Here is a 63,996-nt window from a genome sequence, read left to right as displayed (position 1 = left end):
TTTTATTAAAATTCATGTTAATGATTCTGATAGAATTAGCAAAATGTTAATTTTCCTAGAAGCCATTAACTATTTTATTTGTAACCCTGGATCTCCCAATCCTAGGACTTTGTGGGTATACTACACGGAAATGCCACACATTCACCATACTGCTTCTCATGCATTGAAAACTTGAATTTATGTTGTTGGCTGGTGTTCGCCATCATTTGTCACACAGCTCGGCGTTATCAGGGTTGAGCGACTAACTAGCACCCGTATTTGTAAACTTTAATACTTTGAAAAAGATTGTTTTCATATTATGCATCTAGAAACGTATGCCCCAATACCTTCACCACACGGGACTTTTTACCTTATCAATAAATAATGTTAACGAGGGGAATGATGACGGGAAAAATTATGTCATTGATGTCGTTGCAATCGTCTTCATTGTTCACTTTGATTTCTGTAGTTACAATAACTCAAATATTTCAAATCCGATCATCCCAACATGCTTATCATATTTAGTATAAAATCCTGTCTAAATTGGATTATTCTATGATTTGCTTGTTTATTGTTGAAGATATTTCTGAAAATGAAATTTAAATTTCTTTCCTCGTAATTACAATAATTCAATCAATATAAAATACCAACCAAGTTAAATTTTGGTCGGACTAGCATGTCTGATTTTTAAGATTTCTGCGATAATTTTAAATTGTTTAGACATTGAAATAACTGCAAAGAATGAAGAAATTAATTCACACTGATGAGAACCAGACGCCAGTAGTATACCTTCCACGACATGTTAATTGAATGTGCAGTAACTGGAAATATTTGTTTTCCCTGATGTGGCATAAATCTTTTTCTCGCAAAAGTTGACAAAGTTATTTTTAATCAAATAATTCCCCACCAAAATTGTGCTGAGATATATTGTTGTATTATCTGATGTCCTTATACAATTCAATGCAGAACAATCAGTGGGAACGTAGCTGCTTTTTATATTATTTTGCAAATGTTATCCAATTCTATTATGCTGTAAAGAACCTTGAGAATATTATTATTAAAAATATACACAATGTTACTCTAGCATCTGTTTAATTTATATAATTCTAGTGTGTATCCATCTTGACTTGTTTATTCTTTATTTTGTATCAAGATTCTCAATGGGCAATTATCACTTCACCATCAATTGTACGTCGAAGAGTCCACTTACCACTACTATACCCTATGAACTGTATTTAAGTCGAATTTCTGAAATAAATACAAATTTGTATAATAAATAACATTTGTGTAAAAACTTGTTATCAAGCACAGTGTAAATTGTGTTTTTATATCAACATTTTATTCATTTCACAAATTATATGTAAACTTGCATGTAGTATTTGATCATCATTTCCATTTCAAGTTTCTCATATTATGTGGTGATTTGGTCATGTTATGCTCTGAGTTGTAAAATGAAACACGGTTGGGAATATGTTGCGTGGTATTTTTTTCTCATCCCATCAAGTAATACAATAACTGTTTATTTTACTTAAACAATGTATATTTTCAGAGAGTAATGTATCTTGGTTTTTCTTTCAGTTTCCTTGTTCAAATCTTTCTTTTTTCCCGTACTGCGTCCATGTGGCTCGATAAATGGGTGTTAAATTTGAACTCACAATTTTGAAAGACATTTATTCTTGTTATATTATAAATGTTCAATTTGTTGAACTATCGTTATGACAGGTTGTCTTTCAACAACTAATCTTAAAAACCTTTCCTCAAATGGAAATAAAGCATCTCATTCTATTGAAGAATGAGTTCATAGACATGTAATCTAGGACTTTGATATGAGCAGTTCTTGATGTGAAGCAGGTGAAGATTAATCTAACCCTCTTCAGTTTCCTTCATTATACTTTAATCATAAATGGTCCACAACAGTTTAGACTACAATGGTTAAATTGTTGTTAAGGTGCTGCCCTGCCTGTCTTCTGGAAGGTTGTAGAACAACAATGAATAATAACAAAAATCCGCAATTTATAGTCATTACACCTGATTAAGTCTTTCGTGGTCCTTCCTTTTAGTGAGTACGTCAACCTTGGTGACCGATTTGGTTGTCTGGCGAGTAACCTCGAGAAATGGCTTCTCTTTGAAAAAAAAATCACTCCGTAGAAGGCGGGCATTTTCAATATGACTCTTCTTAATAGCAAACCATCATGAAGGAAAAAGTTGAAGTGGATTGTTTTTCTGAGATGCTGTATACTGTCTTTGAATGCTTATTGCTGTATAACTATAATATATATAATTTGCGCTGCTTTTATATTTGTATGTTGGTGCTTTTCCTGTTACGTACTGGGTGTTCAACATTTCTGTCGACGTATCTGCTTTCAAATATCTAGTAAGAACATCTCGTTTAAAAATCCCAAAACTACCTTGAAATATTTCTTTACAGCCTATGATCATGAAGACAACTTTTGTTGAAATTGCAGCTGTTTGCAGTCTATTTATTACTGGCTTACAATAAACAACTCTCGTCTATGTCAAATCTAAAGCACAGTACACCCTTTGACTTCATTCATCAGATGCACGTACTAACATTGTTCATATCCAGAAGGTGGCGTGTTGGAAAAGTAGTAGATATCACACTTTTCAACAGATCAGCGTTTCAGAATATTCAATTTGTATGCAGATGAGGAGGCGTTTGGTAATCCCAATTTTTGTATTGTCTTCCCAAATAGGAATAGAGGAGAAATGAAACCTAAATGGTCGTAAATCTGGGCATCTGTCAACAGAATCTCGTGACGATTAAACCTGAAACGCTGTAGACCTAGAACCCTTTCTGGTGAGAAACGCTCTTTCTGACACTAGAAAACGTGTCATTACCTTAGAATTGATTTATCTTGTGTAGACGTGGGCTACCTTTCTAAAAGGCCTCAACATTGCAATTGAGATTCTTCTTAGCTTTCACACTCTGTTCAGAAATTAACCAATCGTCAACTCAGAAGTTATTTCTCAAAAGTTCTAAAGTATTCTGTCCAAAATGTTTGCAGTTCTTTCAGATAAAGATTGTAAATACACATGTTCTGCACAAAACTAGGGGAATATTTTTAATTGAGTGATTCGATTAAAGCGCTGTTCCAATCTGTGCCAGGTGGTAATTTAATTATAAACTCTATCAATTAGCACTACAAACGCAAACGACTGTGACATTATTATCTCTTCCGGAATGGTATATTCCATAGTGTTGATGTAACTGTTTTGATCTCTATGAATCATTATGAGAAACCATTACTGCATCACATCTTTCAAATTGTAAAATTTATCTCATGACTGGTGTAATAGTTTCGAATATCCAGTCTTTTCTCAAATTGTTTTAACAGGTCTACATCATGATACATGGCTGCCTATCAATTGCTGGGTAACTGTGCATCCCTAAATAGTAGAGGCATCTCATGATAACTTTCTACTTTTTGCTGAGTGCCACTTGATATGATTTCCATAAACTTCATGTCTTCCTGAAACATAATCTTATAATCTGTATCTTTAAAGTCTTTTAGCAATGTGACTTCCTTATCATAAACATTCAGTTAAGATCAACTAATAATGCTCAAAGTTTCTACTCTATCCATGTTGCAATTCTAAGGTGAAATAGCACATCAAAGCCAAACATCAAAGAAATTTTATTAGATGATTATTATCTTCTTCATGACAAAATCTCTTCTTTCGTCCATGTATTTCTGGGATAGGTTGCGATAATCTTGAATTTGTTATTTCTCGTATTACATGATATGCTTCTGGTTGAGTTATGAACCATCTGTATCTTTGTCGCTGAAGTCCGTCCAAGTTGAAATTTGAAGCCACGGGTCAATCTTTGTTCTGAAGTCTTCTTCAATGACATAGAGAAGTTCAATACTCCTTTCAGGAAAAAAATGCACTTCCTAGGAACCATCTGGGATTCATGGATAATAATCTGCTCACGTCCTCCATTGCCTAGAATCCTGTTTTGAATTTTGTTTTTCAAATGAATAATGATGGTGGTGGTGGTGGTGGTGAATGATGTTATCATTGGGTTCAAAAGTAGCTGAACGGCTCATAGCAATTGACATGACATTTCTGCTTGTCACGTTGGAGTTTGCAATACAAGCTAGTCATTGCCATGTCGACCATAATTTCGTCCCTGATATGAATGTATATTCCATGAATTACTTGTGATTACATTATATTTTTGCAAAAAGTTATTTGTATGTAAAGTTGTTTTTATCAGGGCACTCATAATAACATATCATTGATGACAGGGACAATAACATATCTATTTTAGAGACAGAGTTTTCTCTTTATTCTTGGGTCGTCTTATTGATTTCATCAAAGCAGACATATATAATTTGTTGAGTATAATTAGTGGGAATGTATATGCAATGAGGTTATGAATTCTCGTTTTAATAATCTCAGTTAAACAATCAATTTAGTGAAATCACCATGGAGACTACATATTTGAAAAATAAAAGACTCTTGTATAAGAAATTGTATTAACATATACCTGTCCTCCAAGATTGTGGCAGGGTATGTGTTCTGGAACTAATACAGCAAAAATGTCATTTGGTGTTGGGAAATTGTTTTCCCTCCAAGAATTAATATATGGTGTTCTTGAGATGTCTTCTAAGAATATTGGTGCTACAAAGTGTCAACTTCGTGACTGAGACCCAGATTGCATTTGAACTAACATGAATGTTTTTGGTGTCAGTGCCACAAAGTGTCAACTTCGTGCCTGAGACCTAGATTGCATTTGAACTAACAAGAATGTTCATTATGTCAATGCAACAAAGTGTCAATTTTGTGACCAAGACCCAGATTGCATTTGAACAAGAATGTTCTTGATGTTGGTGCTACAAAGTGTCAACTTTGTGACTGAGACCTAGATTGCATTTGAACTAACAAGAATGTTCATTATGTCAATGCAACAAAGTGTCAATTTTGTGACCAAGACCCAGATTGCATTTGAACAAGAATTTTCTTGATGTTGGTGCTACAAAGTGTCAACTTTGTGACAGAGACCCAGATTGCATTTGAAATGACATGAATGTCAACTTTGTGACAGAGACCCAGATTGCATTTGAACTAACATGAATTATCTTGATGTCAGTGACATAAAGTGCCAATACCTGACAATTTCAATTAGCTAATAAATAATTAACTAATACGTTTATATACAATTCAACATATTTTTTGAAGGCAAGTTTCAAGAACTTTGGATATAATACAAAACAGTACATATTAATTGCAGTAAGAAGGAACTTGACTACTAACTAAATGTCTTGAGCTCTACCAGATTTTTGCTCAACACTTATTCTTGCACTTCTATGCTAAACTGCAGTCGTTGCATGTTCGAGTGTAAACATACCATAGTCGGACATATGACCCACCACCTTGCACTACAATTTCAAGAGTGCATTCACTGCATTACATATCACACATTTTGATTTTTCCTTTGTGTTCATGCAAATGAAACCATTGCGCTGATCAAGTTTTTCATTTATTTTGTCAGTTAGGAATTGTAACTTCTGTCAGGTTGGAGTGTTTATTAGATGCAAATTTCAATGAACGTAGAAATCATATTCCATGTTTGGAATTACAAGTAGGTCCAGTCAAACACTAGCATCTGCAGACATTAACCAAGGTTTCTCAAAAGCCATATCAGCTGGTGCTATGAATAACACTGTTATGGACATTGCCCCGCAAATAAGTATATGGCATATGGTCCACTATATTAACAGTGGTTGGTTTGAACACAAAAAAACACACATACAAATAAAGAACAAAAGCAGAGATATGTAAAAAAGATTTAATACACTTTTTTTTTTTAAATCATCAGATGGTGTTCATGTCAGTTTGGTAACACACAAGCATTTTCACTCTTGTATCAATGCAGTATTTACTTGACAGCTTGTCTGGTCCACAGTTTGCATTTGCTGATTGAAGTGAGAGAATTCTAATTGTCAGATAAAAACAACATGCGACTCATCCATCCAGTGCATAGTTATTTTAATCTTATTTGATTTTCCCTTGTCAACAAGATGCATGTACAATATTGCTTGTTTATCCAAGTAATGAATTCAAATTTTAAAAACACTTTCCATATTTGCATCTTCAACTTTAGCGTTTCTTGCTCAATGGACCAGCTATAAAAGTTGCATATAATCCATCATTTTATTGATTTTGCTAATGTTTTAGAAATTTAGTGACTGAAAGGTTTGTTGCAAAAGGTTGATTGTTCGTGAAAAGCCATTTGCAAACTATTTTTTTTAATTATTTTTTTCTCCAAAATTTCTACCTGTAAAACTATAAAACGACTAGACGTACATTACAGAGCATAAAGAGTTGCCTTTCTTTTTGATTTTAAAAAAATAGTTATTTTGAATTACTTTAAAAATTGAGAAGACTTTCAAGAGTAAACAAAGTTAAATATTCTTCCATCGAGTGATCTTGGCCACTTCATTGTTACATAGGTTTGGTTTCTCACATGAATATTGCTGCCAAAATCTAAAACAAGCAGCCTGTCGGCTGAGATAGCTCCGCTGTTAGCAATGCACATGGCAATTAAAGAACAGAAGATATCATTAGAAAATGAACAAATCTGAGAGAGGTCCACATGTAGTACCTATATGTATAATATATCAAAGCAATTGGATTTGCGGTTTTCAACAAGAAGTCGAAAATATCACTTTTTACCAAAAATTACAAAAATATTCATCAAAATTAGAGAATTAAAGATATCATTATGAAATGAACAAATCTGAGAGAGGTCCACATGTAGTACCTATATATGTAATATCAAAGCAATTGGACTTGCGGTTTTCAACAATAAGTCGAAAATATCACTTTTTACCAAAAATTACAAAAATATTCACCGAAATTAGAGAATTAAAGATATCATTACAAAATGAACAAATCTGAGAGAGGTCCACATGTAGTACCTATATATGTAATATCAAAGCAATTGGACTTGCGGTTTTCAACAAGAAGTCGAAAATATCACTTTTTACCAAAAATTACAAAAATATTCACCAAAATTAGAGAATTAAAGATATCATTACAAAATGAACAAATCTGAGAGAGGTCGACATGTAGTACCTATATACGTAATATCAAAGCAATTGGACTTGCGGTTTTCAACAAGAAGTCGAAAATATCACTTTTTACCAAAAATTACAAAAATATTCACCAAAATTAGAGAATTAAAGATATCATTACAAAATGAACAAATCTGAGAGAGGTCCACATGTAGTACCTATATATGTAATATCAAAGCAATTGGACTTGCGGTTTTCAACAAGAAGTCGAAAATATCACTTTTTACCAAAAATTACAAAAATATTCACCAAAATTAGAGAATTGAAGATATCATTACAAAATGAACAAATCTGAGAGAGGTCCACATGTAGTACCTATATATGTAATATCAAAGCAATTGGACTTGCGGTTTTCAACAAGAAGTCGAAAATATCACTTTTTACCAAAAATGACAAAAATATTCACCAAAATTAGAGAATTAAAGATATCATTACAAAATGAACAAATCTGAGAGAGGTCCACATGTAGTACCTATATATGTAATATCAAAGCAATTGCACTTGCGGTTTTCAACAAGAAGTCGAAAATATCACTTTTTACCAAAAATTACAAAAATATTCATCAAAATTAGAGAATTAAAGATATCATTATGAAATGAACAAATCTGAGAGAGGTCCACATGTAGTACCTATATATGTAATATCAAAGCAATTGGACTTGCGGTTTTCAACAATAAGTCGAAAATATCACTTTTTACCAAAAATTACAAAAATATTCACCGAAATTAGAGAATTAAAGATATCATTACAAAATGAACAAATCTGAGAGAGGTCCACATGTAGTACCTATATATGTAATATCAAAGCAATTGGACTTGCGGTTTTCAACAAGAAGTCGAAAATATCACTTTTTACCAAAAATTACAAAAATATTCACCAAAATTAGAGAATTAAAGATATCATTACAAAATGAACAAATCTGAGAGAGGTCGACATGTAGTACCTATATACGTAATATCAAAGCAATTGGACTTGCGGTTTTCAACAAGAAGTCGAAAATATCACTTTTTACCAAAAATTACAAAAATATTCACCAAAATTAGAGAATTAAAGATATCATTACAAAATGAACAAATCTGAGAGAGGTCCACATGTAGTACCTATATATGTAATATCAAAGCAATTGGACTTGCGGTTTTCAACAAGAAGTCGAAAATATCACTTTTTACCAAAAATTACAAAAATATTCACCAAAATTAGAGAATTGAAGATATCATTACAAAATGAACAAATCTGAGAGAGGTCCACATGTAGTACCTATATATGTAATATCAAAGCAATTGGACTTGCGGTTTTCAACAAGAAGTCGAAAATATCACTTTTTACCAAAAATGACAAAAATATTCACCAAAATTAGAGAATTAAAGATATCATTACAAAATGAACAAATCTGAGAGAGGTCCACATGTAGTACCTATATATGTAATATCAAAGCAATTGGACTTGCGGTTTTCAACAAGAAGTCGAAAATATCACTTTTTACTAAAAATGACAAAAATATTCACCAAAATTAGAGAATTGAAGATATCATCATGAAATGAACAAATCTGAGAGAGGTCTACCCAAGGTACATATACACCAAGTATCAAAGCATTCAGGCTTGTAGTTTTCAAGAAGAAGTCGAAAAAGTAAAACATTGACACGGACGACGACGACGGACGACGACGACGGACAATCACTCATATGATAAGCTCCGCTCGACAAAGTCGACAGCGGAGCTAAAAAGTAAAATACAGCATAGCTGATGGTATAACCAATGTGGTACTGTGAATGCCCTGCAAAATACACAACACAGAATAAGACAGAGGACCAAACAGTCACCAATTCTGATGAAAATGAACACTTTGTGTAACAAATTTAGGATTTTTTTTAAAAAAGAAGGGGATAATCATGTAATTTCTGACACATTTTTGAAAATGCTGTTAAATTGCCATTCACAGCACAACATTTAAATATCATGTAAACAAATTTTTTTACAAGCCGCATTGCTATTGAGCATCTAATGGTTTTCCACTAGATCCTGAAATCATGCAAAGCTTAGTCTAGTTATCTAGTACAAGAATATTTGAATGTATGAATATAAACAAGTCTCAGATACATGTACATTAAGGATGAGAATACAAAACAAGTAGCAATAAAACAAAGCATGAAAAAGCAATCATGTTGGCCATGGTATGATAAGTGTCATTATACAGAAATAGTTAACTTTAATTTGTTGAACCTCTTAAAAATTTTTTTTTTTTTTTGTTATTTACAGATACAATTAAAGTACTTCAGTAAAAACATATCTATACACTTCCAATTAATGCCTGTAACCTTTGGCACTTTCATTATTGGGTCACACCTGAGATAATACCATAGATTGTTGCCAATTCTAGAAACTATTAAAAACACTAAAATATGTTCAATTGCATAAATGATTTAGACCCTTAGGTTTTTTTGAGCTCCAATTCATTTTATCCATTGTGCACTGAATGAAATTTACAAAGACAACATGTATTAAGACATTACAATCCATCAAAATATTGTAAAAAAAAGGTTTTTACTACATTAGACAAATTTGAATTTGATAGTGTGCAACAGAAAGAGTTGTATAAGTGGCAATATGCGAATCACAATCTTGAACGATAAGTCACTGAACCGCTATAAAATGACTTAAAATTGTCAAGTCATCTTACCTTAACGTGGGTATTTGAATTTGATTTCTCGCAGTCCACTGAAAGTAAATCCGCAGTGTCTCAGATTAATGAAAAAGTATGATGTAATTTCCATAATATCGAATATGAAAGCGATTGAGTTGCTTTCCAAACTGCCTTCCTTGAACCACTTTTCTTTGTTGACTTCTTGGTTTAACATGCACCAAGGGAATAATTGGCAATGGCATGGCAAATTTTGGAGGTGTTAGCATGTATTAATTAAACAATGATTCCATTTTTACATCCATGCAGAGCCATATGAGAAATATGTGCATGGCTTTGCTTTGTGTCATTGGTCCATGGTAGATTTGAGCACACTCAAACACATCAGAACAGCACCCTCTATTGTCAATCAAAGAAATTAATTTTGCAGCAATGTAAAAAAAAAACATCTAGAGGTTACTTTCCCTTTTTCTGGATCTTCTTAATGATTCCACGTATTTTTTTAAACACTCCTGTTGACTGAGTTTCATTATCATGTGCGCGATAAGGGGATATCCCAGATGCAAACTTGCTGGCATCAGGGATACCCTTCAGGCTTTTTTGAATCCCATTTTTAGACTCGGAATCTGAATGACTTGGCGTCTTTGAGTGTGAGTTGGTTCCATTGTTTATGTCTTGGTCACTTTCTGTACTGTCTTGTTTATTACTTGTCTGCTCATCCAACATTGATACAGACATATTGATTCCTTTTTCAGATGTACTATCATTGTTTTCACACTCAGCAGTCCTGCCATTTGAAGACATTTCCTCATTGATTGTGGAACTAACGGTTTCATTATCAGAGTTATCAGTATAGCTATCAGTCGTAATAAATTCTTCATCTCCAATGACAACTGTGTCCCCATCTTTAATGATATTGTTCTCATCATCTTCATTCATGGTATCTAGACCACCAGTATCCGTACTGGTGCCTTCTGCCTCTTCTAAAGCGGCCAATAGTAGTCTCTGCTTCTCTTCAAGTTCATCTAGCTCAGGAGTAGTACATCGCGAGTTACTTGCACTGTTCTCGCTATCTGAAGTGTTTGACTGCATATGACGGGGTGTGTTTCCTGGGGTACTTGGAGGGGTGTCAGACGGTAAAGGTGGAGGGGTTGCTGCAGCAAAGTCTGGAGGAAGAGGTGGTTTAAAAACAAGACCATTGTCCATTTCTTCATCACCTACAATGCAAGAGAAATAGAACATTATAGATTTGGAATGTCATGTTACAACTTTTTATTCAATCTAACCCAAATCTTCTTGGTAATCCTGCTTATATTTCAACCAATGTGCGGTGTTATTTTGTTTCAGACCAATTTACAGCTCTTTCCGGAACAGCATCCGCATTGCAACCAAGACAGTTCACACTTTGATGTTGATACAATGTATCTAACCATGTAGATTACTTCTACAACAAAAGAGGTATTACCACTATGGCACCAAGTGAGATTTGTTTTGTCTGAGGAGACTTAACTTACGTAAACATACTGTCAATTAACCTAGATTAAAACACACAATGAATGTTTGCAATAGCCATTTATTTCAAAAGAGGGTTATTTTTAAAAATCGTGATTGTACAATTGAACGCAAAAACAAAACAAAAAACAAAAGAAATGTTACTATCAAGTATATAAAAAAAGGTTAGATTAATTAATGAAAAAGCATGATATGGAAACATGTATTCAGTGTTTACGGACGGATTTGGCAACGACTGTTCGGTAGTTGACGGTGGCATCATGCTTCCCCATGGATATGGATATGCGTATGGGTACTGATAGTACATGGGGTAATACGGGTTGTACACGTTATTTAAAGTCGGTGTAATCCCATACGACTGCGTCATCAAACCATCGTTCAGTGGTGCTATCGGTGGAGGTACGGGTCCTATCGATGGAGGTACGGGTGCGATCGGTGGAGGTACGGGTCCTATTGCTAGAGGTACGGATGCGATCGATGGAGGTATGATGCTTGTAGTACAAGTTGTCGGTACTTCACATTCGGGCATATTTTGTTTCTCGGTGTTCGGTCGGCTAGCTTCTTTGGGGTTTTTTTCGGGAAATTTCACGGGAAATACCGAGTTCATTTCTAGCCATGTGCCGGTTTCGTTTTCTTCCGATTGTTTTCTTTGTTGAAATTGTCAATAATTGTTTGGAATAACGCAGATTCCTCGTTTGTCGGCACTTTCCCTTTGAAGTGTTTATCTAGAATTGCCTTGTCGACATTCAGTACGGCGATTCGTGTGGCCAAACTTCCACTTGCTGTTTGAAAAAGATATTTTTTCTGGTTGCTACGAATCAAGGCAGCAAGTATTTTTTCTCCAAACGTTGATTGCGATGACTTGTATGCCTGTTTTTTACGTCTAACGCCGTTTTCTTCCCTTTGATTTCTGTTAATAATTTTACCATTTAGTTTGGCGACGTCCTTTTTTTCTTCCTCGTGACCACGGGCATTCAAATCACCGCACTGCTCCGCTGTAACGCATTTGTCGTTATGACATCGGTTGGCACGATGACCAGCATATAGGTGGCAATTTCCACATTGGATTCTGCCAGGGATTTTTTCTATTTGCTGGCAGTATTTGTTTGTAAGACTTCTGTGCTGGGACTCCAGATCTTGGAGTTCAGTTTCCATCTCGTCAACTTCTTTTTCACGTTCACGGAGCAGAGTTTTCGATTGGTGAACTGTACGTAAACGTGTCAACAAAATCATCAGTGTCTTCCCGCGTATGACTGCCGTCTTCTAAGTCTGCGAACAATGTGCGGGGCTGGAGAGTGTCACTTTCGTTTCGCCGAGTTGATACTTTCTCTATTGGCTCGTTATCATGTGGACTCTCAATACCCAAGCGTGAGGTCGGTGTCTGTAGCTTTGCTACAGCGTTGACGATCATACGTCGATGAACTGCGCTGATTTTGGTGGAAAACAGGTCCAAGTCTTTCGGCTTCAGGTATTTCAAACAGTTGACATTCGTGAAGTCATGGCGAAGAAAATCATTGAGATATCTAAGTAAGCCCTTATCGATCGATTTGATAAACTCAAATGTGGTTTGCCGTTGTGGAGTACTGGGTGTGTTGCTTGCCATGTTGTCGAAATTGAAATGAATAGATAGTATTAGTGTGGTTAATTAATCTACAGAAAAATCGTTACGTAATAAATGTGTATAATTTTGAATAGGGGTGTACAGAGCAGGAACGCTTATTTTCCGCTTTTGATTTGAACACTGGAAATTAGTGTTTTGGAAAATAAAATTATTATAAGATGAAAAAACTTAAAAATAATGTTTTTGTTTTGTTTTGTTCTGTTTGTAAACGAGATGTGACTATTTTGCTTATGAAATCGAAATTGCGGACCCCCATTGTGAATGGATCACGGAATATCCCATGTATTTTGATAAAGTCTGGTTGTCATCTCATGGGCAGGAAGCAGCACACCTGATTTACATAGAACCGCCACTGCTTTGTATACGCGCTTCATAGATTTGTAGAAATGGCCCTTTTCGTTCTAGAAAACTCAGTCATCAAGGGTCACCATGCATATCACAGTGGAGTGTTCATGGGCAAAAACTACCAGTGTTGGATCGAAGATTTCAATCTGCAAGATGTGAACGCAGTTGGAGTTTATGATGACGGCGTGTTGGCAGGTCATGTACCAAACCCATCCAGTACAGCGTTTTCTAGGATAGTACAGCTCTACCCCGATGTTACTGTATACAGTGAAGTTACTGGGTTGCCTCGTCCAAGCGAACAACCATGGCCATGGATGTGGGCAAGGGGTGGCGGGATTATTAGGGCCAACACATCCTTCAAAAAGAGAAACACCGTGCAATATAAGTGTAAAATAGTATGAGTGTGTTCACATAACCAAGTTTAATAAAAAAAAACATAACATAACGACAATAAATAACACCATCCATCACATCGGTGATGGTACATTTGTGGTACTAGTATTAAAGCAGTTTGACGTTAACCATAGACAGAAGGGTCTATGTGTTAACACAATACAACAGGGTGAATGAACCCTTAAAAAGGAGATTCACTTGTCTCTGATTTTTTTAATTTAAATGCCATCAATTGAGGTCATGAACATTAGAGGTCAACAACATAAACATTACGTTTAAAATCAAAGAAAGCTTAGAAAGAACTCCCATGTGCTGAGAGTATTGGAGACACATTAAATATAATTCGAAATTACTTAGCTGAAAACTAATTATGCAAATCAGAAAATTAATATGACCAGATTTGAGTGTAAAACTAATGAGGTCTGCGCAATGTAACAGAAAATCTACGTCTCCAAGTTTAATTGAAATGTGATTAGAACCAAAAAATTATGAATTATTATGCTTATTAGGGAATTAATATGAACAGATTTTTACCCCAAACTAATTAGGTTTGTACATTGTCCTAGAGCATCTTTGTACTAAGTTTCATTGAAATGGAATAATTAGTACCGTGAAAACTCCAAAATTTCGACCCCTCTAAAAATTCGATTGGCTATTTATTTGCCGGGTTTCGGTGTTTTATTTACCTCCAAATTTTCGACTCCACTAAAAATTGCCGACTCATTCTTATTCGAAAATTGCGACCAGTTTTAGTTTTCCCCCAAACGAAAAAAACACACGATGTGAGCGTTCAAACGGGACCTTCCTCGAAGGCATGAATCCGGGTTTCTGATTGACTGAGAGATTTTTATTTTATTGGTAACGAAAATATATTCTAAATAAACGAAGTTTGAAATAAAAACGAACACAAAAATCTCGGCATGCTGCGTTTCTGAATTGTTGATTATTACTGTACTCAGTAGTGATTATAATAATGTACACAAAATAAATTTGTTGAATGGTTATGAAATACAAATAAAAGTCAACTTAGTTTCATCGTAAGCGAATGATTCCGGTCTCGTATAAACGTTTGATGCTGTAGGATATCCGCCATGTTCTCTTAGGTCAAATAGGTCAAATCGCTAATTAACCAATCAAAAAGCTGGATGATGCCAACGTGTTCAAATTACCATAGCTTATTTAAATATGTTAATGTTATTGAACGCAATGCGGAAGATATTGATGTTGTAGTACGATATTTTGCCTTGGATTTTGATGCGAAAACGGCATGATTTTTTTTAAATAAAAAAATTAGTTGTTTTTAAAAAATAAACTGGTCACCTGAAGAATAATTTAACATTGTTCACAGTGATAACAGCTCATTCTCGAAAGGAAGCTTACCCGCTCACGCTAGTCACGATAAAAATCATACACGTGTACTCTTGAATAGACAAACGTCAATGACTACGGTAAAACTTAGACTCTATTTTAGCCGGCAGGATTAATTGAAATGTCCGAAAAATGACGCCAAAATACACCTTAAAAGTCCCATTTTATTTTCTTAAATCCCATTTTATTTTTTAATCCAAGGGCGAATTTACGGCAGAATTTGGTCCCTCAAATAAGGGACACGTGAGCTTTGATTCTAACCGGATACATTGCACTGGGTCGGGGAGATAGTTTGCTAAACTTCCATGCATCTTTTGTCCAATGGGTACCTGTACTTCGAACATTCGCAAGTTTTTCTAGGTAGTGCGAGACAGCTTTGTCTTTTGACCTATTAGTTTTGTGCTGACCTCTTCTCCGCGTCTTGATGTTTTGTTTTGCTTGTCATAATACTCACTGATTGATGACTTTGTTTAGATTTTGAGTTACAACTCGGCCACGACCTTTGCTTTTACCGTGAAACATGAGGAAGTTTACGTCAATTGACGGACATTGCATTTTTTAAAAACTAATGAAGCACACTGTCTATCATCCCCATTTTTTCATTTGCTGATTTCTATTCTGAAAAATTTGACCGTCCGAAAATGCACCTTAATTTTGACTCTAAAAACACGTCACATATCTAACACCAATTATTTAAAACCGGTCGAAATTTTGGAGTTTTTACGGTACTTTAGATATCAGTGTGAAAGCTTAAAATTGGTTAATTATGCAAATTAGGTAATTATTATGTACAGATTTTAACCCACAATTATTCAGGTCCTACAGCATCCATGTACATTCATTGATATGTGATGTATAGTACCTGAGATATCAGTGTGAAAGTTGGTTAATTATGCAAATTAGGTGATTAATATGCACAAATATTTACCGGAAACTAATTGGGTCTGCATAATTCTAGATTCATTGAAATGTGATGATTAGTACTTTAGATATCAGTAGAAAAGCTGAAAATTAATTATGCAAATTAGGTAATTAATATGCACAATTATTTACCCTAAAACTAATCAGGTCTCTGCATAGTCCTAAAGGATCTATGTACCAAGTTTCATTGAAATGCGATGATTAGTACTTGAGATACCCGTGGAAAAGCTGAAAATTAACTAATTATGCAAATTAGGTGATTAATATGCACAAATATTTATCGAAAACAATCAATCTCTGCATAGTCCTTGAGTATGTAAGTACCAAGTTTCATTGAAATGTAATGCTAACTACTTATATCAAATGCTGAAAATTAATTAATTATGCAAATTAGGTAATTAATATGTACTGATATTACCATAAAAACTATCAGGTCTGTGCAGTGTCGTATGACATCTATGTACCAAGTTTCATTGAAATGTGATGATTAGTACTTGAGATATCAGTGGAAAAACCGAAAATTGACTAATCATTATGCAAATTAGGTAATTAGTATCCACGGATTATTACCAAAAACTAATCAAAACCTAGCATTAGTTCAGAGCATCTATGTACCAAGTTTCATCAAAATCCAATGAGTGGTTGTTTAGATATCAGTGGAACAGTCATGGAACCACTAAAAAATAGCTAATTATTATGCAAATTAGGTAATTAATATGCACGGATTTTTACCAAAAATTAATCAAATCTGCGCATATGTTCAGAGCATCTATGTACCAAGTTTCATCAAAATCCAATGAGTGGTTCTTTAGATATCAGTGGAACAGTCATAGAACAGCTAAAAATTAGCTAATTATCATGCAAATTAGGTAATTAACGAGCATGGATTTTTACCAAAACCTAATCAAATCTGCGCATTGGCCCAGAGCATCTATGCACCAAGTTTCATCAAAAACCGATGTATGGTTCTTGAGATAGCAGTGGAACAGTCGGACACACATACACACACACACACATACACACATACACACATACACACACACATACAGACACACTAACTGCAAAGACTCCCATTTTGTGCTTCGCACATGGGAGTCAAAAATGAACAAATAGTTCATGTATTGAGAATGTACTATTAATTCAAATTTAACTACTCCTTCAAAGTAATGGAATGGCCCACTTTCCAAAGTCGGAAACGCGTCCCGAGACCCCTTTGTGTGTACACGTGATTTACTTTCTTATTCTAGCTCTGACTGCAAATCGAAGTGATCATCAGATATTATGGCACTTAAGCAAAACGCCAAAAATCAAATGTATGAACCAGGGCAGTTTTTGAGTACTGATTTGAGAAGTTTGATCATCGAAGAAGTAAAAAACAGAGGAGGACATGTTGAGTCCGGTGAACTCCCTCGTGGAATATTGGCGCATGTTGGTAGGAAATTCAAAGTAGACGAACGTACAGCGAAGCGACTTTGGACAAGATATTGGCAAACTGGGTCCTTCCAAGCTAAGCGTCGTTCAGGTGGAAAGGACAAAATTCTTGAAAGACAAGAAATCGCGCTACTCGAAGGCCTTAAGCGAGAACGACTGTCTGTTTCACTCAATGAACTCCGGGACGAGCTGCTGCAATTCACACCGGTGACTAGCGTCTCATTGGCAACGGTTTGTAGTACTGTGAAAAACGATTTCAGTGACGGTAGCTGGTCAAGGAAAAAAATGGCAATCACGCGAGGAGAGAGATTTACGGACCGAAACTTGCGATACACCCAGGATCCATACAGAATTAAATTTATGGATGAGTCCGGCGTGAAAGTGAGTTGCGGACATTCGAGAAAAGGAGAACCTTGCGTTGAAGTCAGTCGCTATGCGGCAGGTGGTGTCAACTTCACGGTCAACCTACTAGTTGGAGCTGACGACGTCAAGTACTGTAGCGTTGTCGAGGGTCCGTCGAATACCAACCGTTTCATCAATTTTTTTGTTGAAGCAGTGGAAAATTATACCGATGACGGACAACAGATCTTACAACCTGGGGATTTTGTTGTCCTCGACAACGCCCCAATTCACCATAATGAAGCTGAGGTTATACTTTCTAACTGGTTTGAAACGATGGGCATCGAATATATTTTTTTACCCACTTATTCCCCAGACTTCAATCCCTGTGAAAACTGTTTCGGTAAGATGAAAGAAATACTCAAAAGGGAACATTATCGCCGCCTCTTGCATGATAATATTGCGGTCGCCGTGTATGATGCTGTCGGCGAAATTATGTCAACAGACATTGCTGGTTATTATAACCTGACTGGATATCTCTAAGTCTAACTTCTTTGTCTATGACATAAACCAAACGGCCCTTTTCAGGGCCACTAAATATTCAAAAAAGAGAACTACTGTAATACATTGCTTGTGTTTGTGTCTGTTTGGTGGTTATGTGTGAGTTTATGTAGTACTGGTATATTTGCCCTGCGTACAATGCTGTGTGTAAGGGAACGCGTCCGGTTGATAGATGTCCCTCACCACAGCCCTGCCTACCTTCCACGTTCAACGTAATCCCTTCTTAGACAAGCGTCATTAAGTACACATTGGTGTGTACATGTTTTGTTTATTTTACTATATTTTACTAGTTACTCCTACCAGACTTTATCTCAGTCAAGGTTGCAATGCGGATGCTGTACCTGAAAGAGCTGTAGTACTTTTCATAATCAATACTAGAATATAACGTTATAAGATTTAAATTGAGCATAAGCAATATTACGGTTTCCCCACAAACTACTGTAAAAGTCCTTATATAAACCACGGTTTATTACAATGTGTCAATTTAAAAATTGGGGTCAAAATCTCAAGTTCGGGGTGCAGTTTATATTCGGTGCACATTGCAATCACTAAATGGGCGTGGTCATTTTTCCCACAACACAAGCACAAAACAAACAATTACACCGTATAATATTTTGAATAGGTGTCAGGAAGTATATTCAAGAAATAGTTTCAAATAAAAACAAACATGAATGCATTGCTTAGTAGAAAATGATTACAGTACGGTAGCAAAATCTGGTCATGCTACGTTTCACAAGTGAATACTTACTAGTTTCGAGGTGTTAAATTTGTTAATTATAATAATGTATGAAAAATAAATTGTTATGCAAGGAAAATTCAACTTAGTTTCAATGTAAGCAAATGATTTCAGTCACATGTAAATGCTCGATGCAATACAATATCTGCCATGTTTTTTATCAGTGCACACAAGACCTCGAACTGTGTTTAGTGACCAGATAGGTCAAGTCGCTAATTAACCAATCAAAATGTTGAACGGTGCCAATGTGTTAGAATTACCATAGCGCATTTAAATATGTTAATGACAGTTCAGTGACTTCATGGTGAATGCAACACGGGAGAGATTTACTTATATTGTAATGCGATCTTTTGGCTTTGATTTAGATGGGAAAACAGTATGATTTTTTTTTTTACATCAAGAAATTAGTTTTTTTCAAAAGATAAACTGAGTACTGATGAAGAATTTAACACTTTCACGGTGATAACAGCTCACTGTCGAAAACATACAAAAACCCGGACGTATTCATAATGTTGCCTCAAGAACAAAAGCAGTTTCACACAATAAATAAGTGTGAATATTTTTTAGACACGTTGAAACAAATAAGGTTAGGAACAATGCCGTTTTGGACCAGCTGGTTGAAACAATGAAGTCAGTCACGGCCATGTTGAATTGGGGGTGCGGTTAGTAATAAGTACTTTTCATGTTTGCAATTTTTATCAAAAACTCTTCAATTCTGAAAACGGAATTGGGGGTTTGGTTACTATTATACGTATGCGGTTTATATTAGGACTTTTACAGTATGAACTGTTTTGTAAACCTGCGTGTCCTTCACTATAATCTGCTGCAAAATCATCTGTATTTGTCCTACAGCACATAGAACATGAAACAATGTATGATAAATTGGTTATTTCACGATAACCCCTTCATATCGCACTATTCAAGAAACAGGAATACTCATAAATACAAAAAAATATAAGGATTGTCATATAATGACCTCTATGTATAGGTATGTGTATGAAATAATTTAAAAACACTGACTAGATGTTGCGGTAAGTGAAATGTCCATCTCAGCTACTTGGCGATCTGCTTCAATTCTTTGTTTCTTTCTCGGTTGAGTTCTTTCATCATCAGATCTGTGTCTTTTCCTGGCTTGTTCGCTTGCTGGACTCAAATAAAGCTTGAAGACTTCTTTACTCTGATGTAATTGCATGGCAGGCATGTTGAACTGTCTGTGCTCCTTTCATAATAAAAAGATAATGAGATTGAAATACATTAAAATCAGACAAGTGCAACAGATTTTTGTGTTGTATTTAGAGAGAATTGTGATAATATGAGATAAAAGCACCAAAGCTTAAGTAGACAATATGCTGAGAATTTTGTGGGCATGGCAACAGTGTCTTCTATAGATGGTGATATTTTTATTGTAATGGTGATGTAGAAATGTAGTTTTAATTATGAATACACGATCTCCACTCATTTATAAACACCGAATATGCTAATCAGCAAAATTTTAATTTTGTAAATCTGTAAATGCAAATGAGCAATCTGATTGGGTTACAAGCACTAGATAGATTTTAATTTGTTGTCAACAATTGCATGTGATCCATGACACATGTTTGAAATTTAAACATGATTGCTTAAAGTTAGAGATAAGGCTTTGGTACAGCATTCCTTAAAACAAAATATTCCCATACATAACCAAGATTGAATCCAGAATGGCAGTAATGCTTGATGAAAATTTTAGCAGTAAAATGACTGCCATACTGCCATCTTGAATCCGATCATGAAACGAATGCACATGCATATGTATTCCAAAATATATCATATATGATCGAAGTTTGAATGGGATTGGTTAAGGCATGTTCAAGATGTAGCTCCTGAACAGCACTCATTAAACAAAATCAGTCTGCAGAAAAAAATGACATGCAACAATGGTTCTATAAGGTCTTTGGATGAGTTATAAAGCAAAACACTACCATCTATAAATAGAGAACTTCAGCAGTTTTAAGTATACAAAAATAAGGACACTAGGACATTTATATTTAAAAGCCATATGAAAAACCTGCCTATGACTTTTGCTGTAAACCACTTCAAGTTACAAATCATATAATATTATAGACAATGGCAGACTGTGTACCATTAGGAAATCAGTTTGCACATATTCACTTACATCCACAACGTCTGGATCTGGGTTCACATTAAATCCAGGATACTCTATGATTTTCTCAGGGTTATACAAACTTTTCTTTTCACCATGCAGTTCTCCAGTTTCCAAAGCCTCACCATCCTCTCCAGTAGCTGAAATGAATACAGAGAAGATCACCTGATATGTGGCATAATGATTAGCATGTTCACACATCATCAGGGTAATTGTGGGATCAACTCTGGAAAAAGAAAGCCAAGATGTTTCTATTTCAGTGTTCATAGCATACTTACAATGTACAACCATGAAGGGAAAGGTAAGTCCAGATGTTTCTATTTCAGTGTTCATAGCATATTTATCTTTCCCTTAATGGTTGTACATTTTAAGTCCAGATGTTTCTATTTCAGTGTTCATAACATACTTACCTTTCCCTTAATGGTTGTACATTTTAAGTCCAGATGTTTCTATTTCAGTGTTCATAGCATACTTACCTTTCCCTTCATGGTTGTACATTGTAAGTCCAGATGTTTCTATTTCAGTGTTCTTAGCATACTTACTTTTCCCTTCCTGGTTGTACATTTTAAGTCCAGATGTTTCTATTTCAGTGTTCATAGCATACTTACCTTTCCCTTCATGGTTGTACATTTTAAGTCCAAATGTTTCTATTTCAGTGTTCATAGCATACTTACCTTTCCCTTCATGGTTGTACATTGTAAGTCCAGATGTTTCTATTCAGTGTTCATAGCATACTTACCTTTCCCTTCATGGTTGTACATTTTAAGTCCAGATGTTTCTATTTCAGTGTTCATTGCATACACGTACTTACCTTTCCCTTCATGGTTGTACATTGTAAGTCCAGATGTTTCTATTTCAGTGTTCATAGCATACTTACCTTTCCCTTCATGGTTGTACATTTTAAGTCCAGATGTTTCTATTTCAGAGTTCATAGCATTGTTGCGTTTGAGTTTATTTTTATGTATTTATTATTTGTGTAATTTGTAGTTGGGGTTTTATTGAAACGTCATATTGTCCTCGGTCGCTTTATGTCGTGTTCTTTTGTCAATTCATCCCTATTTTGCATATTTATTTGTACTGAGTTAGGGAGTCTGCTTTGGCTATAAAAGCCTTTTGTTTTACGTTGACGAGTTAAACGGCAATTAGACGGTAGACTGATAGCAAGAAGACTCCAAATAGACGGTGAACTGATAGCACTATAATTTTTACAAGTATCACTGACTGGTTTATCAGTTTATTAGGAAATGGGGATTGTTCTTGAACATTGATAGCTGTCCGGTCTGGCTTGTGTTTTCGTTCCGGTGACGTGTTGGAAGAAGCTGGAAGAAGTCCACGTGTGAGCTGAAACTTGGTACGCTTCGACAAAGATGAATGAAGGAAGATTGACACCACCTGGGAGTCGTGACAAAAGTTCGAAGAGGACGGAGTGACAGGCCAGCACAGAACGAACTCTTTGATTTGATTTGATAAGTATTGTTAATTTTGACTGTTTGTTCTTTTTGCCGTTTTTAAACGGAAGTCTATATTGGATGTATGTTACTACTAGCATTTTTGTTTGAGGTGTGGTGTAGCACACAAAGTTATGTGACATTTCAATAGGCCATTGAAAATATACTACCGTACTATCTTGCACACTGCTTGCGTTTGGGCGTTTTATTTGTTATACGAGTCAAGTACCAGCATCTGAACGTAACAAGCATACTTACCTTTCCCTTCATGGTTGTACATTTTAAGTCCAGATGTTTCTATTTCAGTGTTCATAGCATACATGTACTTACCTTTCCCTTCATGGTTGTACATTGTAAGTCCAGATGTTTCTATTTCAGTGTTCATAGCATACTTACCTTTCCCTTAATGGTTGTACATTTTAAGTCCAGATGTTTCTATTTCAGTGTTCATAGCATACTTACCTTTCCCTTAATGGTTGTACATTTTAAGTCCAGATGTTTCTATTTCAGTGTTCATAGCATACTTACCTTTCCCTTCATGGTTGTACATTGTAAGTCCAGATGTTTCTATTTCAGTGTTCATAGCATACTTACCTTTCCCTTAATGGTTGTACATTTTAAGTCAAGATGTTTCTGTTTCAGTGTTCATGGCATACTTACCTTTCCCTTCATGGTTGTACATTTTAAGTCCAGATGTTTCTATTTCAGTGTTCATAGCATACTTACCTTTCCCTTCATGGTTGTACATTGTAAGTCCAGATGTTTCTATTTCAGTGTTCATAGCATACTTACCTTTCCCTTCATGGTTGTACATTGTAAGTCCAGATGTTTTATATTTCAGTGTTCATAGCACATTTACCTTTCCCTTCATGGTTGTACATTGTAAGTCCAGATGTTTCTATTTCAGCTTCTTTAAGATATCCTGGAGGATAGCCATAGATTCTCATTTGGTATATAAATGGAGGAAGTTGATTTTGAGTGATATTTAAAGCTTCTCTCAATGTATCACTGCAAAACAAGAAACATTTAATTTATTGAAAACAATAGCAGTTGTTGGGACATTCATTTGCTAAAGGCCTTCACACTTTGCGTACAAGCACAGTAACTGATTGTAAGTACCGATTGTTCACGCCTGATGACGATGTCTTTCACTGCTATCTTTATTAAATATAAATGTATGTGACCATTTAAAGAAAAATTAATGGGTAATGTTGTCACATTGATCGGTGAGAAACATTTCTCAACTGACATTTGCATGCTGGTTGGCAAAAATGTAAAAAAATTACATCACAGTATTATAGCCTTCTAATCCTTGGATTATTAAATGTAATATACTAATATTAGAATAGAGAGTGACTCACCTAAAAACACCTGGTTTAAACTTGGACAACCTTTCTTTTGCCTCATCATCCTTGTGATAACGCCCTGACCTTGGTGATGTACCCATGCTGTCCATGAAAACTTGTCGATTTTGGTTGATTTTAACAAGATCACGAGGCTGTGTTGAACAAAAGAAATGAGTGATGTTTAAATAGCCTATGAATCGCTTGCTAGTCTGATGTCCAAAATCACTTATTGTATTGAATAGTATTGTAGTTTATAAATTTAAGCATAAAATAAATATTTCAATAAGAACAAGCCATGCATGGCACAGTCCCCGTTAGTTATCAAATTTAAGATATATAGTTTTGTTTATAGTAATATAGCTGGAATATAACCATGTCAGGAATATGATTTTTTAACATTAAAATGATTGACATTTGTATCTGATCGTCAAACAAGTACTTGTCCATATTGAGAGAGAGATATTGCTCTGGAACAGCATTCAAAATCAGCCATTTTGAATACATATATATATGTAACGTGATGTATAACGAATATATAAAATTTAAATATAATAAGTCAAAGCATTTAAGAGATATGGCTCTAGAAGCCCAATCATTAAAACAAAATGGCTGCCAGTCAGCCATTTTGAATCCAATCTGAAAAATAAAATGACGAGCATCAGGAACCCGTAATGTCTAATGTATGTACCAAGTTTGAACGAAATCCACCCATAAATGCTTGATATTTGATGATTTTTTAGCAGAAAAATGACCACCATTCGGCCATTTTGAATAGGATAGTCAAACCAATATATCTGTTTATCTATGACATGATGTATAATGAATATTTAAAATTTGAACATAATCAGTAAAAGCATGTCATAGATATGGCACGAGAACCACATTCATTAATACAAAATGGCCGCCAGTCGGCCATTTTGAATTCTATCTGAAAAACAAAATTATTTGCATCAAGGTCCCATAATGTCTAATGTATATACCAAGTTTGAACAAAATCCATCTGTAAACAGCGAGAAATGGTTGATTTATAGGATTTTTTAGCACAAAAATGGCCGCCATTCGGCCATCTTGAATAAGATCGTGAAACAAAATGATGTGCATATGTATATTATCATGTATGTGTGAAGTTTGATTGTGATTGGTCCACGCATTTCTAAGATACAGGGTCGGACGCACGCACGGACACACACACACGCACGCACGGAGGTCAAGACATAAGTCCCCGTTTTCGGACTGCGTCCGAACGGAGACTAAAAATAGGTGCACAAAACTGACAGAGGTCCACCCAAGAAACCTACAGGTACACTGTACATACCAAGTATCAAAGCAATTGAACTGGTAGTTTTCAAGAAGTCTAAATAGCATTTTTTACCAAAAATTACAAAAATATTTCCCAAAAATAGAGAGTTAAAGATTTTGTCACCACATTAACAGAACTCAATACATGTTCACTATCAATATTAGCCATGTAGACAAAATAGTGTCATACACATGTAGTAGAAGTCATTCAAGCATTGAATTTGCATAAATGATGGCAAATTGATTTCTCATTCATCAAGGCAGCTACACAACAAAAATGAGGTCAAACAGTTCAGCAGTTTTTGAGAAGAAGTCGCCCACATCCATCAAGACATCCAGAATGCGGACACTGCACCTATGGTTCCTTGAGCTAAAAATGTGTTTCAAAATTCCTGTCCACTATCAGTAATTTATTGCATTTTACTAACACACTATCAAAATACAGCTGACTTGCAGGAATATGTGCTGTTCCAAAACCTGTTATCACCCCACCGCAGATTCCATGTATTACAATTCAAACTAACAAACCAAGTGAACTTGTTTCGGAAATCACCGTGTATTGCAGGTCAAACACATGCCAGTCGCAACATAATTTGAAAACTTTGAACGATTGTTGGCCCTGAGCTTCTCCCGGTCATAAATTAAATCAAAGCACATTTAGCGCTGGGTCATGACAATTATTAGCCATCTGATGGTTTTTAAAAAGAAATAGAAAATGTAAAGTTGAACGGACAGCAATGGCAAAGAATCAGTAATATGAATACCATCATATCATCATAAGTTGATAGCAGAGCTAAGAAAGTGCAAAATAATGATTCCGGAATGAATAAAAAATAGCTTCCAATCAGCCATCTTGAGTCAAGTTGCTAAATAGATTATTTCTAAGCAGTATTACATATACATGCAATTTGACTGATTGATCTAGCTTTGTATGAGATATATTTATAAGCAATAGCACCCTAGCATGCACATGAGTAAATTTAAAGTCTGTTTTCAAACATTGTCTGAGCAGGGACTTAATAAAGCAACTACAAGCAGGTTGATGCTATAAAAGTTTACTAAGAATAAATTACCTGAGTACACTCCCTGAGGGAGTGAGATTCACTGTCACAATTCCAGCATGTGGCTTTCGGCCTGAGTAAAAACAAAATATACACATATACAATTTCAAGCAAACACTTTGTTAGTAGTTGTCAAGTATATCTCTCATTAGTGATATAATTATAGCTATAATTGTACCACAAACGAGAAAAGACTAATCGTAATCTCGTTATTTAAACTACCGTAGTACACACTTGCATTCCACAAAGACTTGCATGTATATTGAAACTTTGCTACAGGTAAACCCCAGGAAGCGAGAGGCACCTAAACTAAATTAACAATTTTGCTACAGGTAAACCCCAGGAAGGAAGAGGCATCTAAACCAAAATATAGACTTTGCTACAGGTGAACCTGAAGGAAGGAAGAGGCACATGAACCAAATTATAAACTTTGCTACAGGTGAACCCCAGTAAGGAAGAGGCACCTAAACCAAATTATAAACTTTGCTACAGGTGAACCCCAGGAAGGGAGAGGCACCTAAACCAAATTATATACTTTGCTACAGGTGAACCCCAGGAAGGAAGATACACCTAAACCAAATTATAAACTTTGCTACAGGTGAACCCCAGGAAGGGAGAGGCACATGAACCAAACTATAAACTTTGTTACAGGTGAACCCCAGGAAGGGAGAGGCACCTAAACAAAATTATAAACTTTGCTACAGGTGAACCCCAGGAAGGGAGAGGCACCTAAACCAAATTATAAACTTTGCTACAGGTGAACCCCAGGAAGGGAGAGGCACCTAAACCAAATTATAAACTTTGCTACAGGTGAACCCCAGGAAGGGAGAGGCACCTAAACCAAATTATATACTTTGCTACAGGTGAACCCCAGGAAGGAAGATACACCTAAACCAAATTATAAACTTTGCTACAGGTGAACCCTGGGGCAGGGCACCTAAAACAAAATGACAAACAAACCTTGCTACAGGTGAACCCCAAGAGAGAGCACCTAAACTATGAGACAAATAAACTTAGACAGAGGGTTTTCAACCCGCCTATTCACCTAGTTCATACCCCCGGGGAGGGTATAGCTAAACCAAAAGACAAACAAACTTTGCTACAGATAAATCTTGGGGGAGAGCATCTAAACCACAAGACAAACATGAACTTTGCTACAGGTAAACCCAAGAGGAGGGCACCTAAACCAAAACGCAAGCACAAACATTGCTTATACTACCAGTATGAGATGAGTCCCTGGATGAGGAAGAGGTACCAAAGGACGAACATAATCTTCATGATGAGTGAATGAATTAATGAAACTCATACATGTCATTTAGTATCTATATATTAAAGGAATTAATGGAACATTGTTGGCTTGTTCTCATTCTGTTCCTTGCAGGGAGACAATACAAAAATTAAAAAATATATTGTAAAATGACAATCCTACCTTGATCTCTTTTTAGGTTTTGAACCATCATCATCAAATGGAAGGGCATCTGTAAACACCTGTGAATAACTGACATGTATTCAGGAAAAAACACTGAGGGATAAGTGATATGAGAGGTACAATTTTTAGTGAAGAAAAACATTTTGTCTGTCAATAGTTGTACTTTCAGATAATGTAACCGATGCCAGTGCAATATCTATGACAATCTGACACATAATAGTGTCTACTCAGAGAACAAACTTATAAAATACAGGCATCCAGATCTAGAGAGAATTTTAGCTACTGTAAAATACTGTATTTTTGCTTAGAATTAATTTTCACTATTTTCGCTGAAGGAATGATTCAGTGTAAATAAAATCCTGCAAATATACCCGTTTTCCTATATTTTACATTCAACTCGTTAAAAATCAGCGAAAATAAGTTCCATACAAAACGAAAATTTATTACAGCTAAAAAAAAAGTATTTTTACAGTATTCACACACCTAAGATGGCGATTCGGATACCAGTGTTTTCCATAACCCTCTTTCTATATTTACTCTATTAAAACTAGAAGAGCACAAACTAGATAATTGAAACATATGGCATAGTAAACAAGCCATGCATGGCACAGTCCCAGTTAGATATTAAATTTAAGAAATATGTATAACGAATATATAAAATTTGAATATAATCAGTCAAAGCATTTAAGAGTAGGCTCTATAAGCCCAATCATTAAAACAAAATGGCCGCCAGTCAGCCATTTTGAATCCAATCTGAAAAAAAAAATGCCATGCATCAGGAACCCGTAATGTCTAATGTATATAGCAAGTTTGAACGAAATCCATCCATAAATGCCAGAAATGCTTGATATTTGATGATTTTTTAGCACAAAAATGACCACCATTCGGCCATTTTGAATAGGATTGTCAAACCAATGTAACTGTTTATCTATGACATGATGTATAATGAATATTTAAAATTTGAACATAATCAGTGAAAGCAAGTCAGAGATATGGCACGAGAACCACATTCATTGAAACAAATGGCCGCCAGTTGGTCATTTTGAATCTTATCTGAAAAACAAAATTATTTGCATCAAGGTCCCACAATGTCTAATGTATATATCGAGTTTGAACAAAATTCATTTGTAAACAGCCGAGAAATGCTTGATTTTTAGGATTTTTCAGCACAAAAATGGCCGCCATTCGGCCATCTTGAATCAGATCATAAAACAAAATGATGTGCATCAAGGTCCTATAATGTCTAATGTATATACTAAGTTTGAACAAAATCCATCTGTAAACACCTGAGAAATGCTTGATTTTGATGATTTTTAGCACAAAAATGGCCACCATTCGGCCATCTTGAAACAGAACGTGAAACAAATTGACGTGCATATGTATAATATCATATATGATGTATGTGTGAAGTTTGATTGTGATTGGTCCAGGCATTTCTAAGATACAGGTCCGGACGCACGCACAGACGCACGCACGGAGGTCAAAACATAAGTCCCCATTTTCGGACTGCGTCCGAACGGGGACTAATAAGTATAGCATTGACACACCTCTATCACTTACATACACTGTCATAAAATATGCAAATTTGTCCTGACTGCAATGCAAAACAGAGACTTGGATCAGAGCTCAAATCAAATAGAGTAGTTAGCAAAGAGGATACGTAGGTATCTCCCAACCTTCAGTAAGCTGTGGATTCCAGTCAATCAGAGGTTTACCAAGCTGATCAATACAGAAATTTTTATAATACTGCACGTTCCCCACCGCTGTAAATGCTGATCGTCTCTTGATGTCAGATGATTTCAACGTTTTGCGGTCTTCCTCGAGCACAATGGCAGAAGTCTGTTAACAAGCAAAAAGAGAAGCATGCTTTTTAGGATGTTAGTTTACATTCCATATATTGTATATGTACAACACAATGACTGACAATAGCAACACAGTTCTCAACGCACACGAGATGGTTTTTAAATTTTGGTCAAAACAAGAATGTACATATACGTCAGCATAGGCAAAGCCAACGTGGACCTGCAGGAGGCCAAGAAAATGCATGAATGGTTTGATTCTAAATTGAAAATCCAATCACTATCGTTAGCTTTTCTACTAATCAATGATCTGACATACCTGTGGATGCGGCTGTGTCTTATCAAAACTGGCTCCTTCTCTCCTTGGTGGATTAAATGTAAGTCCCACTATGAAGTTTTCCAGTTCTTGTTGATATTTTCTGTAGCAGAACAAAGAGACAATTTTTATATTAACTCAGCCACTAATTCAGTTAATTTTGAGATGAAAGATCTGTCAGTTGTTGATCAAAGTTGAGTGCGCACAGTGTTTTGTATATTTTAAGTTTGCATGTACACTGTGTTATGTTACACATAATACATATTTACTACTCAGTCTACTGCATAGTATAAAAACAGAAAATGTTATATTACAGATAAATTCTCACAAGTTAAGCATCTACAATCCCCATCATCATGAAAGTGGTGTCTCCTAACTTCCCAGCGAAATATGTAGCTAAAGCATTAATAATGTATTTAACCCTTTAGGGTAGGGTTAAGTTTGTTTTGACAAAGTTTTGTATAAACAAAATTATAAACTTTGCTACAGGTAAACCCCAGGAAGGGAGAGGCACCTAAACCAAATTATATTTATGTTACATGTATGTGTACATTTTAAAGAAAAGATCACTTTTTTGTAATTTCCGTTGCATTATTTTGACCATAGACAACTCATTTATAAGCACATGTGCTTCTGATAGATCAAATGCAGTAATTATATTTACAGCTCAATAGATCAGTGATAAATCTATTTTAAATCAACTTCAACCCAGTGAATATTACATTTTGCAGCACTCTGTATAGCTTACTTGGTGATGTCATTATTCATAAAAACAACTTGTGCTACTGGTCCATCTAAGCCTTCATCACCGATTACCATTCCACTAAAAAATAAGGGACCAAACAAAGGTGAAACTCAATAGTGTCAGTTATTCAATGATAATTTCTTATGTAAATTCTTATCAGCACAGAAGTGCACTATTTAAGATACATCATGTTGAGAATTGAATTGAAAATCTCATAATATATTTTATTAAATGAATAATACCTGGTTTTGATTAACAATCGTAATTTCTGATGCAACTGCTGATGTGTGGAGTGTTAAGGAGATAAAGATAAATGTGTCGGTCTGGCACCAGGGAAGTTGTGGGTTAAATTCCAGGTGCCAGTTGGGTTGAGGTACGCAGGGCTGTAGTGGTGGACATCTATCAATTGAACGTGTCCCTGTACACACAGCATACGCAGGACTATATGTCAGACTATGCCCTGTAACTATTGTATACTCTTTTTGAGCAGAGGACATACGACAAATTATATTTAAATCTGAGTCTGGAACTACATGTAACACATTTTAAATTGATAGTTTAAGTTTCAGGCGAAATGATCATTATTTAAACGCATGTCATCACCCACAGAGGATAAAAAACAGAAAACATGTTGCTTAATAATTTGAGTAGGACACTATGTAAATTATTCCCCCATTGTATAGATAATGATACATTTCCCAGCTATGTCAAAATACAACCGTAACATTTTGACGATTCTGAGGCAGAAACAAGTCAAATGTGTATTGTTAAACCATTGAGGTAAAATAGAAGCAGGCAGTCGACACTCGTGTATTATTGGACGTGTAACTTGGGGTCAGTCACGTAACAAACTGCCATATTAGTAAAGGATATTTTCTTTACGCAGTCTGTTTATTTCCTCGTTCAACGTGCCCAGTGAATTCTCTGCTGCTTCAGCTACCTCTTCTGACTCATCGCTACTAGAATTACCGTTTTTCTCGAACTGCTGGAACAAAGAATCGTCACCGAAAACATTACCCTCGGTCATATTACCCGCCATCTTGGATTGTGTTCTGTTGTTTACTCTTTTACGACACCGGTTATTATGACCATTTCTATTTAGTATATCAACAGACTGTGGCCTGTTTTCTTTTCAAAACAAATATTTGCTTACTAAATATACGTGAGTAGGTTTTTTGTGATTATGATTGAGTTTTGGTTTTAAATTGCGACATAGTTATGCCGCAAAATATGCACCAGAATGCTGTGTAATTTCCAAGAAAGCACTGCGAAGGAAATGGGTCATCCGGGTTCAGACCTTATTTAGCCAATGAGTATGGCACATAGCTCGGTAGTCAACAAGAGTAACTCGCCTCCTTCGTTTTTACCTCTGTCATTCCTGAATGTAGGTGCTAAGCGAATGAGATATGTATACTTTCTTGCTCCTTCGTCTGCTTACTTGGAATGGCCGGAGACGGTGAGTGCATAATGAACTTGAATAAATCATGGAATCAATCAATATTTCACGAGTGTGAAGACTGTACGGTTCGATTTACATGTACGTACGATCATAGACCTTAGAAAACCAATGGTACGTCTATGATACGATTCACGTCCGATTGATACTCCATTGAAATACCTTCAATCCATACAAATGTTTATATATAGCAATTTGGGCCACTGTAGCAATATTTTTGTGCGGAAAAAATAGGAATCAAAACTTCTAATACTTTAATCATTTTATTCTCTCTATTTTCAAATATAATATGTACAGCATCTTTCTGGAATGATTTTAATGGTTTTAGCAGGGAATTCAATATTTGTCAGGATCATCAGTCTAAATTAATCAACTTTAATCTCATTTAAACTACAGTGTAGTTTACAAATTCTATTTTCAAAGGATGTCTTTGTTTGGGTATGTCTTTCTCTGAACTGTGGTTCTTTTTTTCTAAATTTGGACATAATTTTTTTTTTTTAGTATTTAATGTAGCAAAGTAAGGTTCAAAACTACAGTTGTTTTTGAACTTTGCATACATTCTCAACCACTGCACATCATGTTCTTATATAAAATTCATAGAATTTTTGTTGAAAATCAGTCATTTCTGGCCCCATCATAAGACTTGATTATCACAGTAGCTGTGATTTTGTGATTCTCTATTGACTTTTAGTCGGTTTCTTGATCGCATATGCCAGTCAGACACTGACAAATGAGTAAACTGACACAGTTGACATGGGGCTCGAGAATCACAGGTCAAATAAAATTGGAAATAATTATTTTGACCAAAATCACTGATCATGAATACTGCCTGCTGTGAAATGTCTGGTTTATATATAAAACAGCACAAACATTTTGTAAATCTCAAATGAAATGTGAAAATAACCAATCACAATGCCATAGTTGATGAATACTCCCTGTATAGGTTGTCACACTTGTTTGCGTTTTTGCATTCGGATAAAATGCAAAGATAAAACCGTAACGTTGTTTACTGTTGCTGTTATTAACATTTCCGTGTCCCGGTTAATAAAACAACCTTATGGGCAATATTGCCACTGCAGATTGTGAACTAGTGTTTATTAGTGTTTATTATCTGACATTTGCATGCTGGATGACAAAATGGTAAACAAATGATATACTGTTATACTGCCTATAGAATTAGTTTGACCTTTGACCCATCATGAAAAATTTCCTGCTACCTGGAAATACATTTAACAGTTTAAACATTCTGTTTAAACATTTAGTGGCGATACAATTTGTACTATTCAAAATATATCTGTGAATGAATAATTTCAAGTAGTGAATGAATTTTATGGAATGTGTACTTCCCATAAAGTAGTCATGATTATAGGAAAGACGCAGAGACTCATGGGAAACGGGTATTACCAAAAGGCTTCTCCAAGACAGTAAAAGTTTATTCTTCTGATTTGAATGTAAAAAACATTCCTACTTTTCTGAAATGCATAGTATTAAGTATGAGTTGAACAGAAATATAATTATTATATTAAAATATTAATTAGTATGCATATGTGAAAATAAATATTGATATTACATGTATACTTGATTTGTTTATTTTTCAAGTTACAGCATGCATCTATCTCCTACCTTTTTGTGAAACAATATTTTTGAAAAAGAAATGATAGTTGAACACAGTTGAAAACAAATAACATTGGCGTAAATGGTCCACTATTTTTGACCACCTTTCCAAGTTGCACTTTTTCTGATTACTGAGACAAACTTAACAGGCTTTCAAATATGTTTTTATTGACTCTACAGGATACAGCTGTACCATTATTCTTAGCATCTGATGTGCTGTCTGGTAGTTCTGTTGGCACCGAGAATCAGCCAAGGGTTCATGCCAGGTTTGCCAAGAAAGGACTAGCAACAAAACTGACTTTCCAAGAAGGTAAGAATGGCATACAAAGCTGAAAATTGGACTGTAAGTGGAGAGGATCATTAGAAACTGACAGAAAAAATGTATTTATAACAAAAAAATCTACACAAAACATATTTGCACAGTATTTCTACCCAATGTTTCAAGTGACTAAGGGACGACGTCAAAAGATCGATGTCGGATAAAAAAATTAATTCCTTTAGTTTTTTTCCAAACCCCCCTACCCCCCACTGAAACTTAATTGATAAATATTGGTCATGGCGTCAGACTACATTCACCATTAAATACAAATTGATAATCAGACAGTAGTATTGCATAGCAGTTGGTTGTCGGGTGGGTGTAAAAAGATTTTACAAATGCACCTCATTTGACGCACAGATTTACACTCGAACCAAACCATTTTTCTGTTTTTTTTCCCTTTTCGGTTATTTCTGTCCATGATTGGATAGAAAAAAAAACGAACTACAAATACTCCAAGATTTTTTTGACTTCATTAAAAAATAAAATCGTTTTTGTAGGATGGAAACTTTTTGAGGTCAACCCCCCCCCCCCAACTAAAGGAAATAAGTTTTTTATCCGACATCGATCTTTTGACGTCGTCGCTAACGAATGTGCAGTTTATTGTTTGATACACAAATGTGTGTCCCCCGCTCAGTGCCTAATTACCAATTAAAGTAAAACAATAAAAAATCACAGTAATCTTATCTTCAATACTTGCCTGCACTTTTTTACCTCTATGGTGTGGTATTTGTTTCATTCATAGATGTATTGCTGACATATTTTTATTGTTTATCAGGAATAAAGTTGTATGGCATTCATGGTATAGGCAAAGGTGTGTGGTTCTATAGCGTACAGGGTGTCATGAGGGTGGCTTTTGAAATTCTTGGTAAAGAAGAACAGTTGGCTTGCTTGACTCAGTTACAGGTACGTGCAACCACATTAGAAAGGTGCTTCTAGTAGAGGAAATATTTACCCCAGACCATTCGTCCCGGTGTTACCGCTATCGCCACACGAGACTCCAGCTTGTCTCCTATACAATTTGACTGCGCACATCCAGAAAGTAGATGTAGCTGTGATTGGTGGAATACTAATGAGTTGAGTGTCAATCAAACGTCCACGCTATCTTTAGTAAACAAAGTCACGTGACACGCGCCATTTTAGTTTTGATTAGTTCATCGGATCGGAGTGTCGGTGCTCGCCATCCATAAATCAAATCAAAATGATTTCTAAGGAAATTGTCGCTAAGTACATTTGAACTGCGGTCATCATTGCAAATTGAATGTGAGAAAGTTATGGAACGTCATTTTGAACTTGAACGTGGTCGGGCAGGCGATTTCAAGGCAGCACGCTTAACCCTTTCGTTCACAGGTTGGGAGATATTAGAATGACTGACAATTTCACGCCACTGTTTTACATTATTGGCGGATTTTTCTGCGCTATCAATCTTTCTCTTACAAACTAGACATAGATGAGACGACAGAGTCGCTCCTTTCACAACGTCGCACTGGATCAAATTGGAAAGACGATTTCCATAAGTTATCCCTCCTGCTTTTCCTGGCTTGAATAAATTCACACACGACTTTAACTGTCCACAAACTCGAAGACTACACGAACACAGTCTACAATAGTCGTCCGCAACAATATGTATGTATTTCTTCGGTGTACTGATGCACGAATGCACCGTGACACGGTGTTTCTCGGGTGTCGCCATCGCTGAGAATGCCGCCGGCGCAATTTTTCACCCAACTCGCGATTCTGTTTTGCAACATTTTATCAATATTCCCTTTGACAAAATCGCCGACAAAAGCACCGCTTTGCTGATCTTTTGTTCTATAATTCTTAATGCAAACACCGACCCTAGTAGTAATTAGTAACGTCGCCTAGTACATATGAACGGTCGTCATTGCAAATCGAACATCCTTTTGAAATTTGGACGTCGGGCAGGTGATTTCAAGGCACCGCACTTAAATATTAGCAACATATTTTTCTGAGCGGTTGTTTATTCTCTTTCACGCGAGACATAAATGTGACGACATAATCGATCCCTTATCCACCGCTAAGAATGCCGCAATGTTTCGTTCGTTTTGCAACATGCCACAAATCGTCGAAAAAAACACCACTTCGACGGAAGCTTGCGTAATAAGGGGGTTAAAACAAGAAAACAAATGCCATGTTTAATACATATCGACCTGTTTTACTTGCGAAAGATAACGGAACATGAACTCGTTTCGTGCGACTTCGGAACCCGAAGGAACACACCAACAACGTTGAATTTACCCGCTATCTTCCAAATATGGTATATTAATTTATTCAGTTGTTTATTTAGAGTGACGTCCGCGGTCGAATGCGATTGGCTATCGATGTCAGTGCAAAGGTCATATGAATATTAAAATTAAGTGGGCGGAAGGAAAATTGTATAGGAGACAAGCTGGAGTCTCGTGTGGCGATAGCGATAACACCGGGACGAATGGTCTGGGGTAAGGAAATATTGTAAATTTACTATTTGAGATTCGCTTCTATAAGTGACCTCTTGTCCTACCTCGTTGAGAGCAACACACCACTGTTTGCGCTGTAACAATTAATACAAGTACCATACATGGGGATGGTGCATTCTGGGTGTTGTTGTACGGAATGTGGGTACGTGGTACGAACATAAAATATAGCTGTTATGATTAGCTTTCTCCTAAAAGTGTTATGAGCAAGTGTTTAAATACATATTTTAGTTTTTCTTTCTCACTTTATTGATTCTTCAGAGAACATGCTATATTCTTGTTTTTTGCCACACTATTAAATTCTTTTCCTGGATTTCACAATACTAGCTGTACAAAAGTAAAAGTTTAGTTATGGTATTATGGTATATTTTATATATTCTTTGTATGGAGTCTGGTCAAACCCTGGTGGCAGCCATGTTTGTTTTTATTATTAGAGGACGCGTATGCGCGCAATCCTTCCATATTTGGAATTCACATTTCCTAATATGGTAGGATGAAAATACTCCGTAAAATACTGCAAAATTATGGCACGCTGTTACTTATGGCATTACAGTGACAAATGTATAATAATAATTGTTCTTCCCAAGCCATTCATTCTTGATACAATTTATTGTTTTCTACACTTTTTTTCTCATTTATTACAATTATTAGCTATTATTATGAACTAATATATCAATAATAGTACAGTACAGTCGGGGCATAACTTAACATCCAAGTTTGCTATCAGCTGAAATTGCCTTATCATAAAAACATTTTTTAAAGCAGTGTCAATGTTATCAATAATTTCAACATGTGTTTTGTAGTATTTACCAATGTTAATAAATTTGATACAGATACATGTACTTTAAATTTTTTTTTTTTTCACTTGGAATCTATTTTCACTATTGATTGAGTGAATCAGTAAAAATTCAAGTCTAATCCTAGCAAAGCCTTGTTTTTTGCAAAATACCAGTAGTACAATGTACCAAGAACCCGCAAAGCACTATGGATACTCTCAGTATGTAATTGTGATGATCCAGGATATAATAAATGAAATTTTTTGGTTTATGTGCACTGCTAATGAAACGAATAAGGTATGCCTAATGAATGTGAAGAAGACCTTCATCTTAAAAGCTAACTCTAAAGTACTCTTTTATTTTACAGAAGCTTTGGAAGGCAAGATTCTGTGACACTCCATTACAGGACTTGTATAAAGTCCATCTAGGTTCATCTATTGGTCGGCATCTTTTGCATCGCAGTGGCAAGACCACTGAGGATCAGGTGCTGAACTCAGAATCATGGGAAAGTATGTCCGAAACAAATAACAGCGAATCAAGTAACTCAAATCTCCACAGTATGATCATACCATCAAGCTCTGAAAGTTCTTGCTCACCGTCAATTTTAAATCAAGTTAACAAACAAGTAGCTTCACCTCAGTTTACTAAGCTGGTTGATCCACTTACAGCAAGCAGGAAACAAGTACGGGATGATGTACCAAATACAACAGCTAGCATCGACACATTGAGCAGGAAGCAAGTACGTGATCATGATGTACCAAATACGACAGCTAGCATCTGCACATTGAATGTTCATCATCCAAGAGTTAATCCTGATTGCGTAGCTTCATTTTCCCAGATTCCTGTTTCTAAAACAGTTTTATCTACTGTAACTACAGTAACAGAATTACTTGAAAGTGTTCATAAAATAATTTTACATATACCAAAAGATCAAACTGATTGCTACAGAGTTGGGCAGATAATTATACTTGTGTTGCAGATTTTAAACTTAGAATGTAAAACAATTGGTACTGATAGTTCAAATCACAGCTATTTCCCATGGATATTATTGAAAGAGTATCACCAAGGAGTTCAACTTCTCCAGAAAAACTTAGACCAAACTAACGCTGCAGAATTTATGCAGGAACTGTCTTTGAATATCACGAGTTCTTGGCTTGGAAAAGAATTTCATAAAATGTCAAACTCCATCAGTGATAAAGTAGACAAGTTCAAATCTGAGCACATTACAAGTATTGACAATCTGCCGCCATCAGAGCAAGTCATTGACGCACTCTTCCCGAGATGCATGAAGATTTTGTTTTCATCATGGATTGGAATCAAAGAAAATGAAAGGCAGCAACAGACTGAACACCAGGAGTCGTCAGCATCTGATGATAGTCAAGCTGGAACAGACTCACTTAAGGTGCCTCAACATCAGCCACCAAAACAAAAATTCAGTCGATACCCCTTAGTACAGTTGATTTTAGAATTTGCCAATCAGACTCTAATTTCAGGAGTAGCACATGTGCTATACTCCAGGCTTATTCATCAGTAATATGGCTTTACAGATGGATCCTACCAAAATACTTATATATGTGATAGATATCGTGATGGACAATTATCAATTATCAATAGTTCAATATTTGAAAATGAGGAAAAGACAAATAAGGTTCCTGTACAGTTTTTCATTCAACAATTGCAATCAGTGTGAGAGTGAACATTATGGATAAGCAACATCTTTGTTTCCGTGGAAAAAGGATATACTAGTACAGTCCTTGTTTTATTTTGTCTTTAACATATTGCTTGTACGTCATAACTATATACTGTTAAATTGTCACCTGAAATTTCCACAGAATCTGAAAGTTGTATCTGTGTAAATATTGCCTTCGCTGGTACTACTATCACTTCAAATGATGAGTTGTGAAGTCGTGAGACAGCATGTTTTGTTACATCAGAATTGAAAATGGAAAAATGTATCCCCTCCCCTGTACACCATTTACAAGATAGTGTCTGTATTTCACTTTTAAAATACATCTGTCATTTACTTACTTGGAATAATATTCTCAATTTACCATTTAAAAATAATTGCTTGTTATACAGTGTTTGTAATGAAACAGTTTTAATATTTTTATATTTCAATAAAATCACATTTGTAATAAAAATTTAATTGTATTTCTACTATTGGGAGTCCCATAAAAGATTGTATGGTCCCTATCATATATAGCATTACAGTGGTGACATACACAAGATGTACCATACAGTACTGCAGCGGTTAGCTTGTTTTCCTCACATTCGGGTAGTTTCAAGTTTGATCCCCTATCTAAGTAATCACTAGGCAGTTTGCCACTCCAAAGGCTAATAAAATATTATTATTATTATTATTACCACAAGACTCAATATGTTTGTAAAATAACAGATTCGACCAAATCGATTATTGAATAACTGAAATATGCATACAGAAAAGACATGTCAGAATTATGTGCTATTGAACAGCCTTCTATAAAACAATATGGTGGCAATTAAGTTGAGGGAAAATAATTATATGCTTTCGAGATGTTTTTGTATCGACCAAGATTGAATTAAAATGGTTGTCAATTAAATAAGTTAAATTAAATTCCAGTATATGCCCGTATATTAGAAGTTTAGACAAGTTTGCTATATCCTTGAACTGCATTCTTTTAAACAAGATGACTGTCAGTCAGCCATTTTGATGCTAAAAAAATGTGCATGTATGAGATGATGCATGATGTAGTTTGAACTTGATTGGTCCAGACACGTCAAGATATGGATCTGGAACTGCTGTCTTTAAAACTATATATTTGATATTTTGGGATATTTGGGATACAAAAAATAAATTGACATGCATCAAATTCCAATTCTGAGCAAAGTCTGTACCATGTGTAAACAAAATCTACCCACTCACAACTGAGATCTGGTTCCAGAATAGTGACAATTTTTGATATTGATGCATTTATGACTCCTGTATGCGAAGTCTTTGCAGTTAGTGTGTCTGTTCCACTGATATCTCAAGAACCATACATTGATTTTTGATGAAACTTGGTGCATAGATGCTCTGGACCAATGCGCAGATTTGATTAGTTTTGGGTGAAAATTTGTGCTTATTAATTATCTAATTTGCATAATGATTAATCAATTCTCGGTTTTTTCACTGATATCTCAAGTACTAATCATCACATTTCAATAAAACTTGGTACATAGATGTCATAGGACACTGCACAAACCTGACAGTTTTTAGGGTAATATCAGTACATATTAATTACCTAATTTGCATAATTAATTAATTTTCAGCTTTTGATATTTCAAGTAGTAATCAGTACATATTAATTACCTAGTTTGCATAATTAATTAATTTTCAGCTTTTGATATTTCAAGTAGTAATTATCACATTTCAATGACACTTGGTACATAGTTACTTAAGGACTGTGCAGACCCCTGATTAGTTTTTGGGTAATATTTGTGCATATTAATCATCTTACTAGCATAATTAGTTAATTTTCAGCTTTTTGCCTGATATCTTAAGTACTAATCATCATATTTCAATGAGACTTGTTACATAGATCTTCTAGGACTATGCAGAGACCTGATTAGTTATAATTGGATATTAATTACCTAATTTGCATAATGTTCCACTGATATATAAAGAACCACGAATTGGATTTTAATGAAACTTTTCAAGAGAACTATGCAGAGACCTAATTAGTTTTTGGTAAATATTTATGCTTATTAACACTGATATCTCAATTACTGATCATCACATTTGAATAAAATTTGATACATAAATGCTCTAGGACAATAGACGGGTCTGATTAATTTTGGGTTAAAATTTGTTCATATTAATTCTCTAATTAGCATAATAATTCATAATTTTTTTGTTCTGTGTTCTGTTCATATTAGTTACCTGATTTACATAATTAGTTTTCAGCTTTTCCATCAATATCTCGTGTACATGTAATTTTGAATTAATTTTTAATGTGTCTTCAATACTCAGCACACCGGAGTTCTCTCTAAGCTTTCTTAGATTATCCTTAAAATGGCTTCCAATTGACCATCTTGAATCAGATTATGAAACAAATACATGTGCTCATGTCCAATAAAATGTCTGATGTTTAAACTTGATCAGTGTAGGCATGTGCGAGATACAGGTTTATACATATCTATGGAAGTCAATAATAATAAATTTAATTGACCATGGAGGTCAGAGAACTTGTAGATCCTCAGTTACATTCATGTGTTAGATCTTGGGCAATATTCCTGTTTTCAATCCTAGACCACACTTGTGTTCCTGTTTTAATCTTAGGCCACATTCATGTTTCTGTTTTATGTGCTTCCATATTAAGAAGAGCTACAAATCAAGATGAAGAACAGACAGCGGTGACAAATACTCAACATTATATTTTCATAATGAATGTTCCTGTGGTCCATAGACACATAAAGTTACATTTAAATAAAATTTTGAGATTAAACAAACTGTTGAGCAGTTGGGGTAAAATTTCATAGGAATTATCGGTAAGACACAAACACACCAAGCTTCTTTCGTAAATTGTAATATGTTATTATTTCAACATTTCGCAATATCTAAAAAACAGCTGTAGTATGTGAAATATTGTGACTTAAGTTGGTTCTATTAAATACCCATGCTTGGCTCAATACTGCATCAAAACATTTTACATAAGAGGCTGAGTGAGGTTGATAAGCTTAGTATTTGTTATGGACTTCCACTTCCAAGTTTACATTTACACTTTTATTGGAGAAGTATTTTAAATACATATTGGCAGTTACCGGTAATGATTTTATAAAATTATTACACAAATAATTAGGTATTTCTTTTTTGAGGTAATACAGCAAATCCTTCATAACTGGATGTACATGATATTCGTGTTGCCCACTGAGTGACCTGTGATCTCCTGCTCATGAAACACAGTCATAATGGTTTGATGAAGTGATCTCATAAGATGTATTGATAGATATGAAACAGAGATAGTTACTGTTTACTTTGAGGACACTCTGTACTAAACTGAATGTAATCCATTAAAATACTAGTAACTTTTCGTGATTTACAAAGTGAAGACTATCGAAAGTACATTGTTTGATTATCTCTACATTGGCAATGTCAGTGATGTCCTGAGATATAACCTGAAAACTGACTGAGACAATTCCAATATCCCACCCAATATGTCCCACTTGCTGCAAATAGGATTTCTCATGTGAATAGACCTACGTGATGTAGGAGGACAAACAAAAGTCCCTATTTTGGATTATATAATGTTATTTCAGTAGTTTTACTTCCTCGTTCTCATTCTATACATGCTGTATGTCATATCCTGACTCGCTAACAACCCATGAGTCAATATAAGCATTCAAAGTACATCATCCAGTTACCAGGTCATCTCCAAGTCTACTGTGTGAAAAACATGTTCCACAATGTCTCAATCCCTCTTGTCACCAGAATGTTTTGCATTGATGAATACCTTATTATTATTACATCTTTGCTTTCCATGCCATCTCATGCTGGTTCTTGCATGTGTAGCTCATGCACTTATGCTATGTTGTGTTCTGTGAACTCTGAGATTTCAATTGTGCATCTGCTATTTCTTTCAACGCAGATTGTATTCTCTCCAAGAGAATTTCTCCTTTCCTGACAATGTCTTTCAATTTCCTTGCTGCTTCCTCGTTCTCATTTTCAAGTCTCTGTATACTTGCATTCTGGAAGAAATCAAAACAAAGATGTCATTTATTATTATTTAATTACTGAAGCAACATCTTACAACATTAGTAGGACTCAAATTAAAGTTATTCATAAACAAATGCTTTCAATGCCAAAACCAACTTTCATTACATGTCACAAAATAAACCCACATAAACTTTTTTTATATTTATAAGACCAGCACACAATGGAAAATTATGTCTATTTCGTCCAAATTTAATAAAAAAATTATAGGAAAATATGAATTTATATTTATGTACTATACACATGCACATTTGAAAGATGGTTGCAGTAAATAAAACATAAACCGTATTAATCAACCAAGTCTAGATTAAACTTGACCTGTATTCAAAGTATTTGAGAGATTGAGAACACTCACATTTCAGAAACAGTCATACCTGTAATTCTACTGTAGCATCTTCACTTGGTAATGAATCTATAAGTACATCAATATCTTTGGCAGTTCTTGCAATCAGTTGGGCAAACAGTAATGAGTTATCTTCAGCTTGTTGCTGCTGCTCTGAAGATTTCAAAACCAATTAAACAAGTTCAATAAAGAGTCAAGTCAGTCAAGCACTTACTGAGAATAAAGACACAATTTCACCTTGAGAAGGAACTTTTATAGGAAACACAACCCAAAGATAATTGTGCATTTCTACCAGACTCCCTGGGCACTTCATATTATCTCATATACAAGTCTACACATTTTCTACTTGAACTTATTCCAAAGATGTATATTTTGCCAGATTTTGGAGAACTGCATACACATTGAATTGAAATCAACATTTGCTGTAATGCTGGGGTCATAATGTGCTATTTCAAAAAACAAAAAAACAAAAACTGTTTTAAACAATTTTCATCTTTGCTTATGTTGACCATAAGTCTAGCGATCACAAAGTGGATTTAGTATACTTTATGTTACATACCTTGTTTATCAAAACCTGAAAATTTTCCAGGTACAGATGACTCCTGAAGCACTCCTATACTGTTACAAAAGTGGTCAGCTAACTAAATAAATAACATAAAAATATGTTAAATTTGTTAACTTGAAATTTTGTTCAATTATCTTAGATGACTTATTAGATACAATACAGTTACCACTTCCATGCGTTTCAGTAGTGAGAAAACCATCACTTTTTATTAAGCTGAAACCAGAAAAAGCAATGTTGTTTATGCTATAATTTTTGTTTCTTAGATTTTTCGTGTGTGAAGGGAAAAACATTTTTATGTCTTCTAATCAAAACTGTACTACAATATTCTAGTCTTAGGCACCCCTACCATGAATGGTATGCCCCAGCAAATAGTGAATAGTGTTTACATTTACAGTAAAGTCATATACAACCCCAAAAAACATTAAACAAGGCCTTTCTGAATATTTTTGTACTAAAGAAATGAGAGATAACAAACCAGAACATCAAAATATAGCATCATTTGAATTAGAATAAATGAGTATTTGGGTCCTAGGCAGGATTTTAGTAAGACCGGCTACATGAGGGTTGTGTGAACAACAAATTTGTTGATCATTTTGGTATGCATTTGTTCTTGAAAATAAGTCAATCTCTCCTTGATATACTTTAGCATCACAGGGGCCTTACAATCTATTTGTGTGGTTGGTTGCTGAAGTCAATATGTGGGCGTATATGAAAGGGGGCAAGAGGGGATTGCTGGTACAGGTTACAGGAAATAAAAACGGCATTTTACGTTTTTACAGGAAATAAAATGAAAGTTTCATTTACAGTAAAAAATAGGTTTTTACACTTTATAGATAAAGCAAATTCCTAATTACATTTTATGTTTTTATAATATTTTTTGATAATTTGAGTTTAAGAATCAAAAATGAAAATTACGACATTTAATTTGGAAAATGCGTTATACACTTACAAAAATTAATATCTTTACATTTTACACTTGCCCATGTCTACAAATTTACGTTTTTTATTTATTTCAATTACATTATTACTAAAATAAAAACAATTGATTACAGCTTACGAAAATACCCCTTGTCGACCTTTTATATGGGGTTCAACGACTTGGGTTCAACGACTTGAACTATTTCCCAGTACATGACCTTATAGAAATAGAAATTATAACCTTGAAACAGTTTGGTAATGTAATGTAATGCAAGCGTATATCATTAAATTTAATCATCTACAATATGAAACCCCCAAAATCATTTGTTTCTGGTCGATCAGCCTGAACTGCACTAATCACAAGTGGGAAACAAAGCATAAAGCTATATGGTGTCATCAGATGGCAAGGATGAAGCTGATATGAAGCGACAATTGCGGTGTATTTATGCTAGGGCAAATTTTATTTTACGCAAATTTATAAAAAGTTCAGAGTACGTTAAGTGTTTGTTATTTAGAACGTATTTATACAGTATATATTGTTTGAATGTTTGGGGTGATTACGAACAGTAAATATATAAGAAAGGGAACATTTCAGACTATTAATTTTGTTGCAAAAACGTGTTTTGAATTTGTGAAGTTGGACAATCCACTGTTCGTGAAACTACAGAACCCGGAAGTGTTTACACTGCGACGACGGCACATAATGGTCGTTTGCTAGTTATTCGGAGCACGAAACGGTTATATCATTGTTGACGAGATATATACTGATTTCGGAGAAAATAAAAATACATAATACTTGGTAGTAACAATAAAATCAATAAACCTGGTTAACAGCATCTTGAAGCTGCGTCAATCGGTCAGCCATTTTAAACTGACTTAGAGTTGTTTTCAAATTCCTATTCGAGTAGACTTTCGGATTCTTTTATGTATACGTTTCTGTAGAAAGATGACATGACCTTATAGAAATAGAATGTAATGTAATGCAAGCGTATATCATTATTAGAAAGATGACAGTGAATATAACGGTTTCACTGGTGGAATGAAGATAATGTTTACGTTGTGAATTTGTTACCAATCTGAATCGAATTCTAACTTTATCAGCGTCAATTTTGGAAGCTATGTTTGTTCTCTGTCCTGTTGCACGTTCCTCCATGGGGTCAAATAATTATGATTTAGATTTAGTTATAACAGAAGTTTAAAATCACTCAGATCAAATTATTGATTCCACTATATCAAAAATATTTAATATATTATTGTTACCTAAGTAAATACACGATGGCGTAACTTTGTGTGTATTTATTTTTGGTCGTGCCCCTGGAGGTCAGTGTTAGAAACCCTATAAAAGTCCTCTTCTCCATTTTAGAATCACGATTACTTGCGTGATCACGTTTCGTGTCTAGGAAAGACTTAAAAGTAGGTGGTTTTCTGGAAAGAAATAGTGTTTCAACGATTTATATCATTAAGTAAAGTCATGTTTTAGTGGTTTCGTGAATATTACACTCGGAAACTACATTTAACAGAAATTATCGCACATATTTCATCGTGCAGTCCTTCCCATGTTTTCACATTACCCACGTGTGTTTGGCTGCTGTGTTGGCGTCGAACTTTGCTTGTCTTTTGGTCTGTAGTTTAAGGTTGTATACGTGTAAACAAAATAAGCCGACCAGATTATACAGAGTATTAAAAAAAAAAATAATAACGAAACTTGCTGTTCAATTTGGGAGATGCAAGTTTGCATATCGTTATGCAATATATTGTAGTTGGCATACTGACAGTGCACTCGAGTTTCCACTTTATTGTATATTGCATTTGACCATAACGTTAAAAATTTTATTTTGCGATTGAACATTTTGTTTACAGAATGCGTTACGTGGCCGCATATCTCCTCGCCGTCCTCGGTGGAAACGCAAACCCTACTTCCAAAGATATAAAGAAGATATTGGACAGTGTGGGCATTGAAGCAGATGATGAAAAGTTGGACAAAGTTATTAGTGAATTGAGTGGGAAAGATGTTCAGGAAGTTCTAGCAGCAGGTATGCGTTTACTGTATTGTGTGTTCAGTCCTTGCCAGTAATCCCGCCAGTCCTTATGTATTTTTACATTAACTTGACCAGATGAATTGGGGGCATTTCGCCCGATTACCTGTTCGCCCGATTACCTGTTCGCCCGATCACCATTTCGCCCGATCACCATTTCGCCCGGTCGCCGTTTCGCTCGGTCGCCATTTCGCCCGATTACCAGTTCGCCTGATTCCTCCGAGTCGTATGTTTGGTATTTACGTGTAGTCAAAACAAGATAACGTAGAAGTCGAAATTTGTTTTTATAAGGTGACGAACGTGAAGTTTACAACGGGGTTGTAACGTAATTTTATGCCGTTGCGTTGCGTTTTATGCCATTTGTGTATCGGGAGGAAACAATGAGTTGAGGGACAGTCACATCAGTTGCAGTGTTTGCATCGGCAAGAAAACCCTGACTAAAATGCGATCATATGGTAGATTTTATGCATTTTACCAGATGTACATTTCGAATCGAAACCCCCAGTAGGCCTACTGTGTAACATCGGTAAATCGGGCAAAAAGGAAAACGGGCGAACCGGTAATTGGGCGAACTGGTAATCAGGCGAAGGAGTTCGGGTGAAGTGACTGTACCCCGACCAGATGAGGGTTAATACTTTTTTCGTGAACTGCAAAGTTTGAGTTTGAACAAGGTAAATTTGACAGATTCTTCGTTGCCAAATTTCAATTTTATTTTAACACCATGGAGCCAAAATGTCTATAAAGTAGCCCTGAATCCACATTTGTCAAGACCGAATATACTCAATATGCATGTGTACAACAATTCTCTGTGCTCAAATTAGATAGATGACAGATTATTTGCTGATAAAGTTTCTAGTCATTAATAATTTTTTGCACCTATTTAGTCGCAAACAGTTCACTCTAATTTGGTGCATATCCGCATTTTGCTATAGTACTACCCATGGTGGTGTTGATTGGCAACAATTTACGTACAATTGTATAGGTCCATATCTACTTGCTGAATGGTTCAAAAGAAACTTGTCCATTTCTTGGGGTGCAAGAGTTTGTATGATGATTTAGTCATTCACCATCTTTCGGCTGACTCACTGATGTATTATGCTTTATATCTGACAAACCTTGCCTCACTATTGGTTGAAGTTTCTTTCTGACTGTAAATACAACTTGCACATGTCGTTAATGTCACATATTGTCTTTTACTACAGGAAAGCAAAAGCTGGCTTCTGTTCCGTCTGGTGGTGCCGTTGCTGGAGGTGGTGCTGCTGCTGCTGCAGAAGAAAAAGGTAAATGCACATGTTAGTCAGCTATATAAATGTGTAGATTTTCCAGTTACAAGACTACTATGTTGACTTAGTGTTTGGGGGGGACTTACTTCTAGGCATAGCAAACATACACTTATTTACAAAAAGGGTTTATTTAGTATCCTATATAATATTAGAAGAAACGTACCGATGAAACTTCAAATCATTCAGAATTTACTGAAAGTTGAAATTACTGAAAATCAAATTTTCCAGTCCAAATCAATCTTATAATGGACCATAGTTTATTGAATCCTAACGTTCTTGCAAGTGCAAGTTGAGCTATTTCCATGTGCACATTTCACCAGTCAGTGATAAGAGAGCCTATTAAAATCTGAGTTGCAAGTGACAATAAGCTTTTGCAGCCCTTGGTTCATGTTCAGCATGATCACTCTTTAAATGGTATGCAGTGGCACACACTGTAAACGGCTTTTTTGCCTGAGGCAAAATTTGAGTCTGAGAAATTCTGCAGTTGTGAATCTCTCTGGGATTCTTGAAATGGAAGTTTAAGTGGTTTAGGGGAAATTCCAAGTTAACAATTCTGGCTTCAAAAATTTAACCTAGTAACTTTCAGAGAAAACTCCCTGGTATAGTGTCATTAAGTAACATTATCTTAAATAACCTAGGCAAGATAATCTGATTGTTGCATCATTTGGCCAATTTTGTTTCTGATGTTGATATAATACTTCAGAGTGTATGTTACTGAAATTTGATGGGATGTAATCTGTACAAGCCCTGATGACTAATTTTCTCTATTGCAAAGAAAATTGATTGTGGAAGAGTTTGTCTGAATGGTTCAAAAGAAATTTGTTTGGGCGCAAGAGTTTGTATGATGATTTAGTCATTCACCATCTTTCGGCTGACTTGCTGATGTATTATGCTTTAAATCTGACAACTCTTGCCTCAAAATTATGAAATCTTAAAATATCATTCAATGGCAGTGTTCTGTGGTCCATGCAACAATTATTTTACAGTCTCTTAAAATGAGTAGTTGTATGCGATTTGTTGTGCAAAAAAATGAACAAGTTTGAGAATAGTGGGGGTATAGTGCGTTTGAACAAATATTTACAAATGGTCTGTTTAGATGCTTATTAAAGTCATTCTTTTCCTTTTTCAGTGGAAGAGAAAGAAGAGAAAAAGAAAGAAGAATCCGAGGAGGAGTCCGATGATGATATGGGCTTTGGTCTATTTGACTAGATTATAAAAATTAATTTGCAACTTCAGTTCAGCAAAAAAGGCTGCATTATTTTTGTTCCTTATAACATCATAGGTTCAATAAAAGACCGAATGTAATATTATTTCAGTGTAACTGTGATGATTGCTTTTGTGTTAGGATAGGATAGGAAACTGATAGTTTAAGCATGGCTTCAAGCATGTTAGTGGTAGTTAACAGCCTGTTTGAGTATCTGGTATAAACAAGAGGTCAAGTATGTTACTAGAACAAAGACTCCAAACAGGCAGCTGAGTACCGTTAATGTCAGAATTGCTGTACTTAAATGAAGTACCAGTAATAGTTTTAGATGTCCCCCCCCCCCCCCCCCAGAGTGTTGTGCAACTATGTAGGACAATGGGCCAATGACCTGCAGAATTAACTGTTTATATATATATATATATATATACACACACGCATGTATAAGATAGGAACTTAATAATGTTGCATTCAACCACAAATTGACGCCCTGGCTCATTCAGTAGGGATCATGCACCCACTCAACTAGTCGATCTGGAAATTTGTGTTTCAGATGTACAGGTTGCTGCTGAAAGTTATTTTTAAATAGTGAGGACATGTTGTACTCTCCATTTGGTTCTTGCGAGAACAAGATGAGTAATTTCTAGTAAATGCTGAACTAAAACAGTTGAGAAGAGACAAGCCAAGCTAGAGTAGTTACTGAACTTTACAGCACTGAATGCTGCAATGCTTTTCAAGCTACAAGTTTAATATGCTTGAAATTTATTCTCCCTGACTGGTTATTTTCTAAATCTATCCACCCTTGCCCTGCCTGTTTAGCTCAGTCATCAACTTGGGAACCAGGTTTGAGACGTACCGGTAGGTCTTGCTACTGGAAAAATATTTTCTTACAATTGAAGTCGCACTTGCAGATGTGGGGGGAAAACAAAATTGGTGAGAATCACTGAAAGGATTGCTAGAAATCAAGTAGCGTGTATCAATCTTGAGTGTTACAGCTTTATTTAGCAGTTATTCTCCCAGATAAGTACTACACAATACAAAACAAACGTGATCATATAATCCCATGCTCAAATCCAACCTGAGATAGTGACAAGATTACAGGCGAGGGCTTCAAAATATTTTGCTTATATAAAAAGATGCATTGAAGAGAGTTGCGTGAATTTTGTTGAAATAAACCCAGAAGTTTTGACAAAAGATTTAATTATTTTTGGTAAAATGAAAATATTTTGAGTATGTGCAAGTTAGGGACTGGACAGAAATTACAGGGGGGGCTGGTGTAAAGTCTTGTACATAAAATTATCTTGCCCTCCACAAACAAATTTACTGAAATATGCTGTCCCCATCCCCGAATAATATATACAAAATTCTGACCCTTTACCTAGGCCAGACATTAGTTTAATTACCATTATTAAACACATTAGCAAAAACACATTTAAACTAATTTCTATTACAAACCATAGAGATCCTTAAGAATAAGGTAACTTATTTACAAACTCATTTTTAGTTAACTAATTGTACACGGTTTAAAAATTGCTACATTGTACTGTTTCTCAATAAATGCCAAGATATTGTGATCCTCTCCACCTATAACCTCTGACTTGCCTGGACCAAACGCACTCAAACTTCATAAATGCATCTTGGGATAGATAGGCACATTCATTTCACAATCGAGTCAAGATGGCTGAATGTCAGCCAATTTTGTCTTTAAATATCTTGTTCAAATTTGGTGCAAATGGTTGAAAACAACTGTTCCCGGCTTTTAGCCTGTGTGCCTATGTTTCCATGCAAAATATGCTCAAAGTGGTGACTTTAAAATTTATGAATTAATTACCACTATGGTTTATTAAACCTAGTACAATAGGTGGTTAGTGTGAATAACAAATTAACATTTAGCTGAAAGTATCCATTGTTTACTGAGTAAACATGGTGGGCGACTTTCTTATCTTACTCGAGAGCACAGTCCCTCTATCCATGGAGGTAAAATGGGATCTCTTTTTACCTCCATGCTCCATCATGGAGGGTATGTGTGAGGCACAGAGTACCGATTTCGAGCATCACACACACCTCTACTCGAGATACATGTAGAATAAAACACATACACACCATCAGAAATGTTATTACTTAAATCAGCTTTACGCATTTACATAGGTGCTCATGAAAAAAATATAATGTTCCAGTTAAAAAATCTTGAAACACTTGCAAAACTATTTTTCATTTAATCATATTTATTGTATTCTAAGTAATGTTTGCTGCGTGTGCGGTCTTATATTTTCTACCGTTCTAATGGATGGGTCACTATTTGTTTCATACAACCTCCTACAGATTCTGTTGGCTAACCCCGGTCATAAAAATGAGCCGTCTCAAAGCGTCTTTGGTATTGGCCAAATAATACAATGTCAGTCAAAACTGCCATTTTGCAATGCATGTTTGAAACTAACTGGTTATTATCACAATAATTTCATTTTATTACGCCCCCCCCCCCCAGTTAAATGTTCGTGTCATCCCACATAACTTTGGAGAAGTTGTCTGTGTCAAATTACCGGGTATTTTCATCATATGAAGAACATATCGCGAATGTCATACACTATCAAAGAAATTTGCGAGGCGATATCATTATCATTATTAGCTCAGACTAATATAGTAGTCTGAGATATTAAGAACAAAACGAACCGAAGATTGCAATTGCTTCCAGAGATGAACGCATACTATAGCCCGTTATTTCGGTGAAAGCTTTCTTTCGTCATCTGGACAAATACTAGTAAACAATCTTTGAGCCAGTTATTAGCTGTAAAGTGGCGGTATGTTTATGTATATAATTTGAAAATCCCCAACTAAAACCATCAGCTGAGCTACCATGCATTCTGTTTTTTACTGACACTGTTTATAAAATTGATGAAAGCTGATATAACCGATATATATAACAAATAGTAGTTGGTAATCGTAGTCATTCAGTTGATATTTATACAATATAACTAGACGTTTCGGACGTCGTATCCTTTCTCAATGAATAAATACGTTAAAGTTAAAGTCTGTACGCACTAGAGAGAGATAATAGACGCCGACTTGCTACATGACATTTAATTCATTGTAACACATAGTGCCCATTAAAAACCCGTCTAATGCAATAAGCATGTGCACACATTCAAAACTATAAGTAACGTGATTCTAGCTTTTTTATGTTCACCCTGATGTAAGTATAAGAAATGCCAAACAGCAATTACAACTATTGAAGATACATGTAATTAATAAAGAAATAACCTCATTATATATAGCGCCCCCAACGCTGGTGTTTATCGCGAAGGTGAAAGGACAGTTTATATTCGGACTGTCATTACATTATGGTGCTTCACCGGGTACTTCGACCTCTGTGAATCGTTGCTGTGTGACTGTAGTGCTGTACATGTATATGACAATCAGTGTGCAAGGTGTGAAACTAACACATAATACAGGGATAATATAAGGAGAACCGACAGTGTAAACTGCGGTGAGTTGTAAAGTTTATGTTTACGACGAATAGCTATTTGCGGCTCTCCAGCCATTTTGCAGGGATTCACCTTTTATCTTTCCTTCTCTCGTACGCGATGATCTATTGATTATGAAATGACTAATTTGATGTCGTAATAAGTCTTTTTTAAACAGGGTGAATTTATCGTTTCGGATTAAGTCATATACCATATGTTATGTTGACTGCGGTGATGCGAATTAATTATTAATATTATACCGTATATGCAAATTGAGTTTCGGGTTGCTTCTGTTGTAAACTGACAGTGGTATGTGTGTTTAAAGGTCATACATGTGCTCTACATTATATGACCTGGCTGGAGATTGTCCCATATCGAACGATTCAACTCAATTCGCCCCAATTCACATTCGTCCCAGAAGTCGATTTGTCCCAATTAACTTTCGTCCCATTGCTTTTGATTAGCACACGATTTACTGCAGGGTTACTTACTTCATATATTGGGAACAATATATTGGCCCGGGGAGGGGGGTTTATCTGAATAAAATATGGTACGCAAGTTGAAGTAAAATAAAACGCGTAAAAGGGGTGTTATTTAGTTAGTTTATGCGTATAAAATTATAAATAAATTATAGATCATAAAAAAAAATTCTCTCTTTATTCTGATTCATCTTTGCCATCTGACACCCCAAGTTAACATGTCCATGATCAAACTGTGCAAATATAAACATTTTTGTCTACTCCATATTAGTGCTTACTCATGTTTTGTGATATTGAAGTTAATTTATGCAAATTGCCCCATCCATAAATAATTTCCGCAATAAATTGTATTCCATTTTCTCACCCCTAGATAATTTCAACAATAAATTGTATTTTCTTTCTGCGACTCCTAAATAAGTTCAACAATAAATTGTATTCCCTTTCCCCCATCCCTAGATAATTCCAACAATAATTTGTATACTTTTCCCATCCCCTAGATAATTTCTGCAAAAAATTATATTCCCTTTACCCTCTCCCATAGATAATTTCTATTCTCTCACCCCTAGGTAATTTCAACAATAAATTATATTTCCATTCTTTTACCCTCGGATAAGTTAACCAATTAATTCTATTCCGTTTCCCCACCCATAGGTAATTTCAACAATAAATTATATTTCCATTCTTTCACCCTTGGATAAGTTAACCTATAAATTCTATTTCGTTTCCCCACCCATAGATAATTTCAACAATAAATTAAATTTCCATTCTTTCACCCTTGGATAAGTTAACCAATAAATTCTATTCCGTTTCCCCACCCATAGGTAATTTCAACAATAAATTAAATTTCCATTCTTTCACCCTTGGATAAGTTAACCAATAAATTCTATTCCGTTTCCCCACCCATAGGTAATTTCAACAATAAATTAAATTTCCATTCTTTCACCCTTGGATAAGTTAACCAATAAATTCTATTCCGTTTCCCCACCCATAGGTAATTTCAACAATAAATTATATTTCCATTCTTTCACCCTTGGATAAGTTAACCAATAAATTCTATTCCGTTTCCCCACCCATAGGTAATTTTAACAATAAATTATATTTCCATTCTTTCACCCTTGGATAAGTTAACCAATAAATTCTATTCCGTTTCCCCACCCATAGGTAATTTCAACAATAAATTAAATTTCCATTCTTTCACCCTTGGATAAGTTAACCAATAAATTCTATTCCGTTTCCCCACCCATAGGTAATTTCAACAATAAATTAAATTTCCATTCTTTCACCCTTGGATAAGTTAACCAATAAATTCTATTCCGTTTCCCCACCCATAGGTAATTTCAACAATAAATTATATTTCCATTCTTTCACCCTTGGATAAGTTAACCAATAAATTCTATTCCGTTTCCCCACCCATAGGTAATTTCAACAATAAATTATATTTCCATTCTTTCACCCTTGGATAAGTTAACCAATAAATTCTATTCCGTTTCCCCACCCATAGGTAATTTCAACAATAAATGAAATTTCCATTCTTTCACCCTTGGATAAGTTAACCAATAAATTCTATTCCGTTTCCCCACCCATAGGTAATTTCAACAATAAATTAAATTTCCATTCTTTCACCCTTGGATAAGTTAACCAATAAATTCTATTCCGTTTCCCCACCCATAGGTAATTTCAACAATAAATTAAATTTCCATTCTTTCACCCTTGGATAAGTTAACCAATAAATTCTATTCCGTTTCCCCACCCATAGGTAATTTCAACAATAAATTATATTTCCATTCTTTCACCCTTGGATAAGTTAACCAATAAATTCTATTCCGTTTCCCCACCCATAGATAATTTCAACAATAAATTAAATTTCCATTCTTTCACCCTTGGATAAGTTAACCAATAAATTCTATTCCGTTTCCCCACCCATAGGTAATTTCAACAATAAATTAAATTTCCATTCTTTCACCCTTGGATAAGTTAACCAATAAATTCTATTCCGTTTCCCCACCCATAGGCAATTTCAACAATAAATTAAATTTCCATTCTTTCACCCTTGGATAAGTTAACCAATAAATTCTATTCCGTTTCCCCACCCATAGGTAATTTCAACAATAAATTAAATTTCCATTCTTTCACCCTTGGATAAGTTAACCAAAAAATTCTATTCCGTTTCCCCACCCATAGGTAATTTCAACAATAAATTATATTTCCATTCTTTCACCCTTGGATAAGTTAACCAATAAATTCTATTCCGTTTCCCCACCCATAGGTAATTTCAACAATAAATTATATTTCCATTCTTTCACCCTTGGATAAGTTAACCAATAAATTCTATTCCGTTTCCCCACCCATAGGTAATTTCAACAATAAATTAAATTTCCATTCTTTCACCCTTGGATAAGTTAACCAATAAATTCTATTCCGTTTCCCCACCCATAGATAATTTCAACAATAAATTAAATTTCCATTCTTTCACCCTTGGATAAGTTAACCAATAAATTCTATTCCGTTTCCCCACCCATAGGTAATTTCAACAATAAATTAAATTTCCATTCTTTCACCCTTGGATAAGTTAACCAATAAATTCTATTCCGTTTCCCCACCCATAGGTAATTTCAACAATAAATTAAATTTCCATTCTTTCACCCTTGGATAAGTTAACCAATAAATTCTATTCCGTTTCCCCACCCATAGGTAATTTCAACAATAAATTATATTTCCATTCTTTCACCCTTGGATAAGTTAACCAATAAATTCTATTCCGTTTCCCCACCCATAGGTAATTTCAACAATAAATTATATTTCCATTCTTTCACCCTTGGATAAGTTAACCAATAAATTCTATTCCGTTTCCCCACCCATAGATAATTTCAACAATAAATTAAATTTCCATTCTTTCACCCTTGGATAAGTTAACCAATAAATTCTATTCCGTTTCCCCACCCATAGGTAATTTCAACAATAAATTAAATTTCCATTCTTTCACCCTTGGATAAGTTAACCAATAAATTCTATTCCGTTTCCCCACCCATAGGTAATTTCAACAATAAATTAAATTTCCATTCTTTCACCCTTGGATAAGTTAACCAATAAATTCTATTCCGTTTCCCCACCCATAGGTAATTTCAACAATAAATTAAATTTCCATTCTTTCACCCTTGGATAAGTTAACCAATAAATTCTATTCCGTTTCCCCACCCATAGGTAATTTCAACAATAAATTATATTTCCATTCTTTCACCCTTGGATAAGTTAACCAATAAATTCTATTCCGTTTCCCCACCCATAGGTAATTTCAACAATAAATTATATTTCCATTCTTTCACCCTTGGATAAGTTAACCAATAAATTCTATTCCGTTTCCCCACCCATAGGTAATTTCAACAATAAATGAAATTTCCATTCTTTCACCCTTGGATAAGTTAACCAATAAATTCTATTCCGTTTCCCCACCCATAGATAATTTCAACAATAAATTAAATTTCCATTCTTTCACCCTTGGATAAGTTAACCAATAAATTCTATTCCGTTTCCCCACCCATAGGTAATTTCAACAATAAATTAAATTTCCATTCTTTCACCCTTGGATAAGTTAACCAATAAATTCTATTCCGTTTCCCCACCCATAGGTAATTTCAACAATAAATTAAATTTCCATTCTTTCACCCTTGGATAAGTTAACCAATAAATTCTATTCCGTTTCCCCACCCATAGGTAATTTCAACAATAAATTATATTTCCATTCTTTCACCCTTGGATAAGTTAACCAATAAATTCTATTCCGTTTCCCCACCCATAGGTAATTTCAACAATAAATTATATTTCCATTCTTTCACCCTTGGATAAGTTAACCAATAAATTCTATTCCGTTTCCCCACCCATAGGTAATTTCAACAATAAATTATATTTCCATTCTTTCACCCTTGGATAAGTTAACCAATAAATTCTATTCCGTTTCCCCACCCATAGGTAATTTCAACAATAAATTATATTTCCATTCTTTCACCCTTGGATAAGTTAACCAATAAATTCTATTCCGTTTCCCCACCCATAGGTAATTTCAACAATAAATTATATTTCCATTCTTTCACCCTTGGATAAGTTAACCAATAAATTCTATTCCGTTTCCCCACCCATAGGTAATTTCAACAATAAATTGCATTTCCATTCTTTCACCCCTGGATAAGTTAACCAATAAATTCTATTCCGTTTCCCCACCCATAGATAATTTCAACAATAAATTATATTCCCTTTACCCTCTCCCATAGATAATTTCTATTCTCTCACCCCTAAGTAATTTCAACAATAAATTAAATTTCCATTCTTTCACCCTTGGATAAGTTAACCAATAAATTCTATTCCGTTTCCCCACCCATAGGTAATTTCAACAATAAATTAAATTTCCATTCTTTCACCCTTGGATAAGTTAACCAATAAATTCTATTCCGTTTCCCCACCCATAGGTAATTTCAACAATAAATTATATTTCCATTCTTTCACCCTTGGATAAGTTAACCAATAAATTCTATTCCGTTTCCCCACCCATAGGTAATTTCAACAATAAATTATATTTCCATTCTTTCACCCTTGGATAAGTTAACCAATAAATTCTATTCCGTTTCCCCACCCATAGGTAATTTCAACAATAAATTATATTTCCATTCTTTCACCCTTGGATAAGTTAACCAATAAATTCTATTCCGTTTCCCCACCCATAGGTAATTTCAACAATAAATTATATTTCCATTCTTTCACCCTTGGATAAGTTAACCAATAAATTCTATTCCGTTTCCCCACCCATAGGTAATTTCAACAATAAATTAAATTTCCATTCTTTCACCCTTGGATAAGTTAACCAATAAATTCTATTCCGTTTCCCCACCCATAGGTAATTTCAACAATAAATTATATTTCCATTCTTTCACCCTTGGATAAGTTAACCAATAAATTCTATTCCGTTTCCCCACCCATAGGTAATTTCAACAATAAATTAAATTTCCATTCTTTCACCCTTGGATAAGTTAACCAATAAATTCTATTCCGTTTCCCCACCCATAGGTAATTTCAACAATAAATTAAATTTCCATTCTTTCACCCTTGGATAAGTTAACCAATAAATTCTATTCCGTTTCCCCACCCATAGGTAATTTCAACAATAAATTAAATTTCCATTCTTTCACCCTTGGATAAGTTAACCAATAAATTCTATTCCGTTTCCCCACCCATAGGTAATTTCAACAATAAATTAAATTTCCATTCTTTCACCCTTGGATAAGTTAACCAATAAATTCTATTCCGTTTCCCCACCCATAGATAATTTCAACAATAAATTAAATTTCCATTCTTTCACCCTTGGATAAGTTAACCAATAAATTCTATTCCGTTTCCCCACCCATAGATAATTTCAACAATAAATTAAATTTCCATTCTTTCACCCTTGGATAAGTTAACCAATAAATTCTATTCCGTTTCCCCACCCATAGATAATTTCAACAATAAATTAAATTTCCATTCTTTCACCCTTGGATAAGTTAACCAATAAATTCTATTCCGTTTCCCCACCCATAGATAATTTCAACAATAAATTATATTCCCTTTACCCTCTCCCATAGATAATTTCTATTCTCTCACCCTAAGTAATTTCAACAATAAATTGCATTTCCATTCTTTCACCCCTTGATAAGTTAACCAATAAATTCTATTCCGTTTCCCCACCCATAGATAATTTCAACAATAAATTGCATTTCAATCTTTCACCCCTGGATAAGTTAACCAATAAATTCTATTCCGTTTCCCCACCCATAGATAATTTCAACAATAAATTATATTCCCTTTACCCTCTCCCATAGATAATTTCTATTCTCTCACCCCTAAGTAATTTCAACAATAAATTGCATTTCCATTCTTTCACCCTTTGATAAGTTAACCAATAAATTCTATTCCGTTTCCCCACCCATAGATAATTTCAACAATAAATTGTATTTCCTTTTCCCCTAGATTTAATACTATGGGAACCATGTCTGAAGTTGACTTCTCAGAAACCCATGGATCCCTAGAGGAATTTGTTTCTGCAGTTGGTGAATATTATAATAACCCTGATCTGAGTGACGTTGTCCTAAAAGTTGGGCAACAAAGCTTCTACGCTCACAAATTTGTCTTGGCGAAATCCAGTGATGTACTGAAGACTATGTTGACTAACTGTAATTGGAAAGATTCTAGCCAGTATGAGGTACCACTGGAAGAGTCCCAAGAGTGTATCGCTGTATTTTCAGAATTTCTTAAATATATGTATTTTGGTCAGGTGACTTTAAGTATCCATACTGCGTTCCCATTGCTGTGTCTCGCGGATAAGTATAACGTACTGTCGTTACGTTCAATCTGCTCGGTGTATATGGGGGAGAAGGTACTAAAACAGCAGAATGTGAGTGGTGCACTTCTATGGCTTCCACATTCGAGAAGGTTTGGCTTGAAAAGCATGAGTGATAACTGTCTTGATGTGATTGTGTCACAGCTGTCTTCAGTAGTTGAAAGCCCAGAGTGGTTGAAGTTGGATATTCAACTCTTGTGCGAAATATTACAAAGTTCTGATTTAGTCATCAAGGATGAATATGTACTGTACAAAGCCGTGGAAAAATGGTTGCTACAGTCTGAATATTCGACACAAATTGAAAAGAACATTGACCGCATAATGCCATTAATTCGTTTCTCACAACTGGAACCAACAAAGTTGTACGTAATTGAATGCTCAGAGCTGGCAAAGCGATTTCCCATTTTGATGAAGCCATTAATCGGAGAAGCGTATCGATTCTATACGCTAGCACGATCCATGAAGCAAGAGTTTCAAGAGGAAAAATACTTTCCTCGTTGTTATTCTTCAGCACTTTACTGTTGTCGTGAGCAAAACATCAAAGTGTCTACAATCCCAGTAAGGGAGCATCTGTGCCCACATTGGTATTTGGATGTATTTACAAATGATGGCTTTTTCAGTTTTCCTGAAAATAACTCTTCAGAAGTACAGTCCTGCAGTAAGTGGCTTGGTTCCTGCCACAAAAGAGACTGCTTGAGTCTAAGCATAAAGCTGTATCCAGGTAAAGAGCATGCTGGGAAGAAGTACAGAGTCCATGTCATTCTTGAATCAAAAGATGGACAGATACTGAGTATTTATAGAAAATCTGGTCTTGTAGAAGAACGAGGTGAAGAACAACTGCACCATGGTTTATTTCAGCATCATGGGCCAAGTGCATCTGTCGGTTTCAGTTACACATTTGGATCAGGAAGATCACCTTTCAGTCAGCAAGCATCAAATGTATGCGGTCCAATGTTCGGAGCAAAACCTGAAAACCACCAAGCTCAAAGAGGTTTGTTTGGTTGCTCAGCGTTGATTAATGTCCCACAGCTACCTTCAGTGGCGCCTATTGTGATTGAAACAAAATGTCTTGAACTTGACATGAAAATAAACCTCAGTATTGGAGTAGTACTTCTATCATGATTTCAAGATTAATGATAAAATATACATACAGTTAATGTTATCAATCACAAATTTATTATCTCTAAATGTCTTCATCCTAAGGCTAAAAATAATTCTTTCTTGTTTATACCCATGAATCAAAAGTGCATGTACCTGGCCAACAACAAAGGCAAATTTACATGCCCTCATTTGTGAATGGTAATATTTTATTGAGAATCCCTCATAATAATAGAACAATTTACAAATATTTCATTATAACAAATTATAGATATGTCTAGTGAAGAGGTGCTGTTTAAATTTAAAATCTAAATAAAATAAAATTGTCTTCTCCTGCAAAACAAATCTTTATATTAACATGTAATATATATATATATATATATATATTTCATTGATGTTTTGAGTTTTTTAGTCCTCTTTTGAACAAAAACTGTTTTGGTCCGTTTGTCCGCACCTGTATCTCAGACATGCCTGAGCTGACTACATTCAAACTGCACATGCACATCACATCATATATAAGCACATTTGTTTCTCCAATCCAAGATGGCCAAATAGCGGCCATTTTAGTTAACAAAAGCATCAAAATCAAGCATTTCTGCCATTCCAGAACTGGATAATGTGGTTCAATCCAAGATGGCCAACTAGCAGCCATTTTGTTGTTTTGATAATGTGGAATCTTTGACATGCTTTTTAATCTTTATTCAAATTTGGCACATACATTATACATGTTAGGATACATGTTCATGACATTTTTTTTTACAATCTGATCAAACATAGCCAAATGGTGGTCTTCTTGCCTTTTAGCCATGTTACTGTATCTCAAACTTGTGGTTCATTTTCATTCATATTTGGCAGATACATTTTTTTTTGAAAATGTGGTTCCAGTTTGTATTATGTCATACAAGTGCCAGTCATGATAGATAGTAAAGACATGAATGTCTTGTGTCAGCTGTCATATCACCAATTGCATGAATTTGTATCCTTTCCCCCATAATCCACCCTTCTCATTTGGGGTGTCTGGTGTTTAGCTCATAAGAGATCACATTGAAAAATTACCAACTAAGACTGTGACTTTCTAGTTTGTGTGTTTATTGTCTTCTTTATTGTACATCACAATTTCAATGAACACATGATTGTATACAGCTTATTATTATTGCTACAATTAAACTCCCCTACCACAGACATTTTAAAAACAATGTTATGGCAGCCTAAAATTGTGTGGAATACATGGTGGCTCACACACCACACGTATCTTGAGATTTGCTGTAATAATTGTGATAAATAGAAGAACAAATGCTTTTAAGATTTTAATTTTTTTAACATTATATACTACCATAACCTTTTTTACCTTGTACCAGTATAATGCCTGAATTTAAACAATTAAGATGTTGCTACAAGTATGTCCATGTGAATAAAAGTGTGTGGTTTACAATCTCCATATGAACATGCGTGTTTTGCAATCTACATATGAATACACATGTTTTGCAATCTTCATATGAATTAATGTGTGTGGTTTGCAATCTACATATGAATATATGTGTGTGTTTTCCAATCTGCATACGAATACATGCGTATGTTTTCAATCTGCATATAAATACATGTGTGGTTATTGCAATCTACATATATGAATACATGTGTGTGGTTTGCAATCTTCATATGAATACATGTGTGTGGTTTGCAATCTGCATATGAATATGTGTGTGTGTTTTCCAATCTGCATATAAATTCATGTGTGGTTATGCAATCTACAAATGAATACATGTGTGTGGTTTGCAATCTACATATGAATACATGTGTGTGGTTTGCAATCTTCATATGAATACATGTGTGTGGTTTGCAATCTACATATGATTATGTGTGTTTTCCAATCTGCATGAATACGTGTGTGTTTTGCAATCTGCATATGAATACATGTGTGGTTTGCAATCTACATATGATTATGTGTGTTTTCCAATCTGCATGAATACATGTGTGTGTTTTGCAATCTGCATATAAATACAGGTGTGTGTTTTGCAATCTTCATATGAATACATGTGTGTGGTTTGCAATCTACATACGATTATGTGTGTTTTCCAATCTGCATGAATACATGTGTGTGTTTTGCAATCTGCATATAAATACAGGTGTATGGTTTGCAATCTGCATATGAACACGTGTGTTTCCCAATCTGCATATGAATACATGTGTGGTTTGCAATCTATGTTTGAATACATGTGTGTGTTTTGCAATCTACATATGATTATGTGTGTTTTCCAATCTGCATGAGTACATGTGTGTGTTTTGCAATCTGCATATAAATACAGGTGTATGGTTTGCAATCTGCATATGAACACGTGTGTTTCCCAATCTGCATATGAATACATGTGTGGTTTGCAATCTATGTTTGAATACATGTGTGTGTTTTGCAATCTACATATGATTATGTGTGTTTTCCAATCTGCATGAATACATGTGTGTTTTGCAATCTGCATATAAATACAGGTGTGTGTTTTGCAATCTTCATATGAATACAGAGTGTGGTTTGCAGTCTACATATGATTATGTGTGTTTTCCAATCTGCATGAGTACATGTGTGTGTTTTGCAATCTGCATATAAATACATGTGTGTGGTTTGCAATCTACATATGAACACATGTGTGTTTCCCAATCTGCATATGAATACATGTGTGTGGTTTGCAATCTATGTTTGAATACATGTGTGTGTTTTGCAATCTGCATATGAACACATGTGTGTTTCCCAATCTGCATATGAATACATGTGTGTGGTTTGCAATCTATGTTTGAATACATGTGTGTGTTTTTCAATCTGCATATGAACACATGTGTGTTTCCCAATCTGCATATGAATACATGTGTGTGGTTTGCAATCTACATATGAATACATTTGTTTTGCAATCTTCCTATGAATACAGGTGTGTGGTTTGCAATCTACATATGATTACGTGTTTTTTCCAATCTGCATATGAATACATGTGTGGTTTGCAATCTGCATATGGATACATGTGTGTGGTTTGCAATCTACATATGAATATATGAATACATTTGTTTTGCAATCATCCTATGAATACAGGTGTGTGGTTTGCAATGTACATATGATTACGTGTGGTTTGCAATCTACATATGAATACATTTGTTTTGCAATTTTCCGATGAATACATGTGTGTTTTGCAATCTGCATATGAACACATGTGTGTTTTGCAATCTGCATATGAACGCATGTGTGGTTTGCAATCTGCGTATGAATACATGTGTGTGGTTATGCAATCTGCATATGAATACATGTGTGGTTTACAATCTCCATATGAATGTGCTATACTCGTATGAATTAATATGTGTGTTTTCAAATCTGCATA

The 63,996-nt window shown here is 34.9% G+C and overlaps 5 protein-coding genes across 5 annotated transcripts; 3 read left to right on the top strand and 2 right to left on the bottom strand.

Moving 5' to 3' along the window:
• Positions 1-8,860: 8,860 nt before the first annotated feature.
• Positions 8,861-31,577, bottom strand: LOC100377798 (zinc finger CCHC domain-containing protein 8-like). The gene is made up of 12 exons (XM_006822936.3): positions 31,405-31,577; positions 30,774-30,816; positions 30,535-30,609; positions 29,790-29,889; positions 29,332-29,510; positions 27,672-27,740; positions 26,255-26,315; positions 23,898-24,034; positions 23,396-23,544; positions 21,101-21,228; positions 19,969-20,167; positions 8,861-10,938 (listed from the first exon to the last, which is right to left on the bottom strand). Exons 1-12 carry the CDS (start codon positions 31,568-31,570, stop codon positions 10,178-10,180), a joined length of 2,067 nt encoding a protein of 688 aa, XP_006822999.2. The 5' UTR covers positions 31,571-31,577; the 3' UTR covers positions 8,861-10,177.
• Positions 31,578-31,777: 200 nt separating this feature from the next.
• On the top strand, positions 31,778-39,308 carry LOC102807855 (uncharacterized). Its single transcript, XM_085491315.1, has 4 exons — positions 31,778-31,987; positions 33,782-33,911; positions 34,696-34,823; positions 37,535-39,308. The coding sequence occupies exons 1-4, from the start codon at positions 31,841-31,843 to the stop codon at positions 38,699-38,701; spliced, it is 1,572 nt and encodes a 523-aa protein (XP_085347441.1). The 5' UTR covers positions 31,778-31,840; the 3' UTR covers positions 38,702-39,308.
• A 2,387-nt stretch (positions 39,309-41,695) lies between these two features.
• LOC100376290 (mediator of RNA polymerase II transcription subunit 21-like) lies at positions 41,696-45,608 on the bottom strand. Its single transcript, XM_002739854.4, has 4 exons — positions 45,545-45,608; positions 43,798-43,879; positions 43,270-43,391; positions 41,696-42,870 (listed from the first exon to the last, which is right to left on the bottom strand). Exons 1-4 carry the CDS (start codon positions 45,584-45,586, stop codon positions 42,709-42,711), a joined length of 408 nt encoding a protein of 135 aa, XP_002739900.1. The 5' UTR covers positions 45,587-45,608; the 3' UTR covers positions 41,696-42,708.
• Positions 45,609-46,031: 423 nt separating this feature from the next.
• LOC100376135 (uncharacterized) lies at positions 46,032-49,350 on the top strand. The gene is made up of 4 exons (XM_078013584.2): positions 46,032-46,134; positions 46,582-46,754; positions 47,960-48,037; positions 49,170-49,350. Exons 2-4 carry the CDS (start codon positions 46,583-46,585, stop codon positions 49,247-49,249), a joined length of 330 nt encoding a protein of 109 aa, XP_077869710.1. The 5' UTR covers positions 46,032-46,134; position 46,582; the 3' UTR covers positions 49,250-49,350.
• A 9,844-nt stretch (positions 49,351-59,194) lies between these two features.
• LOC146733817 (BTB/POZ domain-containing protein 17-like) lies at positions 59,195-62,081 on the top strand. Its single transcript, XM_085490974.1, has one exon. The coding sequence runs from the start codon at positions 59,195-59,197 to the stop codon at positions 60,665-60,667; it is 1,473 nt and encodes a 490-aa protein (XP_085347100.1). The 3' UTR covers positions 60,668-62,081.
• The last annotated feature ends 1,915 nt before the right edge of the window (positions 62,082-63,996 follow it).

This window comes from Saccoglossus kowalevskii, chromosome 16, assembly GCF_978046115.1.
Source record: "Saccoglossus kowalevskii chromosome 16, keSacKowa6.1, whole genome shotgun sequence".
NCBI lineage: Eukaryota > Metazoa > Hemichordata > Enteropneusta > Harrimaniidae > Saccoglossus > Saccoglossus kowalevskii.
Note: the sequence above shows the minus strand (reverse complement) of the source record. Positions and strands in the feature narration are given on the sequence as shown.

Bases quoted from the DNA above. Each gene is read 5' to 3' on its own strand.
- LOC100377798 (XM_006822936.3), bottom strand. From the start codon at position 31,570: ATGGCGGGTAATATGACCGAGGGTAATGTTTTCGGTGACGATTCTTTG. The intron at 29,890-30,534 runs GTAAGCTATACA...GTTCTGCTACAG, and splicing joins ATGAATAATGACATCACCAA to AAAATATCAACAAGAACTGG. The intron at 27,741-29,331 runs GTATCCTCTTTG...AATACATGTCAG, and splicing joins GAAGGTTGGGAGATACCTAC to TTATTCACAGGTGTTTACAG.
- LOC102807855 (XM_085491315.1), top strand. From the start codon at position 31,841: ATGAGTATGGCACATAGCTCGGTAGTCAACAAGAGTAACTCGCCTCCT. The intron at 33,912-34,695 runs GTAAGAATGGCA...ATTGTTTATCAG, and splicing joins AAAACTGACTTTCCAAGAAG to GAATAAAGTTGTATGGCATT. The intron at 34,824-37,534 runs GTACGTGCAACC...TTTATTTTACAG, and splicing joins CTTGCTTGACTCAGTTACAG to AAGCTTTGGAAGGCAAGATT.
- LOC100376290 (XM_002739854.4), bottom strand. From the start codon at position 45,586: ATGGCTGACCGATTGACGCAGCTTCAAGATGCTGTTAACCAG. The intron at 43,880-45,544 runs GTTTATTGATTT...TTATTTATTTAG, and splicing joins TTCAAGATGCTGTTAACCAG to TTAGCTGACCACTTTTGTAA. The intron at 42,871-43,269 runs GTATGACTGTTT...GATTTCTTCCAG, and splicing joins ATGCTACAGTAGAATTACAG to AATGCAAGTATACAGAGACT.
- LOC100376135 (XM_078013584.2), top strand. From the start codon at position 46,583: ATGCGTTACGTGGCCGCATATCTCCTCGCCGTCCTCGGTGGAAACGCA. The intron at 46,755-47,959 runs GTATGCGTTTAC...CTTTTACTACAG, and splicing joins TCAGGAAGTTCTAGCAGCAG to GAAAGCAAAAGCTGGCTTCT. The intron at 48,038-49,169 runs GTAAATGCACAT...TTCCTTTTTCAG, and splicing joins TGCTGCTGCAGAAGAAAAAG to TGGAAGAGAAAGAAGAGAAA.
- LOC146733817 (XM_085490974.1), top strand. From the start codon at position 59,195: ATGTCTGAAGTTGACTTCTCAGAAACCCATGGATCCCTAGAGGAATTT.